General features: G+C 36.4%; 3 protein-coding genes across 7 annotated transcripts; 1 reads left to right on the top strand and 2 right to left on the bottom strand.

The window, feature by feature from the left end:
* The first annotated feature begins 23808 nt into the window (after positions 1 to 23808).
* LOC120089369 (kinase superfamily with octicosapeptide/Phox/Bem1p domain-containing protein) lies at positions 23809 to 31368 on the top strand. Of its 4 annotated transcripts, none has more exons than XM_039046811.2 (10): positions 23809 to 24226; positions 24723 to 24860; positions 25440 to 28194; positions 28302 to 28382; positions 28911 to 29063; positions 29279 to 29442; positions 29623 to 29770; positions 29860 to 29982; positions 30382 to 30469; positions 30986 to 31368. In XM_039046811.2, the coding sequence occupies exons 3-10, from the start codon at positions 25543 to 25545 to the stop codon at positions 31183 to 31185; spliced, it is 3609 nt and encodes a 1202-aa protein (XP_038902739.1). In that variant the 5' UTR covers positions 23809 to 24226; positions 24723 to 24860; positions 25440 to 25542; the 3' UTR covers positions 31186 to 31368. The 4 variants fall into 4 exon arrangements, with proteins under 4 accessions (XP_038902739.1, XP_038902738.1, XP_090161719.1 ...); XM_090305593.1 differs by having other exon boundaries at positions 23838 to 23989; XM_039046810.2 differs by lacking the exon at positions 24723 to 24860.
* Positions 31369 to 33741: 2373 nt separating this feature from the next.
* Positions 33742 to 37551, bottom strand: RH36 (RNA helicase 36). Its single transcript, XM_039044403.2, has 6 exons — positions 36655 to 37551; positions 35548 to 35870; positions 35126 to 35329; positions 34959 to 35040; positions 34501 to 34599; positions 33742 to 33987 (listed from the first exon to the last, which is right to left on the bottom strand). The coding sequence occupies exons 1-6, from the start codon at positions 37279 to 37281 to the stop codon at positions 33829 to 33831; spliced, it is 1494 nt and encodes a 497-aa protein (XP_038900331.2). The 5' UTR covers positions 37282 to 37551; the 3' UTR covers positions 33742 to 33828.
* Positions 37552 to 40827: 3276 nt separating this feature from the next.
* FTSH12 (FTSH protease 12) lies at positions 40828 to 58794 on the bottom strand. Of its 2 annotated transcripts, XM_039045248.2 has the most exons (19): positions 58082 to 58794; positions 57508 to 57692; positions 56615 to 56841; positions 55676 to 55947; positions 54847 to 54924; positions 54517 to 54759; positions 54281 to 54421; positions 53779 to 53946; positions 52977 to 53089; positions 51585 to 51801; positions 50877 to 50948; positions 49754 to 49873; positions 49493 to 49609; positions 49229 to 49405; positions 48793 to 48912; positions 48591 to 48665; positions 47985 to 48092; positions 41611 to 41691; positions 40828 to 41326 (listed from the first exon to the last, which is right to left on the bottom strand). In XM_039045248.2, the coding sequence occupies exons 1-19, from the start codon at positions 58481 to 58483 to the stop codon at positions 41249 to 41251; spliced, it is 2994 nt and encodes a 997-aa protein (XP_038901176.2). In that variant the 5' UTR covers positions 58484 to 58794; the 3' UTR covers positions 40828 to 41248. The 2 variants fall into 2 exon arrangements, with proteins under 2 accessions (XP_038901176.2, XP_090162238.1); XM_090306112.1 differs by lacking the exons at positions 40828 to 41326; positions 41611 to 41691 and adding an exon at positions 43447 to 45367.
* Between the last annotated feature and the right edge of the window lie 13295 nt (positions 58795 to 72089).

The raw sequence follows: 72089 nt of genomic DNA, 5'->3' as shown, positions 1-72089 counted from the left end.
AGCCAAGGAAGCCTTAAAGCTTATACATTCAGACCTCTGTGGTCCGATGAATGTTAGAGCTCGAGGTGGGTATAAATATTTCATCTATTTCATAGATGATTATTCAAGGTTTGGGTATCTCTTCCTAATGCAACGTAAGTCTGAAGCCCTTGACAAGTTCAAGGAATATAAGGCTGAAGTTGAAAACTTGTTAGGTAAGAGAATAAAAACACTACGATCTGATCGTGGTGGAGAGTATATGGACCTCTAATTCCAGAACTATATGATAGAACATAGGATTGCGTCCCAACTCTCAGCCCCTAGTATACCTCAACAGAATAGTGTATCTGAAAAGAGAAACATAACCTTGTTGGACATGGTTTGGTCTATGATGAATTATGCTCATCTTCCAGACTCGTTTTGTGGTTATGCAGTACAGACTACACATTATATCCTGAACAACATTATCTCGAAAAGTGTTTCTAAAACACCTTTTGAGTTATGGAGAAGCCGTAAAGATAGTTTATGCCACTTCAGAATTTGGGGCTATCTGGCACATGTGCTAGCGACTAACCCAAAGAAGTTGGAACCGCGTTCGAAGGTTTGCCTCTTTGTAGGCTACCCCAAGGAAATGAGATGAGGATACTTCTATGATCCGAGTGAGAACAAAGTGTTTGTTTCTACCAATGATATCTTCTTGGAAGAAGATCACATGAAGGATCATAAGCCACGAAGTAAGGTTGTTTTATGTGAGATCTCAAGTGAGACTAAGACTGCTGAGGGTTCAACAAGAGTTGTTGAACAGCCTGACAAATCAACAAGAGTTATTGAGGTCATAACGTCTAGTCAACCAGCTTAAAAGTTGAGACTGCCTTGACGTAGTGGGTTATGAACCCACTGGATCACTACATGGGTTTGACTAAAGCCCAAAAGTCATTACGAATGATGGAGTCGAGGAACCGTTGTCTTTTAAGAAAGCAATGGAGGATGTTGACAAAGATGAATGGGTTAAGGCCATGAACCAGAAAATGGAGTCTATGTACTTCAATAGCGTCTGGGAGCTTGTTGATCCACCTGATGAGGTAAGACCTATTGGGTGTAAGTGGATTTATAAGCGAAAAAAGATGTAGATGGAAAACTGCAAACCTTTAAGGCTAGACTCGTGGCAAAGGGTTATACCCAGGTTGAGGGAGTTGACTATGAGGAAACTTTCTCACCTGTTGTCATGCTTAAGTCTATCAGGATTCTCCTGTCCACATTTTATGATTATGAAATATAGCAAATGGATGTCAAGACTGCCTTTCTTAATGGTAATCTTGAGGAGACAATCTATATGACTCAACCAGAGGGGTTCGTAGTTCCAGATCAAGAGCAAAGAATTTGCAAGCTTAATAAGTCCATTTATGGGCTGAAACAAGTAACTCGATCTTGGATCATCAGATTTGACACTACTGTCAAATCGTTTGGTTTTGACCGGTGAGCCTTGTGTTTACAAGAAGATCATCAACAGCTCATTAGCTTTCCTGGTACTGTATGTGGATGATATTCTACTCATTGAGAATGATGTAGGGTATCTGACTAACATTAAGAGTTGGCTAGCTGCCCAGTTCCAAATGAAAGGTTTGGGTGAGATACAATATGTTCTCGGGATCCAGATTATTCGAGATCGCAAGAACAAATGGTTAGCCCTATCTCAAGCATTGTATATTGATCAAATGTTGATCGGGTAAAGAATGCAGGATTCCAATAGGGGTTTGTTACACTTCAAGCATGGAATCGTTCTGTCTAAGGATCAATGTCCTAAGACATCTCAAGAAGTTGAGAAGATGAGACGGATTCCCTATGCTTCTACTGTAGGAAGCTTGATGTATGCAATGTTGTGTACCAGACCCGACATTTGCTATGCAGTAGGGATTGTCAATCGGTATCAATCCAATCCAAGATTTAATTACTAGACAGCAGTCAAGACGATCCTCAAGTATCTTCGGAGAATAAGGGACTACATGCTTGTGTATGGAGATAAGGATCTGATCCTTACAGGATACACGGACTTTGACTTTCAGATCGATAGAGATTCTTGCAAATCGACATCGGGGTCAGTGTTTACTCTGAATGGAAGGGTTGTAGTCTAGCGAAGCATCAAGCAAGGATGCATCACAAACTCCACTATGGAAGCTGAATACGTAGCGGCTTGTGATGCAACTAAAGAGTCTGTTTGGCTGAGAAAGTTCCTTTCAGATTTGGAAGTTGTTCCAAATATGGATTTGCCGATCACACTGTATTATGATAACAACGGGGTTGTGGCAAATTCGAAGGAACCTCGGAGTCAACGTCGGGGTAAGCACATATAATGGAAATATCACCCGATCAGGGAGATTGTGCATCGCGGTGATGTGATAGTCACGAAGATCGCATCGGAGCACAACGTTGCTAATCCCTCTACAAAGGCCCTCACGGCTAAAGTGTTTGAGAGTCACCTGGAGAGTCTGGATTTGTGGGACATGCGACATCTTGTCTAGGGCAAGTGGGAGATGATATTGGGGTATGCCCTAGTTTATTGTATTGTACATTAGTCTCCCGAGTCATTAGGACAAATGGGAGATTGTTGGGGTTGGTGTCCTAATTCTCCCGGAGTCTCGTTGTTTTGTAAAGCTACACATTGTTTAATGAATAAAATAAGTGTTGTTTAATTCTGGCATTTACTCATATCCAATAAAAAAAAAGCTCCTTGGTTATCTTATGTGAACTTAAGCATGTATATGTGATATACAAGTAGATCATGCCTTAAGTGATAACCTAAATAGATCTGTAGTATAAGGATTAAGGTGGGATACCTGATCCTGGTGACATTATGGATACGGTCCCCTTTGTAGAGGTTTGCAAGTGTTGTAAACTACTACAGATGGTAGATCCTGACCATTCATGTGGAGAAGTGCAAGTGGGGGTGTCCTATACAAAGAGTTTGTATAAGACCAGAACCACAAGATGACTAGACTCTATATATAACGCCGTTGATACTAGAGACTTACATCTCACCTAAACGAACATAGGTGACACGACCTCAATCCTAAGTATTTTGGGAACTCCTGCCTTTGAGGGCGGTCCTTTGATTAGTATGGGTGAGAGTGGTCAGATTGCCAACTCAACATGCCAACCTTTTTGAGGACTTGTTTGATTTGGGAGCTGGAAACTCAATCCACAAGATGGAATTCACTCCTTTCCCAAATCAGGGATAAGTAGAAAGATTGCTCCCTTAAGGGCTGATTTCGGGGCTTGAATGTAGTGGCCACAACTTCTCTTTGGAAGAGAAGATTCTGTTCATTAGAGGGATCAGTGGTACTTAAGGAGACATATGTAACTATAGGGGCATAACGGTTAATGGCCCAACTGTACTTACGAGCGATCTATGAAGGGTTGTCGCACTGCTGATCGGTTAAGATGGACACATAATATATCTGTGGTAAGGAGAGTTCAGTAGTGGAGTGCCTGGTAGTTAACGGATGGTGGATCCCGTGACTAAAGAGTTTAGTCAGTTATTCACGTACCGTTGGAGCTTCGAGCTACAGGTCCATGAGGTCCCCTTGGTAGCTCAATGGATTCAGTTGAGGATCAGTTCTTGGTGTTGATTTGAAATGTTCAAATTGACAAGAGGTATTTTTATTATATATGATATAATCGGTTTGATGTATGAGATACATCTAGTGGAGGAATGATGTAAATGAGATTTACATTAAGTACCATGGAATAGAAAAAGAACTATGGTTTATATATTTCATGAGATGAAATATTAAAACTATAGGTTATAAATATAGTATGATAAGTTGGTTATCATTTATATTTATAATAATATTAATTATTGTATAATTAATTATTTTTTCTTTAATAACCAAATGAGTGGGTGGTTATTGGATTCATGGTAATCGTGAGTTTAAAAGGAAAGTGGTTTTTCTATTTTCAAAAGGATGATTTACAAATTCGTAAAAAGTTTTGAGATTTCTCCCTCGGCGAAAAAAGGATCTCACGGTAGTCGTCAAGTAAATACGGATTTACTAAACGATGGTTGGACGAGCTAAACGATCGTACAGTATTTACTAAACAATCGCATAGTTTTGCTAGACGATTACTTGCCCTAAGTAAACGATCGTGTAGAGTTTATAGGCAAAAGACCAAGCTAAACGATGAGCTAAACGATCACATAGCTTTTGCTAGTCGATCGCTTAGCTTTATCTAAATGATTGGGCATCAACCTATACGATAGGTGTCTACCATCTCCCACTTGTCCAGTCGTGTACACGATCGGTGTTTCCTTCTTCGTCTGCCTCATACCAAGTCCGAACAGAACGCACCCTCTGGATTCTCACACCGAGAATACTAAGGTGGCCTTGTTGATGGTGTCAGACTCAACTCAACACCGTCGAGGTTTTTTGGAGGCCGTTCGCATTGTTGCAGAGGAGTTCGTGACCGAACCGATCATTGAGGACGAGCGCGAAGTGTTCATGTTGTGTTGCGATCGTGTAGATTGAGCGTTTAAGGTTGCTGTTGTTCGAGTGGTCGTGCGCAAAGAAGCGTGGAGACGCTTCTGCCGTTGTGTGTACAGTTTTTCCCTTTGTGCATTGTAGTTTTTCATGCTGTTATTTCTTTGTTAATTGTATAACCGCTTATTTGAAGTCAAATGTAAATGTATTGTTGATTTATGATGTGATTTAGTATCTTGTTCCGATGCTCATGGAAATATCAGATCTGATTTACATCACTTCTACCTAGTTTTTCTCATACTATACCATGTTAAGGTATGTCTCCTTGTCCATCACCTTATCTCGTAGTTCCCTAGGATAAGGCGTGTCACCTTTGTCCATCACTTTTCTCCTAGTCTTAGCTAACCTACGTGCATATAGATTGGATCCTATCATCAAAAATCATATCTAAGACTTAGCTCCAGTACTTTCACTCCTTGTCCTTCAGTACTGTGTTATTCATATCTAGGACTGAGCTCAAGTACCTTCACATTTAGTCCTTCAGTACTGAGCTATTTATATCTTGGACTAAGCTCCAGTACCTTCACATTTAGTCCTTCAGTACTGTGCTATTCATATCTTGGACTGAGCTCCAGTACCTTCACATTTAGTCCTTCAGTACTGTGTTATTCATATCTTAGATTGAACTCCAATACCTTCACATTTAGTCCTTCAGTACTGTGCTATTCATATCTTGGTCTGAGCTCCAGTACCTTCACATTTAGTCCTTCAGTATTGTGCTATTCATATCTTGGACTGAGCTCCAGTACCTTCACATTTAGTCCTTCAGTATTGTGCTATTTATATCTTGGACTGAGCTCCAATACCTTCACATTTAGTCTTTCAGTACTGTGTTATTCATATCTTGGACTGAGCTCCAATACCTTCACATTAGTCCTCCAATACTGAGCTATTTATATATTCTAAGGCATATTCTCATCTCTACTAAGACTTATTTGCCCTAAGGCATTCAACACTAACGCATACTCATGAACTTAGTAGCTTTCTAAGTCAACGTATACACACAACATTAAAAAGAGATGCATTACTTTGGAAAGCTATTTGAGAATAGTTGTCAGAAATAGCTTCCAGTAAACTATAAATTGCTAAAACATTCATAAAGCATTTGCAATTCATTTAAAGCATTTAAAGTCACTCACTGTCTTTGATGTTAACCCTCCAACGCCAAGCACTAATAGGCGTTGAGTACTTAGCCAAATTCTTAAGCCTTAGCTTAACTAGGCAGCAACATCTTCATCATCGCCCACCACCATGCGATCATGTCTTGCCTTAGGCATTTCACAAGTTGAATTCCAACGCATGGCCTGCCTTTTATGCATCCAAGCTTTCAGCTCACACCTACACAGCCCAACGCATGGCCCATCGCCTAGCTAGCATTTGCGCCAATTGTTCAGCCTATGCGCCCAACTTGTGGCACATCAATGTATGCCTCATGCGTTCGTCCAGTCGTGTGTTAACACGTTCTAGCGCGCCCTTGCACCTAACACCTCGCACGCCTGCCTTCACAGCCCCATTCATTTTATCACACAGTCCAATGCTAACGGTAACTTTTGATTTTCTTTGCAGACTTTCCATCTTTGTGCATTGCTCCTCCTTAGGTAAGGGAAGAAGCGGGTGTCATATGAGCGAAGGACAAAATCCTGAGCCCATTTACGACCCAGAGATTGAGAGAACTTTCCGAAGAAGAATAAGAAACGACCGCCAACGGTAACAAGAGAAAGATCTGAACATGGCGTAGCAACCAGAAGATAGAGCACCAAATGCAAATAATATCATGGTGAATCTCATCCTCTTGGCAAACGATCGCAATAGACCCATCCGAGACTATGCGTCACCCAACCTTTATGATTTCTCACCAGGAATCATGAGGCCAGCTCTTGATAGATTGAGATTTGAAATGAAATCAGTGATGCTACAGATGATTCAAATTGCCGGACAGTTTGGCAATAGGCGTGGCAAGGATCCGCATACCTGCCTCCAGAGTTTTATTGAGATTTGCAATACATTTGTGTTCCCAAACATCTTCACTGAGGAAGTTCGATTAACACTGTTCCCATTTTCATTGTGTGACCAAGCATGAAAATGGGCTTATTCTCTTGAACCAGGGGAGATTACATCATGGGAAAAGGTAGTGGAGAAGTTCATGAAGAAGTACTTCCCCTCGACGGAGAACGCCAGAAGGAGGAAGTTGATCACTAATTTTGAACGTAAGAGATTGCCCGCATAATGACTTACCAGATTGTTTATAGATGAAAATTTTTACCACGGATTGAACCCTGCATCATAGACGGTTGCCAATGCGGCAACAGCTAGAGGGGTGCTTGACAAAAAATATGATGAGGCTAAGAACATACTTGATCTCATTTCGAAAAATCACGAAGACTAGAGAGAAAGCAATCAAACACTGAGAATTAAAGAAAATGATGCAAATAATGGGGCCATCGCATCCCTACAAACCCAAATGAATGCGTTGATGAATCTAATACAAGGCATCGCAATCAGTAGCACGGGAACGGATAAAGGGCAGGTAAATGCAGTCGCTCAAACGACCACGAGTTGTATCACCTGTGGAGAAGCACATACGATTGAAGAATGCCCAAGAAATTTGCAGTCAGTATACTTTATAAAGAATAACCCTTTCTCTGATACGTATAACCCTGGGTGGAGAAACCTCCCCAATTTCGCGTGGAAAAATCAACAACAAAACTATCAACCTATGGCGCAAAAGGAAGAGACGCCGGGATTTTTCCCATGAATGAACGGTTAAAATTAAGCCAGTAGTTCGCAGATGCCGCAATCTTCATCCCTGGAGAGCCTACTTAAGCAATATATTGAGAAAAAATGAAACAGTACTCCAGAATCAAGCGACGTCTATCCACAATCTTGAAATTCAGATAGGACAGATTACGAGTGAGCTCAAAAGTAGACCGCAAGAAGCATTTCCGACCTCAACTGAACTCCCTCACAACCCTGGAGGTGCAGGAAAGGAACAATGCCTAGCAATCGCCTTGCTAAACAGAAAAACGACAGTGGAAGAAGGGAAGAGCCCATCATGACCAACCCGAATGCGGTAAAAACCAAGAACCTGTTGATATATGATTAAAAAGAACTCAAGAAAATGAACCCAGAAGTTGCGTCCACCTTGAATACTTTAGAACACAAAGCAGAAGTACAGCTACCACCATTCCCACAAAGATTGAAAAAGAAAAAGAATGACGAAGAAAAGATCGCTACAGCGGTAATAACGCAAAGATTAAATACTATGATCCCACAAAAAATGTGCGACCCAGGAAGCTTCACGATACCCTGCTCAATTGGAGGAGTCTACATGAAGGAAATCAGAATCATAATTTCCATGAGCAGTGGGACAAGACTATTCCAAATTATAATCATGAATCAACAAATATTTACAGTTATGCGATTCATACAGAAATTACAGCATGTAACATACAAAGGAATAGAGTGTAATGACCCGACCCCCGAGGAATCAAGCTAGGCCTTACTAAATACATGCATGCATGGAACTTAAAACGACATCCTTTTTATGGTGAAATAAATACTAAATAAATAAGGTAAATTCAAAAGCCCTTCATTAAATTCAAATATTAAAAACAACAATAGGATACCCATGAATCATAAATGTTAATGAATAAGTCTGAAAACAATTCTTAATAGTAAGTTTCAAACATTAAAACTGAAAGTTAAACAAAACATGAAAAGAAATCTAAACTCATGAGCAGAAGCATAAAACTGATCCCAGTGGCTCGATCACTGATTTTTCTTATCAATTATCGGTGCATCTCTACCTTTACCTGAAATAACAACATGAGAAAGAATTAGTATAAAATACTCAGTAAGTAACCCACTACTGGGGTCAGGCTAAGCATCTATGTTCTCTAGATGCCTACCTCTGGTAGAACATGTAAACGACTCTAGTCCTCATAGGACACATACATACATGAAAAAAACTGATTTCTAACCTACGGTTGTTAAGTATGTCCACTACTCTAGTGAACCCCGAAGGAAACACAACCCCTGATGAATCCCAAAGGAAACACAATATCTGGTGAATCCCGAAGGAAACACAATATCTGGTGAGCATCTAACTAATCAGTGAGGACACTATCACAATCTCAACATCACAAGTATCACAACATGGTCCTATAACATGCATATAGATCTCATCATCATGATTCTACAACATACATATACCTTTTGTCATCCTAGTCTCATAACATACATATACAGGTCATCATCATGGTTCTATAACATACATATAAATTTCTTCATCATAGCTCTATAACATACGTATGCATCTCATCATCATGGTTCTATAACACACATATGAATTTCTTCATCATAACTCTATAACATACGTATGCATCTCATCATCCTCAGATTCAGCAGGATCTCCAATAACAAAAATATACTTAAATCATACTATTATTCAAACATCTCTATGTGCAACTAGTCTTTTAAACCCTCATGTCAGCAAGGCATACATAAACATCAAACTATCAATATATCCTCAATAGATCATAATTATCATTGCCTGACACTAGGGCAGTTCCAGTAGTAAGATTACATACCTCGATACTAGATTCAGATATCGAGCTAAGCGGCAGTCTTCAATAATCAATCTTTGAATTCAATTCCCCAATGATGCCTGAGCAACAACCACTCTCAAGATTCCAATCTCCAAAATCTTCCTTCAATCCGATCTTGCTTCCAACTTTTAGTCCTTTTCTCCCGTAAAATTTTCAATTCACAAAGAATTGAACTCACTCCATTCCACAAAGAAATTAATTCTTGACATTAATTTCAAATTAAATTTGTGTGACGTAACCCCCTTCCAAAATGAAATTAATTCTTGACATTAATTTAAAACTAAATTTGCGTGATATAACCCCCTTCCAAAACGAAATTAATTCCTGCCATTAATTTCTATATTGAATAATTTCAAGGTTAATCTATTAATTTCCAAATTAAATAATTTCAATGTTAATCCATTAATTTCCAAATTAAATAATTTCAACGTCAATCCATTAATTTCCAAATTGAATAATTTCAACATCAATAATTAAATTCCCGCAATTACACTTAAGTCTAAAAATTCCAAAAATGCCCTTAATTAATAAAAATTAAAATTAAATAAATAATAAAAATTCGGGGTGTTACACAGAAAGTCAAACTCTACGCACATAGGCAGAAGCGTCTCCACGCTCTATTGCGCGACCGCTCGAACAACAGCGACCATGAACACTCGATCTACACGACTTCAACACCGCACGAATACTTCTCGCTCATCCTCAATGATCTCCTCGATCACGAACTCCTCCGCAACACGAACGAACACCGCACTCGTCCTCAGCAACACGAACGAACACCGCACTCGTCCTCAGCAACACGAACAGCCTCCACAGCACCACGAACGGCCTCCAGAAAATCTTAACGGTGTCGAATTAAGTCTGACACCACCAACAAGGCGACGTTGGTATTCTCGGTATGAGAATCCAGAGGGTGGGCTTTGTTCGGACTTGGTATGAGGCACGAATTGAGGAAACAACAATCGCGTACACGACTGGACAAATGGGAGATGGCAAGATCTATCGTATAGGTCGATGCCCAATCGTTTAGATAAAGTTATGCGATCGTCTAGCAAAAGCTATGTGATCATTTAGTCTATCGTTTAGCTCGGTCTGTCGCCTACAGACACTACACGATCGTTTACCTTGGGCCTGCAATCGTTTAGCAAATCTATGCGATCGTTTAATAAATATTGTACGATCATTTAGATTGCACCTGCACAATCATTTAGCTCGTCCAGCCGCCGTTTAGTAAATCTGTATTTACTTGACGACCACCGTGAGTTTCTATATGCCGAGAGAAAACTCAAAATTCTTTTCAAACTTTAGTAAAAAACCCCTATTTCAAAATAGGAAACCACTTTCCTTTAAACTCACGGTTACCATGATCCTATAACCACCCACTACTTTGGTTATTTAAAAGAAAAAATATTAATTATCTAATAATTAATATTATTATAAATATAAATGATAACCAACTTATCATACTATATTTATAACCTATAGTTTTAATATTTTATCTCGTGAAACATATAAACCATAGTTCTTTTTCTATTCCATGGTACTTAATGTAAATCTCGTTTACATCAAACCTCCACTAAATGTATCTCATACATCATACTAATTATATCATATATAATCAAAATACCTCTTGTCAATTTGAATATTTCAAATCAACACCAAGAACTGATCCTCGACAGAATCCAAGCTACCAAGGGGACCTCATGGACCTGTAGCTCCGAAGCTCCAATGGTACGAGAATAACTGACTAAATTCTTTTAGTCACGGGATCCACCATCCGTTAACTGCCAGGCACTCCACTAAAGACCGAAAACTGAACTTTCCTCACTATAGATATATTATGTGTCCATCTTAACCAATCAGCAGTGCAACAACCCTTCACAGATTGCTCGTAAGTATAGCTAGGCCAATAACCGTTATGCCCCTGTAGTTACATTTGTATCCTTAAGTACCACTGATCCCTCTAATGAACATAAATCAAAATCTTACTATGACTGAGTTTTCTTTTCCAAAGAGAAGTTGTGACCACTATGTTTAAGCCCCAGAATCAGCCCTTAAGGGAGCAATCTCTCTATTTATCCCTGCTTCGGGAAAGAAGTGAATTCCATATTGTGGATTGAGTTCCCAGCTCCAAGATCAGACAAGTCCCCAAAAAGGTAGGCATGTTGAGTTGGCAATCTGGCCACTCTCACCCATACTAATCAAAGGACCGCCTTCAAAGGCAGGAGTTTCCAAAACACTCAAGTTCGAGGTCATGTCACTTATACAAACTCTTTGTATAGAACACCCCCGCTCCACATCTCCACGATTGGTCAGGATCAACCATCTGTAGTAGTTTACAACACTTGTAAACCTCTACAAAGCGGGCCGTATTCGTAGTGTCATCAAGATCAAGTATCCCACCTTAATCCTTATACTATAGACCGATTTAGGTTATCACTTAAGGCATAATCCACTTGTATATCACATATACATGCCTAAGTTCACAGAAGATAACCAAGGAGCTTTGTTTATTGGATATGAGTAAATGCCAGAATTAAATAACACTTTTTTTATTCATTGAACAATGTGTATCTTTACAAAACAACGAGACTCTGGGAGAATTAGAACACCAATCCCAACAATCTCTCACTTGTCCTAATGACTCGAGAGACTAATGTACAATACAATATAAAATTGTACAATATATAATAAACTAGGGCATACCCCAGTATCATCTCTCACTTGCTCTAGACAAAATGCTGCATGTCCCGCAGACCCAGACTTTCCAGATGACCCTCAAACACGTTAGCCGTGAGAGCCTTTGTAAAGGGATCAACAACGTTGCATCCCGTAAGGATCAGATCCTTAGCTCCATACACAAGTATCTAGACCCTCGTCCTTCGAAGATACTTGAGGATCATCTTGACCCATTCATCTTTGTCAACATCCTCTATTGCTTTCGTAAAAGACAACGGATCCTCGACCTCATCATTTGTAATGATGTTTTGGGCTTCAATTAAATCCATGTAGCGATCTAGTGGGTTCATAACCCTCCCACTACGTCGAGGCAGTCTCAACTCTTGAGTTGGTTGACTAGACGTCCCGATCTCAATAACTCTTGTTGATCTGTCGGTCTGTTCAACAACTCTTATTGAACCCTCAATAGTCTCAGTCTCACTCGAGATCTCACGTAAAACGAGCTTACTTCGTGACTTATGATCCCTCATGTGATCTTCTTCCAAAGAGGCAAACCTTCAAATGCGGTTTCAACTTCTTTGGGTTAGTCGCTAACACATGTGCCAGACAACCTCAAATCCTGAAGTGGTGTAAACTACCTTTACGACCTCTCCATAACTCAATAGGTATTTCGAAAATACTTTTCGAGGGAACGTTGTTCAGGATATAACATGCAGTCTGCACTACATAACCCCAAAACGAGTCTGGAAGATGAGCATAACTCATCATAGATTAAACCATGTCCAACAAGGTCCTGTTTCTTCTTTCTGATACACCATTCTGCTGAGGTGTACCAGGGGCCGAGAGTTGGGACGCAATCCCATGTTCTATCATATAGTTCTGGAATTGGAGGTCCATATACTCTCTACCACGATCAGATCGTGGTGTTTTTATCTTCTTACCTAACAAGTTTTCAACTTCAACCTTATACTTCTTGAACTTGTCAAGGGCTTTAGACTTACGTTGCATTAGGAAGAGATACCCAAACCTTGAATAATCACTTATGAAAGAGATGAAATATTCATACCTAACTCGAGCTTTGACATTCATCAGACCACAGAGGTCTGAATGTACAAGCTCCAAGGCTTCCTTGGCTCTGTAACCTTTTCCAGTAAAACGTTGTTTGGTCATCTTGCCTTCAAGGCATGATTCACATACCGGCAAGGAGTTTTCATCTAAACTCTTTAGAAGTCCACTTTTCACCAAATTTTCAATCCTATTGAGGTTGATGTGACCTAACCTTAGATGCCAAAGATGGGTGTTTACCTTTGGAGAAACCATTGGTCTTTTAGCTGTTGTTGCCGTACTGAACATTTCAGTGTTAAACAAGGCTTTTATGACTAACGGCCTTAGTACATATAATTTATTTTCCATTGAACCAGAACCAATCTCCATTCCATTCTTAAAAATAAACATTTTATTCTCAGAAAAGGAGACGGTATAACCTTGTTCAATGAGACAAGAAACCGAGATTAAGTTCGTCTTAATATGAGGAACTTCAAAAACATTATCCAGTAACAGATAACATTTCTTGTCAACAAATAACTTCAGTCTACCTATAGCAACAGTTGAAACAAACTCACCATTACCGACTCGAAGAGTCATCTCTCTTGTGGCAACGTTTTCTAGGAACTAAATCCATGGTAAGATGAACTGACTTGATTGGTAGCACCTGAATCAAGGATCCAAGCAGAATCATCATTCTCTACCAGACAGGTCTCCAAGACCAATAAATCATATTTACTGTCTTGTCACCTCTTTTGGAGATTAGTGGGATGGAAGTCGTTTACCGCGAAATTCGTTTGACACGATTCTTTCCACTGTAATAAATCGGTCGTTTTTAAAAGCTTTAAACGGAAATACTAACTATGTCTTTTATTTGACCCTCATGATGTTCTCTTTGCAACGATCGTGGTGAGCGATTGCGGAGGAATTGCATGAAAGATGCAACTAGTTTATTCCGCCACCGCAATCGAAGAAATTAGTGCGTCTCAAAGAAGGATACGATCACAAATCATGAGGGCGACAGAGTAAATTTAGGGGTTGTCTCTTTCCTTGAATTTGTTTATTCAAAATTTTGCACTATTGCATCTCATTTTAACTTTGAAAATTTTATCATCGCATCCTCTTTAGTCAGCGCAATCATCACACATTGATTACTTTAGTAAGTCACCGCATTATTTTTCTGTGTCAATTATGATTTCAATGCACATGCCTTTATTTTTTACATGCACTAGAGTCAACTTAATTTTAGGACAGTCAATTCATGAAATATTTCTAAAAGTTTGTAGTCCACCAGCTTTCTTTCAAGCTGACTTTTACGAAACTTCCTAAGAGCATCGTATGAATTCTTTCAATCCTTCAGCAATGAGGACATTGTTGCATTTAAATTTGGGGGTGTCGTATTTATTTTCAACCTTGCTATTTTTAGGCATTAAAAAAAAAATTACAACGTTGCGATTGGATCCTACTTGTAGTTGGATGTCCGCATGACACCTGTGGGGGCAAGCCAAAACGAAGGTAGGAATCGTGATTAACGCATAAATAAAATGATCGCAACTCCGCTGCCAAATGGGCATAAGTTTAAACTGAGAAAGAGCGCCTTGCTCGTAGTTGCATGTCCACATGACTTCCGTGGGGGCAAACCAAAACGAAGGTCTAACTTGGATCAGCGCAAGGTCATAAAAAAAAACTAAATTACGCAAGGATGAAAATCATTTGAAAATACCCCAGTTGAAAAAGTTTTTTTTATATGAAATAAATCATACGATGCCCTGGAATCAAGTAAAGTTTTTTTTTAAGACTAAACTTACGGTCCCTAAATTTTAGAAATATTTTAAGAAAATATCTGAATAGGAATTAAGGAGATTTTGGTACATAGGATTTGAATAAGACACATCGAGAAATCTAGGAAAGGAGAAGGTGGTGACTTTCTAGAAAAAATCTTTAGTTTATGCTTGAGGACGAGCATTGTTTTAAATTTGGGGGGTGATAACGGGCAGAAATGCACATTATTACAGCGCAAAGATATAAAACAATAAAGGATTGCGATGGTAAAAATATATAAAATCGCATCCAAAAGCATTAAGTTTAGAACATTGCGATCGCATGCGTCCTTCGTATTAAAGCAGATAACTTATGTATTTTGTGTAGGAAAATGTGTTGGCGCAAGGCGGCATTACGATCTAAGGAAATTAGCGCCCGAGTGCATAAAAGATTGCGATTGCAAGGCTATGCGATCATATGCATTCGCGAAGATCTGCTTAAGAAGGTGGCCGCATAGAGACGGCGCATCAAGGTGGAAGCTTAATAAATCACGATGGGATAGAAAGCTGATGACGGTCGATTCTGAATTAAGTTGACAAGTCGTTAACGACACATTGTAGCAAGTACACTCAAGTTTTCGGTGACAATCGACATATTAGACAGAGGATTAATGACATCCCATCAGTGCAATCATTTGAGAGAAAAGCTCTTCATCCTAAAGCTCGTGGTATTTATAGAGCTTCACAAAATACATAAGTTATCTACTTTAATGCGATGGACGCATGCGATCACAATGTTCTAAACTTAATGCTTTTGGACACGATTTTATATATTTTTACCGTCGCAATCCTTCATTGTTTTATATCTTTGCATTGTAATAACGTGTATTTCTACCCGTTATCATCCAATGCCCACACGACACTCTCTTGCGCTTACGGCTTCAACATGCATTGCATGAACCAACGCATCTCAGCGCATCCTCGTGCCAACTCGTCCCTTGCACATAACTCAACCTTTAATGTATGTGTTTAGCATCATTGTTTGGCCCTTTAAGCTGCTTGCTTGTTCAAACCAAGTAGCTGCCTGCTTGTTCAAGATTTCCAAATTCAACTTTCAATTTGAATAACTAATTTTTCAGGTCTTTTCTCAAGAAATTTTCTTCTATAAACTTTCTCTAAAATGTCTTATCAAGCTTACCTTAAAATATAAGCTTAGAACTCCTCGTGGTTTGGCTGGAATTCTCAAATAATCAAGACTGGCCTGAGCTCGACCTTCAGCTGGATTCTTCAATCTCCAGCTTGATTCCTCTATAATTTCCTTCCAGCAATCCAACCTCAGCAACTAGACACACTCAGGTTTGAATGGCTTTAGAATCACTCCATTTGCAGGAGTGAATTGTTCAAACCCTTTCTTCAAAACCAAGCTTCCCTTTTATACTAGCAGTTGCATACCATCCTCTTATTGTTAAGCTGCCACCTCATCCATAAAGAGATAACAACAATTCTAAGCATGATAGCTAGCCTAGCTAGTCGGTGGTTTAAGCTGACCCTTTCCTCTTGGTCATAAATGCAAGGTTTAACTTCCAAGTCAACGCTTGCAATCACTTGGCCACATGCCTCCTTCAGACAGTGCATTGCCCAACCTTGGCCAACGCATAGCTCAACATAAGGCTATCGCGTCCCTGCTATGGTCGCATTCTCTTAGACCAACGCATGTTCTAGCCTACACATAGTTTAGTCTTAATACATCACCAACCAGGCATTAAGCCTTCCTCAACGCACATCGCATACCTCATCGCGTGCTTCCTCGCTTCAACGCGCACCGTGTACTCAGCATCTTGCACTCACCATCGCATACTGGTCAGTACGTATGCCCAGCCTTGCGCTCATCGTGAAACCCCATCACACATCATAGACCCCATCATCTCGTGCTCATCGTTTTGTCCCTTATCTTGTGTTCAGCTTTGTGCCCATTGTCGTGTAGCCCCCCATACAACTATGTGTTTACCTTCGCGCAACGCCCATTACCATGCACCCATTAACCTTAAAAGGACTTGATTGTCGCATATCCTGCCCCAAACCTCAGCACATTAATGCATCACTTAGCACATTTAGCCACATGCTCACTAACCTCGCAAGCCTCTCGGTTGCCGCACACCTTATCAACACATCGTAACATCTCATGGCTGACACTTAACCATCAAATGGCCCACCTAACCTCAAAAAGTAAAGCCATCACCCATTGTTCTTACCTCAACGTTTAACATAAGGCCAACGCCTATGGCAACACTTAGGAAAATTTATCTCTTGTTAAGCTATCTAAAACTCACCTGAGACTGGATTTTTCAACACTTAGAATTTTCTTCCTCCATCTTCCTACTTTCTTTACTTCCTTTTATAACTTTACTTTCACATATCCTTAGTCTTTGCTTAGCATGCCCTATTACTCACTTATGTAGGAAAAATGGAGTACGAGGTTTACAGAATCGAACCAAGATATTTGATATTTGAAATGCAAACAATGGGACGAAGGTTTCAAATGGGAGTTGTGTGCTTGTCGGCATAAAACTCACCAATTGTTTGAAATTACTAAACTTGAAAGGAAACAATCATGTTTGTACTCATAATTAACACATGATCATTCACAGATTGATTATCACAATTTGGTTATGACTTTATTAGCAGTGAAATTCAAAATATTGTTCGAGTTGATTGTGGTGTTCCTATGGCTTTACTTCAAGAAACAAATGAAAATGAATATGCATAATGTGACAAGTGAAGAGAAAAGTCTCGACTAAAGTTTTTAGTGATTGAGATAAATCGTATGTAAAGCTTCCACATTGGTTGAGTGCTGTTGATCACTATAATCTTGAAACACGAGTTTCGCGACATTTTATTTCATCTGATGTGTCAAGCAGGACTGTTTTTGTCATGTTTTAATAGTTATTTGGTCATGTAATTGAAGACTTCAGATATTGTAGATTATTGATTCAGATAGATGAAACTCATTTTTATAGTAAGTATAAAGTGAAATGATTGATAGCCTTATATATTAACTCAAATGAACATATATTTCACTTGCTTTTGCTATTGTTAAGGAAGAAAGAATATATAGTTGGTCCTAGTTTCTATCTGCTTAACGAGAATATTGAATGAATAGAATTCCTCGCGGAAGTGTGTAAACGTCATGCATTTGACAATCAATTTAAAAAGCACAAAATAACATAGAAGAACACATATATAAATTCACTGGATAAACATATTAAAACATATAAATATGCTTTCCTACAGAGAGGAAAATAAAGAGAAGACTCACCCTTGTAGAATTTCTTTTCTTCATGAATTTCTTCTCCTAGATCACGAACAACACTTCTGCACAAACACGGGTATTCTTCCAACACACAGGACACTACCACGTAGCAACCTTGCTATTCTTCGACAAGGAATAAGGATGTGTGGGCTCCTTAGAGTTCTTGGGAGATTGAAAAGTAGATTACTGAGAGTTAGAGAGGGAATTTCCAGAGACGTTTTCTTCAGTGTTTTCACGTTAACCACTTCACTCTCGTCCATTATCTGTATTCTCAATACAAATTGAATATGAAGAGGAAGAGGAAGGGAGTTACTCTAACTCCCACCCACGTGTTGAAGAATAACTCTCTATAATGGGGAGATATCAATATAAAATATAATATAATATAAATGACTAATTAACTAATATGCATTTTAATCACATTAAAATGTACACCTCTCTTACAATCTATAATTTTAATATGAATTATATTCACATTAAATTTTAACCTATAGTATTTATATGAATTTCATTCATATATATAATATTTAAATCTCATTCAAATATTTATCTCTCATATATTACATAGTTGTAATTATAATCATATTTATAATTAATTATATATTATAATGTATCAATATACATTAAACTTTATATTAATCACATTAATATAACTAATATCTTTAATTCCCTTAAAGATAGCGCACACCCCCACAAGCAACAACATCCCATTGACGAGCAAATGAAATGCCAAACTCCTGGACAAAACACTCCCAAATAGAGCTAGCAAACTCGCAACGAATATGATCTAGATCTTCCTCTGCCTTCCGACAAAGGATGCAACAAAATGACCCAACAAGCAAGGAGAACTTTCTGGAAAGACAATCCATCGTATTCACACGGCTATGTAACAACTGGCAGGTGAAAATTTTCACCTTCCTAGGAACTTTAATCCTCCAATAGACTGAAAAGACCGAGACACCTAAGGGCAGATGGTCCACAAGGCTCTAGAGAAAAAAAAAAAAAAAAGGACTTACAAGAGAACCCTTCCAATTATAGTCCAATTATAAACTAGATCCCTCTCTGGCTAGTGAGAGGGTGAGGAGCCTCATTGTTCAAGACTTGGAATCAATCCTTAAGGGAACAATTCATCTACTTACACTCAAGATGGAAGGAAAGAATTTCATCTTGTGTAATTGTGTTCCCAGCTCCCCACTTGGACAAATCCCCAAAATAGTAGGCTTATTGAGTCTGCAAATCTGGACACTCTCACCTATACAGATCAAAGGATCGCCCTCATAAACTTCACAACTCATTCAGATTAAGGTCAAGTCACCTATAGTCATCCTAATGAAATGTTAATCTCTTCAAGTAACGACATTATAAAGAGAGACTAATAATTTCACAAGCCGATCTTATACAAACTCTTTGTTTAGGATACCTCCACTCACATGTCTTCATATGAACTGGGATCAGATCATTTGTCACACTTTACAACTATTATAACAATTACAAAGCAAGCCATATTCGTAATGTTACCAGGATAAAGTACCCAACCATATCTATATACTATAGATTATTTAGGTTATTACTTAAACATGATCCACTTATATGTCAACAACATATATGTTTAATTTACATAAAATAATCGAAACTTAGTTTATTAGATTGGGTTAATGCATACTAAATGTCAAATAAGATAACATCTTATTTTATTTAACAAGCACTTTGGTTCATCCAACGTTCCTTCTTCTATTAGGCTATTTTGACAAGGTGTGTCCTTTCTTGCATGGTTATACAAATAATTATGTCAAGCTAGTCATGCAATACCTTTGGGAATAACATACTTGCTGATACCATTACAACTATAGCCTTTTGATCATTTTTATATTATTGCACCACAACACGAGTTAAAGACTCCCAATCATTTTGTTGGATGTCTACTCAGTGCCAGGTATTATATTTTCTTTACATATTTATATTTTATAATTTTATATAATAAAATGTTATAACATAATTATATTCATTTGTGTAGATGGAGCAGTATCTTAGTTGCATTCGAACAGGAAACAAACATGTTAAAATAATATATTATATATTATTTGATCGACTAATGCACAATCAGGTAAGAGCATATATATTTTATATAAAAAAAATATTAGTTAATTTTTAGGGTTATAATTTTTCTTTTACGAATTTTCAAATCAATTGGATGAAGTACACAATAGATTATGACATTGTTGCTTAATTATTGTCATAATGGTCAAGACATTTGGTTGACGATGAGTCCTCTTGTATGCTTCCATATGGTAGAGTGACATTACCATAATAGGTGTTAAGATAATCCGGCCTTGTGCTATACGAACCCGCAATTGCACCACATTGACTTAAAAGATAAGCATGTACAATACTTGATGACTTTTATACGCAGTACAAAATATCGTTGTGGTGTGCATCTCGTCATTAATTGTGCACAAGGAGTTATAGTAAATGAGCCAACTATGTCAAATGACAATTTATTATAGTACGACTCAATTGCACAAAAATATATCATACCTGACAGCGCTTATTATTATTACATGACAATGAGAATTTTATTATTTTTTTTTCAAATATATTATATGAGTATTAGATTATAGTAATGTTTTTCCTTCATGCAGAATAATTTTATACAATAATTTTATTCAAGATGTACAAAATATTCAGTGCAACAAAAATTACCACAGTTAGATTTAATGTATTATGTGGTAGGGGTGATCATTGAAATCGTTAAAACCGAATCGAATGCTAAATCAAACCGAAAAAAAATCAAAACCAAATTAATGTGGTTCCGTTTGGTTTGATATATTTCCAAATCGGATTATTGAGGTTCGGTTCTGTTTCAAATTTTAAAACATATTTGAAACCGAACCGAATTTTTTTAAATAAATATATTAAAACAATATATATAATTTAGAAAATATGAATAGCATAAAAGATTTAAAAAGAAAACCCTGAAATCGAATCGAAGCGAATCACTTATAATTTATAAAATATGAAAAAGCATAAAAATTTAAAAAAAAAACCGTGAAACCGAACCGAACATGAAATTCGGTTCGATTTCAGAAAAATATACTTTTTAAAATTTGCGATTTAGTTCGGTTTGAGCCCCAAACCATGAACATCCCTATGTGTGGTAAGCGTAGCGGATATTATTCAACATACAAGAAAACTTAATGTTGCTGATACTAAAAATAGAGGTGCTTATCATAGACGCCAAAGAAAACAAACTAAAGATATTCCAGAGCAACACGTTGACTAAAAATCTCATGTAGTCAATGATCTGAATCCATATTCGCATGAGCACTCATTACGAGTTCAAGCAGACATCCTATCAAGTTCTGGTTATCAACACAAGTGCGATAAATTAATGCCTGTTATAAGTCAACAAGATATTGATGATGTAATTCATCATCAACAACATTTTGAAATACATATACCTCATGGTGTGTGATGTGAGAGAATATGACCATCATGAGTTGTTGTTGTAATGTTATTTTTGACTTTATGTATACCCTTATATTGAATACCACAAGATTAATCATTTTCCATATCACGTGTCTTTAATTATATTTCAAACTAAAAAAGTTATTAAGCAAATTAACAAAAAATTGGCATTCTCGTCCAAGATTCTTGACTTGCGTCGACCTCCATGTGGGCATGAGGTGGAATGACCAAAATCGTGTATTAAGTACATGAGTTTTTCCAGCCACCCAACTACCTTACATTTGTCATTATTTTCAATTTCAACCCTATATAAAACCATTCTTTTTTTTTTTTAACTACATTATTAAAATTATTTTTTTTTTCATAACTACCCTATATTTGTTATTTTTTTAAAACCATCTATTAATCTTGAACTTACTACTTAAAACTAAGAAGACATTTAATTAAATAAATTATAAAAAGCTAAGAAGACTTATTACAAGGAAATTATTATTAAAAATATGATTTGTATAAACAAATTTTCAAAAATTCCAACTTCCAATTTCAAAAGAGATAAATAATATTTTTAATTATAAATTATATTTACGTCGACTTATAATAATTTTTTCTTTTTAATATAACAAATGTGAGATGAGAAAACGAATGTTTGACTTTTAAGGAAAAAAATTATGTCAATTATCGTTAGCTGAACTGAAAATATGTAATAAATTATTAATGATGAATCATTTATTTACATTTAATTCAAATATATGACATATTCAATGCTTCAAATATCATACTAGTTTTATAAACATCTATATCAGATCATAAATTGTCCTATTATTTGTTTCACCAATCCTAATATCTATCTATCTATATATATATTTGACTCATTGATATGACTAATATTTATTTAAGTGGCACTGGTAGTTAAATAACTTTTTTTATTTTGAAAAAGAAAAACTTTTTTTTGAATACTTGAAAAAATAACTTTTAGTTTTTGGCTCGCGAGAAAAAAATAAATAAAAATTTCCCGTCCATAGTTTCCATTTCGTGGGTTTGAAGAAAACCTCTTCCCACATGGATGAAAGTGCCACGTGGAGATACGTCATTCGTGCACGGAGATGATGGGTAATTATCTGGTGTGCTTAAATCTAACTGAGCCTGCAATCAGATTAAACCAAAGAAAGAAAATAGTTAAATCATATACAATACTACTCAACTTTATGAAAAAAGTATTTTTGAAAATGGTTCATTTTTATTTAAATATTTTTTATAAAAAATTATTGAAAATACACTTCAAAATTTATTTTAAATGGTTATCAAACACTCCAAATTTTTTTTTCAAAATGACTTATTTTTTATATTAAACATTTGAAAATGTATTCCAAACCCACCCTAAAAATAATAACGTTTACCTTTATTTTCTATAAACATTTCAAAAAGTATATTGTTGAAAATTTAAAATGAAAATTAGGACTTGAAATAGTGTGATAGTAATCTAATATAAAATTTTGAATTGTCACACTATCTTATTTCAAAAGTAGTGTTAAAAAGATACTTCGAACTAATATTGTAACAAATGAAAAAAGTAGAATTATTTTATTTTATTGGGTTAGATTCTAAAAAAAAAATCATTGAACTAGGTTTTATATTTATACCCTTAAAACTTTAAAACTTTTATTTTTTATCCTTAAACTTTATATTTGTTTATAAATACATGTGGAGAACTTTTTTTGTTACAATAAAATAAAAATTGACTCAATCATTTGGATAAAAATTGGAAGACACATAATATCTTTTACAACATCATTCACGTCAAATTAGCATGAGAGTTGATATGTAAGAACTAATTATGTAAATAATTTTACGATATTTTTTAAATGAAATATTATTATATTAACTTTTTATATAGTCGTAAATAATATTACGTACACATTCTATTATCTTTATATAAGTGTCTTATCAATTTTCATCTTTTATTTTAATAAAAAAAATATAATTTTTTTTATAGAAAAATTTCAAAATTCAAGAATATTTTTTTAATTATATTTTAAAATTCGGAGTATGAATGAAACTTTTTAAATTTGGAAGAGAATAATGGAAAAATATTTCAAAGTTCAAGATTTATTCGTTAATAGTTTGACCTTTTATAATATTGGTAGAAAATAAATAATAATTAAAAAAAGAAAAAAGAAAAAAGAACGATCGAAATGTTACCGCAGTAATGGGTCCCAGGAGAGGGCCATTAAGATCTTGATGGTAACGATCGTACGGTCTGAGTAATGCCACGTGGGGAAGATCAAGTGCGATGGAGAAGCCAACATGGAAGAAGGCAGTTGCTTAGAGTGAAAACTGTAAATTATAGTCAACGCGGAAAACAGTTTGAAAGTGTAATGGCATTCATGTAAAAAGATAGTATAATAGGGGCATTTATGGAAGCTGGTTTTATGGTCTTGGCTACCTTCTTCTCGTTTGACTGTTGGTGAAGAATTCGCTAATTCGAAAGAAAGCAAAGGAAATTTCGAGTTATACAGCCCGAAAGAAAGAAAGCCCGAAGATCGAGCTTCCGATTGTATATTATCAAGCCAAAACGAGATTGAAATCTGTCGAAGAAATCTGAAGAAAAAGGTCTCTTGATTTCATCTTTTGTTTTTGTTTGTTTTTGTCTTTGTTTTAGTTTGTTTTTCCATTTTCTCGAATCAAAGGCTGAAAGTGTTGGAAAGAGTGAGTGAACTGAGGGAAATTCGAGGAAAATTTAGTTTGTCGAGCTTCTTGTGGAGGCAGTACTATTGTTTAGTACTTAAACCTTCTCGGGAGCTTTCAGATATGGTGTTTCTTCCGTTGTTCGCTCTGCAAATTCATCAGGTACTCCGATTCAATACGTTTTTATTCTTTTATGTGGATCTGATTGAACTTTTGAAGATTTTGGCTTGATCTGATGTTGATTAGTGTGACAGTACTTTCATTGCTGTGAAATTTATTTTCGTTTGGTGTGTGTGGTACTGTAATTGAGTTTTCGGTTAGATGAATCTGAATTCTATTGTAAACCTAACGGAGTATTCATGATCGTAAAGTATACTGACAGTATGTATTGGGGGGTAGTGAGATGGTGGATGGATCCTCTTCGTTGTCTGGTTGTTTTGTGTTCACTAGCCAAGACCGGAGTATCGTGGTTTGTTTCTAATGGATTGACTTGGCTCTGATTGTACAGATCGTATGTTTTTGTTTGACTTAAATCAGATGAAGGAAATAAAGAATGTAGAGTATTTATGAATTACTGTGTGGATCAACTAGTTTTAGAAAATTTATTGGTTTGAGTCTATGAATCACAAAAACTTAATCCTGGTAGCATGTTTTTCAGTGACGCTATCAGACACATTCAAATTCTTCAACACTAATTCGACATGTGTCAAAACACTTAATGCTTGATGGTTGATCTATTTGGAAAATTTGCTGTACGTCAAAAGAAGTCTAAGAGAGAAATACTAAATTTTGAGAGGTAAAAACTTCAAACATGTCTTTTCCAGTATTTAAATGCACAAGCATGATTGACTCAAAATTTTCTATTTTATAAGATGCTAAATTATTTTAAAGAATTTTAAGCTGATTTTAGACGTTTCACAAGTAATGCAAGACATTCTGAAATAGGTAACTAGTCTCTTCGATCTCTTGAAATATTGCTCACGCCCTGACTTCTCGTTTAAATTGTCATTCATGAAAACATCGTAAGCAAAAAACAATGTTAAAATCAACTAATCATATATATTTCATGTGTTATCTTGCCTATGTTGTGTTTTCTTCATGTCTGAGTCTATACTTCTCTGGCTGGAGTGATGAGGTTACTTTAGTGATAAATAGTAGCTTTGATGGTTTGCATATGTCTTCTTATGCAGCCAACAATTTAAATCTCATATCTATCTATTCTGGATACTTATATGTATCAGATCATATCTTGAAATTGCAATTAATTTTCATATAAAAACCTCTTGTTTGCAAATAAATATGCTTCAGCTAATTTTGATAGTCTGTACTATTTCTGATGGTTTTTTAATATATATTACCCCTCCTGGTATTGTAGAGCTAGCAATCTGATTTTCAAGCAACTTTCCCTATTGGCTTCTGACTGGTGGACCTAGTTCAAATTTGGCCGAGTTAACCTTAAAGTTAGAAAACATGATGGTATGGAACAGTCAAGAAATGACCAGTTCCAGTGCACTCCCATGCAATATGGATTTGGGGAACTCCAACCTGCATATAAATCATCCGTAGAGAACCCTATGAGCATTGTTAACATGCAAAGTGATGGAAGAACCATGGACCTTAGGATGTCAGAGGTTAAGCCTGTCCTTAATTACTCCATACAGACAGGTGAGGAGTTTGCTTTTGAGTTTATGCGTGACCGAGCTAATTCCCGGAAACCACTTGTTTCAGACTCCGTTAGTGACCCCAGTTGTGCATCTGGTTATATGGATCTAAAAGGAATTTTAGGCCTTAGTACCGGGTCTGAATGTGGCTCAGATAATTCTATGATTACTTCAATGGAAAAAGGGTCAAAAGATTTTGAGCGAAAAAACTCTTCACTCCATGGAGACAGGAACAACCATGGATCGGCTCATTACAAATCACGGGAGCCATCAAGATATGATAGTGGTCGTGCAATTGGTCATGGCTATGCGTCTTCTGGAACTTCTGAGGGCTCATCGGCAAAGATGAAAGTCCTCTGCAGTTTTGGTGGGAAAATTTTACCTCGTCCAAGTGATAGTAAGTTGAGATATGTTGGGGGTGAAACACGCATCATTCGGATAAAAAAGGACATCTCTTGGCAGGAGCTTATGCAGAAAACATCAACAATCTATAATGAAACATATGCAATTAAATATCAGCTCCCCGGTGAGGACCTTGATGCGTTGGTTTCAGTTTCTTGTGATGAGGATCTCCAGAATATGATGGAGGAGTGTAATGAATTCAAAGATGATAAAGGATCCAAAAAACTTAGAATTTTTCTGTTTTCAATGAGTGATTTGGATGAAGGCCATTTTTCTATGGGTAATGTGGATAATGACTCTGAGATCCAGTATGTTGTGGCAGTCAATGGCATGGACAGTGGTACAAGAAAAAGCTCAAACCTGCATGGCTTATCAAATTTTTCTGCCAATAACCTGGATGAGGCAGATGGACAAAGCATTGAAAGGGGTACAGTTCTTAGGGACTTGGTTGGTGTCAATGCGTCGGCCTTAACTGGTAATCTTGCCTCGTCATCCTTGCAGTCTTCCCAACCTGTTCGGGCAAGTGTCTCTAATGCTTATGAAACCTTTGTACAGACTTATCATGAACCTCAAGGACAATATCCGGAGATACCATTAACACAGTTGAAAGGTAAGTTAAATGATTCATTTGAGAAAGAGATTCGTCATGAAAGTGACTGCTCCTCAAACCCTTCTCAATTGTTTAATGGCAATCCCATTCCCATGACTTATAATACTTCGGATAAAAAATCAACACCAGTTTCCATTGCGCAAGGTGAGTTTCCCTTCTTAACTCCCAAGAATGAGACGGAGCTCCAGGGTTCTGAAGGGTTTTCTTCACTGCCTGCTTCTGGAAATCCTATAGTTTCTAGATCAAGTGACATGCCATCGAATGCATATACTCATGGTTATATGGACAATGAATCCCAGATTGTTGATTTGAGTCTCCTTGAGCCTCCAGCTGTTTCGCAAAGAGTGTATTACTCTGAGAGAATTCCTAGGGGGCAGGAGGAGTTACTGAATCGGTTATCGAAGTCTGATGATTCGCATGGTTCCCAGTTTCTAATCTCTCATTCACAGTCTGATCAGGACCAGATTCCAGGCTCCATTGTCAAATTGCAAGATCGCAGCAGTAATTACGAATCTGAAAATTCCATTCCAATGGAAAAACCATCACATACTGATACTAAAGTCAGGAATGATGAGCTTTCCCATATTCAAAATGGCAGAAATATTAATGAGGCAGTTAGCGAAAGGAATTGGAATATTTCACACGATGGTGATAACGAGTTGAAGTTGCAGAATAACTTTGATGTTTCACATGATTCAAAAGTAGATGGGGTTGTTAAGGCTGGCAAGGAGCTGAATTACCCAGTGAATAACAATGAGAAGCTTGCAGGTGTTAAATTAAGTCGACCTGAATCAGAATTACCTGCTCTTGGCCAAGTATCTTCTGTAAAGAATCAGGAGGATCTTTTGCAGCTCAACTTGGGCGAGGTTGTTGGAATGAGGTGTACAGATGAAAATACTCTTAAGCAATCTCAGTTAGCTTCTAAGGAAGAAAATTTAATTAACAATGTTACTGAAAAACCATCCACGGGAAATGTTCCCAAACCAGTTCAAGGAGACATCGTTATAGATATTGGTGATCGATTTTCTCGTGATTTCTTATTTGATATATTCTCCAAAGCAACCGAGGATTCATTAGATACTAGCAGCCAACTGCCCAACGACGGAACTGGGTTGAGTCTTGATGTGGAAAATCATGAACCTAAGGGCTGGTCATATTTCCAAAATTTGGCTCAAGAAAAGTTTGTTCAAAATGATGTTTCTCTTATTGACCAAGATCACATTGGTTTTCCATCTGCTCCTAAGACTGTGGGAGATGATTTTACACCTTTAACAACTATGATACGTGAAGAGTCCCAGCTCAATTTTGGTGATGACCAGAAAGTGTTACATAGGATAAGTGGAAATGATGGCACCAATTTTCTTTCGCGTTATGATCATTCCCGACTGAATGGCATTGATAGTTCGCAATTTGATGCTATGATGGAAAACCTAAAGACATTAGAGTATAGGCATGAGGTACACTTCAGTTTTTACTATAGATCTGTAATTCCTTTGTTTTTATTAAAAAAAAAAATGACTCATAAACTGGGATATTTTTAACTAAAAATTTATCCTCCTGGCAGGATGTTAAGGTAGAAGCTAAGGACAGTGGCTTACCTCCTCATGATCCTTCTTTGGGAAATTTTGATCCTAATACATTGCAGGTATAGTTCTTTGATGCTATTTAATATATGATATATTCTTTTGCTGCCTGCAAATAACTTCTTTTGCCCCATTAATCCTTATGATGAGGAGAATTAGGAGATAGTTAGCATATTTGAGTTTAATATTTATTTAGTTGTTAATTTAGATTAATTAGTGTTTAGAGAGTATTTTAGAATTAATCAATTAATTATCTTATTTCCTTGTAGGGCTATAAAGGACCATTTTAGAATTGTAATATGAAGCTTTCTGAAATATCATTTTGAATAGACCATTATTCTTACATAGAATTCTCTCAACTTAGGGATGAATTTCCCTTGTTTGACCACAGAATCGGCCTAATCCCTTCACCCGTTGCATCACCTTACACATCAATCCTACTGTGAAACCACCTGTTTTTCCCAATTAACTCTGGTTGCGTAATCTGAATAGCAGATCAATTTTAGACTAGCTTCGTTTTATTACTCCCTTGTTTTGTCAGAATCAATACTATCTTTGCACTCTGCTTACCTTCTGCATGCACATATTAGATCATAATGAACGATGATCTTGAAGAGTTGAAGGAATTGGGTTCTGGTACTTTCGGCACTGTCTATCATGGAAAGTGGAGAGGAACTGATGTGGCTATTAAGAGAATTAAGAAAACCTGCTTTATGGGTCGATCGTCAGAGCTAGAGAGATTGGTAATTTTAATGGATTTCAGCTGTTTGTTGCTACTGCATTATTGTCGTTGTCATTATTATCACTGTTATTTCTGACTCTTTTCAACACATCATTAGTTCCTGGCATTTGTTGGGGGAAAGAATTAAGAAATTATGCTGCTATGTCATACTCATATTTGAGTTGCCATGAACACCATCATTTAATCTTCTACTTTTCTGTCTTTCTTCCCCTATAGACTGTAGAGTTCTGGAGGGAAGCCGACATTCTTTCAAAACTTCACCATCCCAACGTGGTAGCATTTTATGGTGTTGTGCAAGATGGTCCTGGTGGAACATTAGCTACTGTGACAGAGTTCATGGTTAATGGTTCCCTTCGAAATGTTTTGCTTTCCAAGGATAAGTAAGACGGCAGATGTTGCTTTTTGGTTTTGAGTTCGGTATATTTTGGGATCCATCCAGATATAAATCAAAATCATTAATAAAATGACTAAATCGATAGTTTTAAAGAGATTAACTTTGATTTATGCTCCATTTTATTTTCATAGTCACTTCTCCTATTTTACAATTTTTGAACTTGCAGGCATCTTGATCGACGTAAGAAGCTAATAATTGCTATGGATGCAGCATTCGGAATGGAATATTTACACTCAAAAAATATTGTCCATTTTGATTTAAAATGCGATAATTTGCTTGTGAACTTAATGGATCATAAAAGACCAATTTGCAAGGTAATCCGAGGGTGTTTATACTGTTTTCTCGTGTCTATCTATTTAAGATAATATATGTTTTATTATGCGCGAGTCACCTTCTATTTCAGGTAGCTGATTTCGGTCTCTCGAAGATCAAGCGAAATACCTTGGTGTCTGGTGGTGTAAGAGGAACCCTCCCATGGATGGCACCTGAACTACTAAATGGTAGCAGCAATAAGGTTTCTGAGAAGGTGATGTGCATGTTTCAGTCTTATTAAATGCCCTACAAGAAAATTAACCAGAATTTCTCTGTTATTCCAGCTATCATTTGGATTCATTGAATTTTGGGATGGCATGGAAATTTCTCAGTTGCCTATATTTGACAATGAAATTTGAAAATATTCCAAGCACACTTTAAATCTGCATGGAAGATAGTTTGTTTGCATGATTTAGTTTCAAATTTAAAACGCTTGTATTTTAAGGAAATACAAAAAACATAACTCTCTCTAAATTGTACACACACCGACACTTCATATATATATGTAAGATGTGCACTCGTCGGCACATACTGTACGAGGTGGCTTAAGAAATAATTCCAAATCTATCGTAGTTGCGGCTATCGAATTGACAAAAATCCATCTGATATGCAGGTTGACGTGTTCTCTTTTGGTATCGTCTTATGGGAGATTCTCACGGGAGAGGAACCATATGCGAACATGCATTATGGGGCTATCATAGGTAAGAATATTAGACTTCAACTTCTGTCCTGAACGTTAAAATACTATACCATGTTGATTCAAGCACATGCAGACTTTCTTCTCTCCATCTCTCATATGTCAAAGAAAAAAATAGTACTGACATCTCTCATAAATCAAGCTAAGTTTTGATTATCAATAAATGGTTTAGTTCTATGGGAACCTAATGACCATACTAACTCAACGTGTCTCTATGGGAGTTTGTGACTAAATTTTTTTGTAATTACCAGTTAGGTATTATTTTGTTAGATTGGAGGCCGTTTTTGTAGGTTGTTTCGCCTTGTTGTCGGCTCTCCTTTATTGTATGTATGTGTGTTCTTTCATTTTTTTTTTCTCAATGAAAGTTTGATTATTCATCCAAAACAAAAAAGAAAAACGTATTATAAATTAGACCCCACTGATCTTTACACTTGAGCACTCGAGATTTAGCAATAAAAGCGATTTTTAATCATCTCCAAGACAAAACTTGATCACGGATAATATCACTCCTTATGTGCAGGGGGTATTGTGAATAACACATTGAGACCAACCATTCCAAGGCACTGTGATCCTGAATGGAGAAGTTTGATGGAACATTGCTGGGCACCGAATCCTGCAGATAGGCCATCCTTCACCGAAGTTGCTGGCCGCTTGCGCGTTATGTCAGCAGCTGCTGGTAGCCAAACAAAAGCACAAGGTCCCAATATACCAAGGTCATAATCATTCAAATGGATTGTTGAGTTATTCACATGCTTTCTAGTTTCTTATATATTTGTTCATTCTATTCTACAGTCTTGAAAATTGTGTGTATTTTTGTCCATAGAAGGTAGATAAGTGTTTTGGTGTGAAAAATATATACTATTGAACCTCCAATATAATTCTTTATTATAGTTTATGCAAAAACTGATAAAAAGCTAGTTGTAGGGCATTGCTGCCATTGATTTTCCAACCCAGTTCCTTGTTTTGGGTGATTCTCAAATTCATTGATCATCTACTTATATCCGAATTATGCAACTCGTTTTATCACTCTAGATGATATAACATTAAATTTGCTTTCACCTATTAGTTTAAGTTTTTGAGTCAATCGGTGATTAAAGATGATATTCTTTCTTCTCAGGTTCAATGTTATTTCCTCTTCAATTAATATTGATTTCTACTCGTTGGGTTTTCTACACATTCCATTCTAAACCCACAAATGATGGGGAGTGTTAGATGATATAATATTAAATTTGTCTTCACTCATTAGGTTAAACTTTTGGGTCAATCGATGATTCAAGATTCTATTTTTTTGTTAGTTTAATGTGTGATTTGTAGTGCGGTCATGAAGTATCATAAAGTACTTTTACCATATGTTACGTGTTTTAAGTCATTTTGACTATGGTAAGGCAAAATGTTATATTCCTTATGAGTTTAAAAGTTTATTTGGAACTCCCAAACAAAGATTAAAATATCGATATCAAGATTCCAATTATATGGATATATCGATAAAATATACCGATGGATATTTCTTTAAGTAACAAAATTTATAAAAATTTATTTAGATTAATAATTAAGTTGTTTTTACTCCCAGATTACCTATTCATGTTAGACTAAATATATGGATATTGTTTTGTGTTTTACGTGCATCTATAAAAAATGTTGAAGATATCTATGGATATTTAATATCGATGTCAAACCCTTCAATTTATAGATATAGTGGCAAATATATCGACGGGTTCACAGATATCTTCCATCTACTCCAAGCAAGCTTCCTCTTTTCCCTTGACTTAGTTTATACATAGTTTTGATCTTTAAATTTTGGTCTTTTAAAAATTTTATTTTCAATACTTTGTTTTTAATACCTAAACCCTTTTAAAAAATTTATATTTGGGCAACTTCAGAAGTTTGAATCCAGTTTTCTCTCTCTTTCTCTCTCTCTCTCTCTCTTGTGAGAATCAAAATTCTTTCAATTGCTATTAAACTAATAGCTTTTTGGTCTATCACAAATTTTACTTAATATGATTTTCAACTGTATGATATATTTTTTATAATTTTAGTAACCAACAATGATTGAGATTGAAACTTCAGAAATCGAAGGTTTACGTCCCCCTCCTTTTTTTTTTGGGTAGGTTTAAATAACAGATTGATGAAAGTTTCGAATCTGACATTTTTCTCGTTGCATTTACAGTTCTAATAAAGATTTGAAGATCATAGAAATTGTTCAAATGCTATTTTAATTTTTGTACTTGCATTTCATGTACCTTTTGACTATGCCTATGTTCTCAAAATTCTTACACTTACTATACTTTTACTTCGAAAGAGTGCACATTTTGACCCATTTTACTTGGGAGTAATTGTCACAAAATTATTGGAAATATTTTTAAATATAGCAAAATGTTTCTATCCATCACTGATAAATAGTGACATTTTGTTATATTTATAAATAAATTGACTCATTTTTCTATATTTGAAAATAGTCCTATTAATTTGTATTTATATATATTTTTCATTTTATATTGGAAATTTGCATACGAATAAAATATAACTACTTTTTAAAAATATACAAATCGAAATAGACTTTTTCAAACCTCGTTTAGTAATTATTTCGCTTTTTGTTTTGGTTTTTAAAATTAAACCTATTTCCTCTCAATTTACAAAGATTTGTATCTTTCTTAAATACAATAGTTGTATTTTTAACTAAATTCTAAAAACACAATTTTTTAAAAGCTACTTTTTTTTTTCAAATTTTGATTTAATTTTTTCAACTGTTAGTGAAAAGTAGATAATAAATAAAGAAAATTAGAGGTAAAAATAGTGTCTATAGACTTAATTTTCAAAAACAAAAACAAAAAAAATCAAATGGTTACCAAACAAAACTTTAGGGGTTGGACTAAAATGAACAAGACCAAGACCTAAATGATTAGAAATTGGACCTATAAATACGAAAATAGAAAAGTGCTTTTTTCCCAAAAAAAAAAAAAAAAAAAAAAGGAAAAAGAAAAAGAAAAAGAAAAAAAATAGAAGAAAAGTGTTCCCAATCGACAAGAAGTATTAGGAACATTCTCATTTTCTGATTAAGAAAAAAAAAGTATAAAATATTTACGAAAACAAAAGGCAAAATCAGACGCGAGCTTAGGGTATCAAAATTTGTAAAACTAGAACAAAAAAATACAACAAAAAAAAAACAAAAAAACAAACACTTAGACATACTCTACCACTATATATATATATATATATGTTCTTTTTTTTTTCGTATGGAATTTTCTAAGGAAAGAGCCAAAAAAGACACTAAGCCGCTGAGAAAATAATTATACATGTATTGCAATTAAGCAGTATCAAAATTTTGATGATGGTAGTTGAGATTCTCATACAACTAACTACCAATTACTTGGAAGTTTTTTCTTTTCTTTTCCTTTTGTTCCTTTTCTTCAATAATCCTTTCTCTGCCAATGTTTTTAATTTCTGTTTCTTTCGTTCTTTCACTTTCTCCTCAAATCCATCATCCACCATCTTCATTTTTGCCACATGTCTAGCCTTGTAAACCTGCATACAAACATTGCAATCTCAATTAAACTGATTCACTCTTAATATACTGACTAGAAATGCAAAAATCGTCTAATTGTCAGGTGAATGTCATGAAATAGAATGACTGAAATGCTCAAGCAGCGTCCCGTTATACCGATATGTCGATATCTCTACTGTTTGGTCCACACTTATTGCTATTGGAGCTGTAAAATGACTAATTACAACTATAGGGATAGGAAAATTCATAAGCTTTAGACTGAGACAGGTTTCTAGGCTTATCAGATTATGACAATTATTAGTTCCAGACAACCATTGCTGACATGATGCAGCACATAAGACAGATGATCCCTCTTTCACTAAAAGGAACTTTTGTGGTAAGAACTCCATGATGTTCGAATTAGAGCGGGGAAATTATTACACTGATGAGATGTTCGATTGCCAAACAGTATAAAATACACTGACAAATTCATTTCACATTCAAAGTTCTGTCTTGCAATGGAGGGGGAAAAAGCCAAAGCATCCAAAACTTACCTTTGTAATATTCTCGAGCACTTCATTCTCCTTGCATTCAAAATTCTCCAATTGCTTTCCAAGATTGGCCTCTATTTCATGAATAAGCTGCACATCATTCTGCAGACCGAAATGACGTTCATGAGTAAGAAAAACAAATAAATCTCAGGAAAAACGCTTGAAGAGATGTAAACAAAAACTTAGCAACTTATGACTTTCCTGTATGAATATACCATGGTAGATTTTGCATTCGCAGGAAAAGTTGGAGATTCAAATTCTCATACTGATTATACAAAAAATAAAAATTACCCATGACTTTTATAAAATAAATACCCCACAATTGGAGAATGTTTAATCTAGAAGAAATAGCAAGAACAACTACTATAAGAAACTTTTTTAACATTTGATTCTGAGCTCATCCCAAAAAAACCATGTTAAATTAAAATGTTACAATTATCCACCACATTAGTAATACCCACCTGGGTAATAAAGCTCACAGCCAATCCTCCTCTGCCTGCACGTGCAGTACGTCCCACTCGATGAACATAATCTCTAGGAAACCTGAATTAAAATGCTACTATATTTGTGTTACAAACATTCTGGAACACTTCTAACTTAAGCAGAAGAAATAAATTCAAAAGGCCACCTTGGAATATCGTAGTTAATAACAAGATCAACTGTTGGAATATCCAAACCTCGACTAGCAACATCAGTTGCAAGCAATACAGGAACTTGTCCTGATTTGAATCGATAGAGTGCAGCAAGCCTCTCAGACTGTGACTTGAATGAATGCAATGCTGCCACCTCCTGATCAAGTGCTTCAAGCAACAACCCTAACATGTGACAACTTCTGCATATAGATGACAGAAAAAGTAAACATCAACTTTAGGATGCGCAGTTAAAGAAGTCACTGAATTAAAGCATTTAGAACACCGAGTCATGAAAGTTTGAAGAACACGAACACTGAAAACCTAAGGAAGGTAAGACCTATGTCAATGAGCATATGCACACAGTGTGAGAGAGATAGAAAGAGAGTAAGGAGAGGTGAGGGCCAAAAAGAAGCCATACTTGCAAGTTTGGACAAATATGATTGCTGATCGAATACCCATGTCTTCCATTTTAGATAAAATATGTAATAGATACAGATCCTTCACGTCCTTTGGAATAAATACATATTGCTGCTTGAGCATATCAACTGTCTTGAAGCCTTCATAAGCTTCGTAAAAGTATGCCTTGTTTGCAGAAAGCTCGAGCAGTGTCTCCAGATCCTTTGTCATTGTTGCAGAGAATAATAGAGTTTGACGATTATGAGGCAAGCATTGAAAGATTACTTTCAATTCTTCTTCAAAGCCAACATCCAATACTCTATCTGCTTCATCCAGAACTAGAAACTGAAGTATAAAAAGATAATTAAAGTAACGTATATGGGTTATCCAGATATGAGAACTTTAACAATACGAACAAGACAAGCAACTATGAAACAACAAATAGCTTCTTCACAAATGAGAAAAAGAAGCCTCCTTTCCGTTGTTATGTGGTTCATAATGGTATGTTCGGTAGGGATTTTGAAATTGTTAAGCTCACTTTTATCATTTTCAAAATCAATTTTAACAGTAAGAAATTGCGTTGAAAAGTGTAAAATTAAACATCAAATTGATTTTGAGTAACTAAATGTGTGTTTAGGAGTGATTTTGAACATGACAAAAGTGATTTCAACCTTTCAAAATCACTCTCAAACATGCACTTGACCATGTCAAAAATCACTTCCTTTCATCTTAGTTTCCACCATGCACTTGACCATGTCAAAAATCACTTCCTTTCATCTTAGTTTCCACCATGCACTTGACCATGTCAAAAATCACTTCCTTTCATCTTAGTTTCCACCAATAGTATATCTTGTGTGCAAAAGAACACAATAGAGAAAACTCAGAATCTCAACTCATGAACTGATAAGTTCTCAGCCATTAGCCATTAGTCTCACATTAGAACTAAATGATTTTCTTTTTTTTCCTTTCATCGTTTCACTTCAAAATAAATTAATATATATATATATATATGGCATTTCTATGCATCAACCAAAACCCATTAATCATCTGACCCCTCAATACTCATCAAATTCAAATTACATAGTACCACTTCTATAATAGAGAGGAACAAGGTACGAATATAACGAACCTTAGTCTTGGAAAAGACGACAGGGATATCAGGGTTCTCCTCCAGCAATACCTTAACCCTTCCCGGCGTTGCAATTACAATATGAGGCCTCTTCAACAAACTCTGCGTCTGGCTCAACATATCCATTCCTCCAACAACCACAGAGCACCGCAAATTCAAGCAGGAACCGAGTGCCCTAAACTGTTCAGCCAATTGATAGGCCAATTCTCTAGTGGGAGTGACCACCAACGCGAAGACACCAAAAGGGGTCTCGGAAAGCCGTTGAAGAATCGGCAACGCAAAGGCAGCCGTTTTCCCACTCCCAGTTTGGGCAATGCCAAGTACGTCGAGGCCAGCAAGAATCTTCGGGATACAGTGGGTTTGAACCGCCGTGGGCTTCTTCATAACCAATTCTTTACAGGTTTGGACAATCCATTCCGACAAACCGAGGTCGGCGAATGTAACATTGTTGGTGGATTTAGTGCTTAGTTCTGTGGATTTCTCAATCTGAAGAGACTTCTTCGGAGCATTGTTCTCGACGGCGGGCGAAATAGGAGCGCCGGTGGGGTTTTCGGAAGGTTTATGCTTCTTTCGATGGGATTTTGAGAAAAGTGGGAAATTCTCGTCGATTATAACTTCTCGATCCATGGAATCAGAGCTGACGGGAAGAACAATTCAAAGGGTTTTGCAGGATTGAAAAAATTGCAGCAAAATTTGATGGATTCAGTGGGAATTAGGTTGAAGGCTTGGCATTGACCAAAACTGAAGCGTTAAATTAGGGCAAAGTCAGTCGAATGAAAAACACGAGAGCTCAGCTATTGTAGAGTGACGGTTGGCTAGGTCGAGAAAAAGTTCAGGTGAAGTTTGAATTTTGGTTTTTGGTTTTCGATTTCTAATTTTTTTTAGTTTTTAAAAAACAAGTTTGTTTGATTTCTAATTGAATTTTTTTTCGTTTTTTAAATTTTAAAAGCGTTTTTTAAATCGTTAAAGTTCCGTTCGTTTTTTTTAATCTTTTTAAATGAGTCTATTTTCGTTTATTTTCTTTCGATAATATGTCATTTCTTTACATATGAGTTTAATTCTAGATAAAATTAAAAAAAAAAGGTAAATTTTTAAAATATATTTTTGTAAGGGTCGTTGGATAACTATTTGTTTTTTTTCCTTTGAAAATTAAGTCTATTGCTCTTCATTTCGTACAATAATTTGAATATTTATTAAATATTATGGTTGAATACTTAATCAAATTCCAATAACAAAAACAACTTTTTAAAAGTTACTTTTTTGTTTACAAAATTTAGCTTATTTTTTAAATTATTGGTAAAAAGTATATGACAAAATAAGAAACTTGGAGGAGGTGGGACTAGTGTCTATTAGCTAGAGTGACCATTCAAACCGCAAAAACTGAACCATTTCTAAAAACCGAACTGAAAACTCAGTGGAACTGAAAAATGTAGCTCGGTCCAATTTGAAGAAATTTTGAAACCGAATTAATTCGATTTGATTCGATTTTAATTTTGAAAACCGAATTTGAAACGAACCGAACCGTTTTTAACTAATATATATATTGGGGTCTTTTTAAATATAAAAAATATATATTTAAAAATATTTGCACTTTATGGCCAAAAGTTCTAAAAGTACAAACACTTTTAGAACTTTTTGCTATAAAATGTAAATACTATTGAGATTTTTCTATTTATAAGAATTTCCCTTTTATTTTTTTGTAAAAAAAAAAGAATAAAATCGAATTTAAAACTGATCAAACTGAATTGTTTTTTAATTAAAAAAATATAACATAGATTTTTTAAAATATCAAAACCGAATTTGAAACCGATGCGGTTTGGTTTGGTTTCACATATTAGATTAAATAAATAAAAATAACAAAATGGCTACCAAATGAGACGAAAATATACTTAATTTTCAAAAATAAAAACAAAAAACGTAATGGTTACCAAATGAGACTTAAGGCTCAATTTGGTAACCATTACGTTTTTTGTTTTTATTTTTGAAAATTAAGTCTATTTCCTCTTCATTTCTTACCATGATTTGTATCTTTTTTGAGTATAATGGTTGAATTCTTAGCCAAATTCAAAAAACAAAAAAAAAATTAAAAGCTATTTTTTTACTTCTCGAAATTTGACTTAGTTTTTTAAACCATTGGTGAAAAGTAAATAACAAATGAAGAATTTTGGAGGTGGATGTAGTGTGCATAGACTTAATTTTAAGGAAAAAAAACAAAAAATAAAATGGTTACCGTGGACCTTAGTTTTCTGTTTTTTTGTTTCTAGTTTGTAGTTTTTTAAAAAATAAGTATGTTTGGTATCTAATTAAATTTTTTATTTTTTCAATCTTAAAAACATTTTGAAATTGCGAGGAAATTTTGAAAAAAAAATATACGTTTTTAAAAATCCATTTTCTTATTTAAGCAACAAACATATGCAATGTACACCGAGGGCCCTCGTCTCCACTAGATCTCACTTGTTAATAATAGTTCTACATTTTGTTTAATATATGTTTTTTAGGGTTTTAGATTCAAATTTTAGATGAAATAATTTTTTTTAAAACACTTTTTATAACAAAAAAATGAATGGAAAATAATGTTAAGAAAATATTCTTGTTATACATTTCATTTCCACAATAATTTTGATATTTTATTTTAACAAGAACATTTTGATTTTTTTTTTCAAAACTATTTCAAATAATAACATTTTTATAGAAAATAAATATTCATCGGTTAAAATTATTATTGTTATTATTAGTTTAAAATTTAGAAATTTCTCATATTTTGTATTTTATTTTTAAAAGATAGAAAACTAAAAACGATAACCGAACCTGTATAATTTCGCTATATAAAAAACTGAAAACCAGAAATTGATTTTCAAAAACCAAATAGAGTCTACCAATAAAATGGTATGTACTTGTGTCGGATTCTCAGTTATTGTAAATTTTTTCATGTTTATTTCTTAATTTCACATTAACAATTTTCACTTCTGTTTTTATATATAATTGAATTGTAAACAATGCCAAAAATATCTTCTTCTTCTTGGTTTAAAAGTTTTGTTTCACATCAGTTTTTTTTTTTTTTTTTCATTCTAACAACAACATCTTAAAGTTTTTTTTTTTAAGAAAATCAAAATTAAAAGTTAAAATGGTCAGAAAATGAAAATAAAATTAATTTATTTTTTTCTTCCAAATTTAGGGAACCACAACTTTTCATTATGGGAGTATTCTTTTGGTAAAGAACACAAATTTGATGAACTCAAATAATCTATAAAAACATAGAGAATTTGATTAATTTTTTTTTATATACAATTACTCACCGTTTCGTGTTCATCAAGCCAATGCTATTAACATTAATATTGGGATATCTTTTATACTTTAACCAAAACAAACTAAATTACTAAAATTATACATATGCTTTGAACATTGCCCCTCCTAGATTTTGATTGAACATCTATTTATTCATAGATAAGTCGTTTGTTTGGTAAATCAGTTATGAATTATTTATTAACTTCGATAATTATCAAAGGTCAAATTTGTTTTATTCATTAATCGGAATTTTTGGAGAATTGAATTGAGTTATAAAGTTTGTGTTTAAGGCGTTAGATGGAGTTTCAATGAATGTGAAAACTTCAATAGTAACATCAACTTATAAAACATTATTATGTTGTTGTATTCAATTGATTGTTTTGTAAAATTTTCACAGACAGAAAAAAAAAATGTCAAACTATTTATAGAGGTAGTAAAAAAAAAAGCTAATAGATACTATAGGCACGGGTAGACTTCTATCAACCTCTATCAAAGAAAATTAAAATTTTACTATTTTGTGTATATAATTTTTCTTATTTTTCTATTTTTAAAAATCATCCTATTGTTTTTATAGTAATGATTAAATGAGAAGTCTAATGAAAGTTTGAAGAACTAAAATTAGTATTTTAAAATTTTATGGACCAAAATCAAAATTTAGCAACTGAATAATAAATTCAAGAACGAAATTATTGCAACATTAGAAAACAATCAAGCCAAAATTTAGTCCATTATTTATTTACAAATTTTAATTGTTCATTAATCAATATGCATCAATTGAGCAATATTGAAATGTAAAATTGAGATTTGACATATGAACTCAACCGAGAGATTTTAGCTCAATTCATCTTTGCATTAAAAAAACAAACAAACAAAACAAAAAATCAAAAGAGAGATGAAACTATCAACCTTTAAAATGGTTGTTTGGTATGTGATTAAACAATTTGATAAGTTGCAACAATAAAAAATGGCAAAGATCATACTTCCCAAACATGTTGATTCCAATAATTGCAGGCATCTTATTTATACATTAGAATAGTTAAATAAATAAAGAATACAACACAAAGGTGTAAAACTCATAGCTGCTCTTGATACTTTCAGCCAACAATTCTCAAGAAGGCTGACATTTGACTCTCTTATTATGCCGAGGGTGAGGCTTGTCAATGTCGAGGCCAACGCCAAGGCCGATGCGCCGTACAATAATTTGAGATGTTCAATTATGAATAAAGCAGGAGCCTTTGCTTTGCTTAGCTCCTCCTTCGCTAGCTCTTGAACATCAAACCAACCAACAGCAAGAACAGAAACAGCCCCTTCAACATCTGTGCAGGGGTGCGGGGTATATGTCGAGAGGTCGGTACCGCAGCTTATCCTTATGAGGCAGTGCTCCCTCCTAGACAAATATCCAGCTTAAAAATTCACATAACCCTTACATTTAAGATCACTTCTTAATTTTGTTTGCAAAAATGATTCCCAAAGGAAAGTGAGCATAAAGGGAAAACAATATAGAACAAATCTTGTTCAAGTAAGCAGAAATGGATATCAGGGTATTTTGTTTTTTTCTACTATCAAAATTATCTTTATGTCCTAATTATTTTGTTCTTATGCTTTAGTGATGAAAGAAACTACGCGCTCTCTACATATTTAGTTGATTAAAACAGGAAGAAATACGATTACCGCGTCCAAGTCTATCTGGAATGGCTTGATGAAATCCTCGAACATGGCCGGTGATAGGTCCTTCAGTTTCTCTTTAACTTCCTACAAGAGGGAGCAAACAGAGGAATGATAAGGTACGTCCGACGTGTGAAACCAAAAAATTCAATTAGGTAAAAATGGTTTCGGTTAAAAAATCAAAAAGTAAAATAAAAGATTTTAGTCTGGCACTAATACAACAATTACCCGAAACGAGTCTCGAGCTAAAGCAAATCTTTTTAGGTTAATGATTGAACCAAAAGAAGCAACGGCCAAGAAAATAATTTCAATTATTAGTTTTTAGTTTCATAGTTTTTTTTATAAACGCCCCTATTCTTGATCCCCCTTTGTAAGCAGGTATTTGTTCATCTATATTGGTTCTTGATGAAACCAACACACAATTTACGTGGAAACCCTAGAATAGGGAGAAAAACCACGATACAAATCTTTTCTTATTATTTTTAATTGATACACTGAATACAAGAGAACAGGGTGAATAAATAGACAATAGAGAGCCCTAGGGTGAGAGACAATTACAAAAATACCCCTAAGGTAAAAACCCTATTTTCAACACTACCCCTCAAGTTGGTGCATAAATATCAATAAAACCCAACTTGCTAAGACAACAGTCAAAATTAGGTCTCAGTAACCCCTTGGTGAGAACATGCCACTTGTTGATTAGAAGGGATATAGGGGATACAAATGCTCCCATTATCCAGTCTTCTTTAATGAAGTGTCTGTCGATCTCTACATATTTGGTTCTGTCATGTTGAACTGGGTTGTTTGCGATGCTTATTGCAACTTTATTATCACAAAACAACTTCATTGGAAGATCCCTGTCTTGGTAAAGATCAGTCAGCACCTTATTTAACAGATTTCTTCGCATATCCCTAAACTCATTGTCCTGTACTCAGCTTCAGCACTACTCTTAGCCACCACTCCTTGTTTCTTACTTCGCCAGTTGACAAGGTTACCCCAGACAAAGGTGCAATATCCAGAGGTCGACTTTCTATCAATGACAAAGTCTGCCCAATCAGAATCTGTGTAGGCTTCAATAATCCTTTTCTCAGACTTCCTGAACATTAGACCCTTACCGGGGGTCCCCTTCAAGTACCGAAGAATACGCTCAACCGCATTCATATGTTCCTCATAAGGAGCTTGCATAAACTGGCTTACCACGCTTACTGCATATGAAATATCTGGTCTTGTATGGGACAGGTAGATCAACTTCCTAACCAACCTCTGGTACCTTTCCTTGCTAACAGAACCTCCGTTGTTTGTAACACCAAGTTTTGCATTATACTCCACAGGTGTGTCAGCAGGTTTACAACCAGTCATGCCTGTTTCTTTGAGCAAGTCAAGTGTATATTTCCTTTGCGACACTGAAATACCTTCTCTTGATCGAGCCACCTCCATTCTCAGAAAGTATCTCAGCTTGCCAAGGTCTTTAATTTCAAATGCTCTGGCCATTCTCATTTTAAGCCTCATAATTTCATTCTCATCATCGTCAGACAGAACAATATCATCGACATACACTATGAGGACGGCAATCTTCCCAGAGTCGGACCGTTTCGTAAATAGTGTATGATCTGAGTGTCCTTGGTTGTACCCCTGTGTTTTAACAAATGTGGTGAACCTATCAAACCAAGCCCTTGGGGACTGTTTCAGTTCATATAAGAATTTTTTCAGTCCGCAAACTCTGTGCTTGAACTGACTCTCGAATCCCGGAGGCGGGCTCATATAGACTTCCTCCTCAAGTTCTCCATTAAGGAACGCATTTTTAACGTCCAACTGATGCAGTGGCCAATCTTTGTTTACAGCAATTGACAACAAAACCCGAATAGTATTCGGGTTTGGTTACGGGAGAGAACGTTTCAGAGTAATCAACTCCGTAAGTCTGGGTGAAACCTTTAGCAACAAGTCTAGCCTTATATCGATCAATCGTCCCATCTTATTTGTATTTTACGGTGAATACCCATTTGCATCCAACTGTCTTGTGCCCTTCAGGTAAATGCACCTGTTCCCATGTGCCATTTTTCTTAAGCGCCCTCATTTCTTCCATAATAGTCATTTTCCATTCAGAGTTCTCCATTGCTTCACGAATACTGCTTGGGACCATGATAGTGTCCAAGCTGGTAGTAAAAGCTTTAAATTCGAGAAACAAATTATTATATGTCATATAGCTGTGCATAGAATACTTTGCGCATGAACGAGTACCTTTCCTTAGTGCTATTGGAAGATCGAGAGAGGCATCATGATTTTCCACCTCTCTTGGTTTCTCAGCATGATTGGTCTGTAAATCAAGACTTTTAGTAGTATCTTCCACTTCCTTGTCAACAACAGGGCTTTTCCCTTTACTATTATCACTCTCAGCTGTTTCTTCATCTGTCACATATTCAGTATTGCCACCTCCACCTCCTTCATCCTTTTCTTCCCTGCACTTGTCAGTCTCCATACATATATCAACATTATTCGTTTCAGGAATACACGTACCTGAACCAGATGCAGGGTCTGATTCCTGGACCGCAGCCGTCTGATCAACAAGTGGCAATTCTTCCTTTCTACGATTCTTCCTATAGTAGGTTATCCAAGGAATCTGGTTGGTGAGGACAGGACAGGCTTTTTCAGAACTAGTAGAAGGAATCAGGGTGGAATCCCCTAAGGGAATATAATAGGCGGACCAGTTAGGCTCTTCACTTAGGCTCTCCCCCTGAAGATGACTAATGGGGAAGAAAGGCTGGTCTTCAATGAAAGTAATGTCCATGGAGACAAAGTATTTTCGAGAGGACGGATGATAGCATTTATATCCACGTTGGTGAAAAGGGTACCCAACAAAAATACATTTTTGAGCACGAGGGAGGAATTTTGTACGATTTGGGCCATGGGAGTGGACAAACGCGACACAGCCGAAGACACGGAGGGGTACATCAGAAATCAGGTGAGTAGTCTGAAAGGATTCTTTGAAAAGGTCCAAGGGATTATGAAAGTCAAGAATACGAGAAGGCATACGGTTGATGAGGTGAGCCGCTGTAAGAATGGCATCCCCCCACAAGTAGGACAGAAGAGTGGCAGACAACATTAAAGACCGGGCAACCTCCACCAGATGGCAATTTTTACGCTCGGCTACTCCATTTTGTTGGGGAGTATAAGCACACAAGCTCTGGTGGACAATTCCCTTAGACACAAGAAAGTCATGGAAAGAGGTGTTAAAGAACTCTTGTCCATTATCACTCCTCAAAATCCCAATTTTGGCATGGAACTGGGTTTCAACCATGGTATAAAATTGTTTAAAGGTAGAAAACACCTCTGACTTATCGGCGAGTAAGAACACCCAAGTAAGGCGTGTATGGTCGTCTATGAAGGTGACGAACCAACATTTACCAGTAGAGGTAGTAGTTGGTGATGGTCCCCAGACATCACTATGAATGAGTGAGAAGGGACTAGACGGCTTATAAGGTTGAGAACGAAACAGAATACGACTTTGTTTGGCACAAATGCATACATCACAATTTAGAGACGCTATATTAATATTGCGAAATAAATGCAGAAATAAAAATTTCATAAACTGAAAGTTCGGATGTCCTAAACGATAATGCCATAACATAAAGTCATTTTCAGAAGTAGAAAACTTTAAAGACATAAAACCAGTGTTGTGATCTTCCCTAGAAGAAGCATCGTTAGAAAAGAAGTAGAGCCCCCAATCATGCCGGGCAGTGTCAATCGTCATCCCCGACTTCTGATCCTGAAACACAACAGAATCTGGTGAGAAAATAGCCCTATAGTTCAGATCTCTTGTAATTTTACTGACCGATAAAAGATTATATGAGATTTTAGGCACATGAAGTGTATCACGTAATACACACCATCAAACGGGGAGGTATTCCCTTTCCCTGCAACCGGGACAAAAGACCCGTCTGCAATTCTGATACGTTCATTCCCCGCACTCGGACAGTAAGAAACAAACAACTCTGAAGAACTAGTGAGATGATCTGTGGCCCCTGAATCTACGATCCAGGGTTTCTTGCCATTAATGCTAATAAGGCCAAAAGATGGGAATGTACCTGATTGAGCAATGGCACTCACCCCAACAGCATTCAAATTGGTCTTACTATCGGCTGAGGACTGATGCTGTGTATTCTCAGTAACGGAATCACTTACAAGAGCACGCCCAGAGTTTGATCTGTCATGTGACTATCATTTCTTACTATTTGGGGGCCTGCCGTGCAGCTTCCAACATTGGTCCTTCGTATGCCACGACTTCTTACAATGCTCACAGACCGGTGTTGGCTTTTTATCACTGTCGGAATTGGACGCCTTTGAAACAAAGGCTGATGCATCAATAGAGGCTGTCACAGGATTGTTCATAGCCTGTGATCGGTCTTCTTCTAGTCGAATCTCTGAACACACCTCTCTGAGAGACGGGGTAGGTCGTTGACCCAATATGCGACTCCGAACACTGTCAAATTTTGGGTTCAATCCAGCTAAAAACACATAAACCCGATCTACCTCTTCAAGTTTCAAATACTGCGCCCTATCTTGTGCGCAGTTCCAAACAATCTCCCGGCACAAATCCATCTCTTGCCAAAACACTGGTAGTTTATTGAAGTAGGAAGTAACGTCCATGGTCCCTTGCTTGCATTCGTGAATCTGTTTGTGTAACGTTACAACCGGGATGCGTTCTGTCGTTTCGAGTACAAGTCCCTAGCTGCCTCCCAGATATCTCTAGCAGTTGCTACATATAGTAAAGGTCGGCCAATCTGGGGCTCCATACTGTTGATAAGAACAGACCGTAACAGAGAATCCTCCCCTTTCCAGATTCTTTCTTGAGGATCACCTGGGATAGGTTGCGGAATTTCTCCGTCAGATACCCGAATTTGTGCTTTCCTTCTAGGGCCATTCTAATCGACTGGGATCATGAAAAATAATTCTCCCCATTTAGTTTTTCTCCGACCAGAATTTCAGCATAATTGCCCATTGAACCAGTTAAGTTGTATTGGGCAAAATAGAGAACGAGTTTACCGGATTCTTTGGACAAATAGGTTGTTGGGGATTTGTGCCAAGCATTGTATCGAGATCTGAAATCTGCTGGTGCAGAGAGGCCAACTGTTGTCTCACATCGTTGGAGTAATGAACCGAACTACAAGCGGCTGGAAACTGGGCTGCCATGGTTGGCTGACCACATGTTGCCGGCGGGAAGATGGTCGCCGGCTGAGAGATCGCCGGTAGGTAAGAGGATCCCGGCCGGTTGTGCTGCTCGAGGTGGCTGTCGGGCTGCCGCTAGTTGAATGCGCCTAGGACAGAATCAGAGAGATCCTGTTCTCCTTGCCGAACGAGTGGGTTCGCCGGATCTGACGCGAAAACCCTAGGGTACGCCGGCGCGGTTGAGTTTCTGCAGGTCGAAGTTGAAGCCGAAGCCCTAGGCGCGATCGGAAGCCCAGCCTGTTCGTCGAGTATCTGCAGGTCGAAGGCACGATCGGGAGCTGTCGAAGAGACTTTGTCTACCAAAGGGTTGCTGCGGATGCGGACGTCCCCGATCGAAGCCAGATCTGATCCGCCTCGCGGTGGGTCTGAGGGGTTGCTGCGGTTGTACCTGATCTGAGCCGGATCAGTCGACGGTGGCGCGAGACGAGGCAGATCGGCTCTATTTGCGTATTCTTCAGATCTGTCCGTGTGCGGCTCCCATTGACGGCGGCTCTCTGTTGACTGCAACTGGACGGCAGAAATTAATTCCGGTAAGGCAGCTTGAAAACACTCCTTTACCGCGGCCCGAATAGCAGTTTTCAAATCAAAACTCGAAGATCCACCAGCTGAAGGCGACTGTGGATGGTTCTCTTCCGTAATGACTAGGGTTTCGTCCCTTGGCTCTGATACCATGATGAAAATAATAAAGGAGAGAAACTAACACACAGTTTATGTAGAAATCCTAGAACAGGGAGAAAAACCACGATACGGATCTTTTCTTATTATTTTTAATTGATACACTGAATACAAGAAAATAGGGTGAATAAATAGACAGTGGAGAGCACTAAGGTGAGAGACAGTTACAAAAATACCCCTAGGGTAAAAATCCTATTTTCAACCGTTCCATTGCAAGATAGTATAAATGGACAGGATTCATATTATGCTCATGTGACAGTAGGGAACACAGTTTAATTGATACTAATAGGCTTTTCATCTAATCATCTTCAGTAATCAGGGATCCCTTATCTGGATTTATGTACAGTGCACGTGTGTGCCAGCATGTGTACATGTGTTTCTTTTGTGGGAGGTTTTGGGAGAATTAAATCACTATTTTAAGTTTATAATGAAAAACAAAATTGCATTACAATTTGACGCAAGGAAAGTAGATGTTAACATACCAATCCAGTTATTCTAGACTTATCCAGCAGTTGCTCAGTAATCATATCCAGTATCTGCCTGTTTTCCCTCAAACCGTTTATCGCTAATTCTTCCGTCTCTTCGATATACTGCAAAAAAGTACTCAAACTTAAAGATGAGCTCCCAACCAATCAAGGGTTTTCTTTTTCCTTTTCTTTTCTTTCTACTTTTTTTTAGTGAGTCTAGGGATAATTTTATACCATAAAACCAGTAAGTGTACTTCAGAAATACTGTTAACATTGTTCTTGTTCTAGAATTACAGATTATTATTGGCCATATTGACCATAAATTGCATAGTACACTTGATTGTTTATAGACTTGCATCTTGAGACATTTCTAATTTTGTGGCGGTGGTGCGAAATTTAGCAACTGAATTTTCAAGTAGTTTATGGATGTGAATTTTCCAATTACTTTTTGCTATAAATATTTGCATATTAGCAAGATGCTCTTATATTGTATTTTCATTTACTATTTTAATGTCCAGCTACAAGTTGGATTGATGCAACGATGTGAATAATGTCATGCATATAGCCTCTTCATAACACAATAGGATACAGTTAATGAAGATTTGAAACAACTAAAAGTACCCTTGTCAACTCCCGCGAAAACAGCTCAGACAATTCGAGTGTCATGTTGGCCGGAATCACTTGTGGATCATCCCACTGACACAAGAAAGAGGCGGAAGATTAGCCAGTTAGATGAGGGTACTAAATCAAAGGTGAATAATATCAGGGTTCTTTTTTTTTTTTTTTTTTTGTCATCATTTTAACCACTAAAGAAAAAGATTACCCTATATCTAATCAATTCTCCATCTGGATTATCTGGTTGATCCGCCAACCCAATCCTCTTCGTTAAAGCAGTAAGCCCAAGTCTTGAATTTTGAGGACTGATTACCATCTCTCTAGCAATCTGAAAACATAAGTAACTGAAGAAGTTTAACTTTAGATAAAATTTGTATACATTGTTTTCTTACATGCCTGCCTTTCCAATTAAGAAAATAATTTTTAAGATAATTCCTTTAGAGCAAAAATTTAAATAAATAAAATAAAATAAAATAAATAATCCAGCTTTTTGTGCTAAGCAGTTTACAGCGTCTGTGTAAGGAAATAATTAATTGTAAAATTTTATTTAGAAATAAGAGCCAGGAGAGTGAGTTCTGTTTCATATTATCCAATATAGTAATGATTTTTCAAATTCTTCCACAAAAAAGACTAGAAGTACAAACCTTTGTTATTTTCTCTAGGTCATCCTTTCCTCCATCAGTTATGTCATTGCCAAATACAAGACGTTCAGCGCAGCGTCCTCCATGAGCAACTACCATTTGCATTTTCATGTAACCAAAGGTGGTGTAACCTTGATCAACCATATCTTCTCGGGGAAAGAAAACAGAGATTGCTGTTTCCTAATATTGAAAGGAAAACACGTTAATGCATTATCCTTCAAACAAAACTAAGTAGCGTCCAAATTCAATTTTTGGCAGAAATTCCACCTTGCCCCCTGGTAGAAGCTGAGAAAAGGCATGCCAATCAAAACGAGGAAACAAGTGGGCTAATAATATATGACCAGCTTCATGTACAGCCAGCAGCCTCCTTTTTTCTGAAGACACCTATTGTGCAGTCACCAAAAAGTAATATCATAAATGATTCAATAATAATGACCATGGTACCATGAACTGTTAACCCCCCCACACACACACGGAAAAAAAATGTAAAATGAAAAATAAAAAGGGCGAGAGCGAGAGAAGTTTTACTCTTTCTTCACATTTCTGTTGCTCTTCTTCAGTGAGAAGTACACCCATACCCTCAAGCAGTTGTTTATCTAGAACATCAACAATATCTTGCTGGTTGATCTTGGAATGTCCCTTCCTCACCTAGTATCCAGACGAGATAAAACATCAGAAGTGAAGAGTAAACAGAGTCTCTACTAAGAAGTGAGAAGTGGAAGTGAGAAGTGTCGTTACAGAATTCTAATAATATAATAATTTGTGACAACTTCGCATATCACTGCAAGATATTTAAGTGACCCATTCATACACTTGAAATTTAAAAATAAAAAAGAAGTATGCACAATAGTGCTGAAATGACGATATGGATTGCAATTATTCATATGAAATCTGAGTGGCCTACTTGGGGACCATAAAATGAAAGACATTTTGATGTAGCCTCTAATAGAACTTTCTCCAAGAATCAAATCAAAGTCTTCATTATCAATTAAAAGTTATTGTTTAAAAAAAAAAAAAAAATGTATTAATTGAGAATTAAATGTAAGATAGGATCCTAAAAGGATAACTAAGAGAGAACTAAAAAATAATTAGGAAACTAAAATGTAATAATCAAGGATTAACCTAGATTAATTTGAATTTACCAATTATCCCAATCCTATTACAACACATTTACAATAGTCAGACATCACAGCTTGGGAATGGGGGATGAGTCAAAACTTCATAAGAATCTGCTCAAAATAATGAGTACTAATTACTACAAGTAAATACTCCAGCTAAGGATATACATGTGCACAAGGGTATCTCACCGACAATGTCCCAACAGAGCACGAAAAAAGTGTTACATTAGATGATTATAAAATATTTAAAAATATATATTCAAAAAAACTATGACACTGCAGTTAACAACCTCATCCAGGAGTGCCTTACATCCTTTTTTTATAACAATACTTTTCTTTTAATATTGATTAGAAGGCATTTTTGTATTCGTTGTTTGTGGAAAGACCTTATATGTTTTAACTTTTTCCCCTAACTTGTGTGGTGCATCAATCAGAAACAGAAAGAAGCATCCCAGGGGTAATCCAATTAGTGATATACACTTCAGAATCGGATGTAGAACAAAAGGATGATATTCAAGAGGCATATAGCATACCGACATTATTGCCGCCTCATTGACAAGATTCCGTATATCTGCTCCAGAAAAACCAACTGTACGGAAGACAAGCTGTTGAGTAAAAGATGGTGGAGATCATTAGTAAGTAAAGACCCAAGACTAATTTGAACCTAATAAGAAAATGCAACATTAGGAATCGAAATATTAATAAAGCAATCAAAGAAAGGAAATGAACACTACTACTTGGGTTTGAAGCAGTGATAGTTTTAAAAGTGTCCTTTCATAGTGTCTTTTCAATTAATATAAATACTGATGTACTTTTGTCATTCCTTTTATCAGCTATGATGTAACATATAGAAGCTTGTCTGATCCTCTTTCTTTAAAATCCTGAATTTTGACCTTGAATTTATGAAATGTAATAATGGGTAGTGACTAGCAAATTGTAAAGGAAACATCACTTTTAGTCCCTATACATTTATTAAACTCACAAAAGATAATTTATTTAGAAAACTTAAAAACAGAACAAGTCATTGGGAGAAGTGTGCAAGGGTGGTGGCCAGCTCACCAAACATCAATAACTATGATAACCTACAGCAGTTATGGAGTTGTTCGAGAGATATCTTAATAAACAACTCTATGCATTTGAATCAAAATTTAGTGTAAATATGCTTGATATGCAATTTGAAATCAATTTTTTGTTTTCAAAAGGATGCAAAGCAAACTGGAAAAGGAAGAAACCAAGTTTACCTTCCCAAAATCAACGTCCTCTGCAAGTTGCTTTCCTGCACTGTGCACACCAAATATTTGTACTCTCTGTTTTGCATCTGGCAATCCTATGTACAAGCGACGATCAATGCGTCCAGGACGAACAAATTCTAGGTCTAACTCATCAGGCCTATTGGTAGCACAGATGAATATGACAGCTTGTCTAAGTGAGAACCGATCGACGCCAGTTTTCTCCTTCCTAAATATTACAGGACAATAAAACTAATCAGCTAAAGAGGGAAATGCTAAAAATGTTTGCAAACCCTAAATTTATATGACTGAAATTCTTATCTCATATCAACAGGACTGAAACTATAAGACACTATACACTCTGGGGAACAAAAAGAAGACAACCTAAAGCCAGGGTAGTGGAAACACAACACAGAAAACATTGTTTAACATTGTTTAACAACATTCAGGCTGACATTGAGGATCCCACATTAGAAAAATCAAGGGACCTCACAATCTAAATAAAATAGATGAACTACTCCTCTCATTACCAATTGGTTTTAAGATGGAATTGTATGTTATCTAATATCTAATATGGTATCAGAGTCCAAGAAACCCAAACGAGCTTTCGATCCAAAAACAAAAATTCAGATCCAATCCAAGGATGGTGAGCCTAAATAGGCACAATCTTAAGGGAGCATGTTGAGGATCTTACATAGGAAAAATCAAGGAATCCACAATCTTAATAAAATAGATGGGCTACTCCTCTCATTGCCAATGAATTTTGAGATGGAACTCCATGTTATCTTAAATCATCAATTGACCTAAAAACTTAAACTAATGGGTGAAGATAAATTTAATATTATATCACAACTCTAACAACTCCCCTCTCACTTGTGGACTTGAAATTTGTACAAGACCCAACAGTAGAAGTCAATATTAATTGGGGAATAAATGACATTGCAGGAGCTTGAAAATAGGACCTCCTCCTCTGATATCATGTTAAATTTTAGGAATAAAATTATTTTTGGTTGAATATTTTCAATTTAGGCTTTCTTATATAGAAGAGACCTCATACAAATATGGAAAAGAATAAAGACAAAAAGGGTAAATATTTGACTATTAATATTTATACACAAATATTCATAAATGATAGAAATTCGAATGGTTGAAAATTCAAATTTTTGACCACTTGGTTCAGGATATAATAGCTTAACTAGTTGAGCTATCCTTAGCTGGGCACACCACATAAAACTATTTCAAGAACACCTTCCAATTATGGGTAAACTAGATACAGACTTAGCTAGGTAGTGAAATGGCCTCACTTACTAGTTATGTTATGCTAATAGTCATAGCCATTTCGGCCATCTTATATGCTCATTCATGTTATGCATAGTGAAAAAAACATATCAGTTAAACACTAACTCGCCATCAAGTTGGGCAATCAATGCCTCAAAAGTTGCCCTTCTTCTTGGATCTTTTCTCGCATGCCTTCCAGCAATAGCATCAATTTCATCCACAAAAACAAACGATGGAGCCTGCACACAGGACAGAAACGAGTAATAATTGTCTCCCATAAATAAGTCGCAGTTATGATCGCGGAACAGAAAATGGCAAAGAAAATGTCAAATAGCCCTTTACAGATAAACTCAACTAACTCTTTTCATACTCAAGAACCTCCTGACATTTCTTTGTTAACAGGGTCGTTGCACACAAACTCAAACTAATTTTCAAGACATCAGCATTTACAATCTACAGATAAGAAGGGGGAGTTCTTTCAAGAAAAATTTAATTAACTATTAAAAAGAAAAAAGAAAAAAAGAAGGAAATATAAAGTCATACCAAGAAGGGGGGAAAAAAGAAGATCCCAACAAAAGAATCCCACTTGCTAGAAGAAGGACCATGAATCCAAAAGGATCAAGCCTAACTGATAACTACAAAATGCTTTAGTAATTCATACTTCAAGAGAAAGTGAAATTTTATTCTCAACATGAAAACATATTATTTGACCCGTGAAAGGACTTGCAAGTTACAGAGAGAAAATGGACAAATAGAGAGTAAATTGGTTGAGACAGAGAGTGAATTGGTCCAAAAGAAAGGGAAGGGACATATTTAGTCTATTGAGAAGCTTTCAAGAGGAACCAGTATTTTCTCAAACGTGAATCAGGAAAATAATACTAATATTAACACTAATAATAAACACAAACTTTCAAATAACATAGCCTACGTTTCTTCTTGCAATGGAAAACATCTCATTGATCCTTGCTGCACCACTTTTTTCACTATCTGTGAACTCTGCCCCAGATGCAAACACGAAGGGCAATCCACTTTCCTTGGCCAGTGTCCTCGCAAAAAGTGTTTTCCCAGTACCAGGAGGTCCAGAAAGGAGAACGCCCTGTTTTACCCAAAAACCAAAAGGTCAAGTACTGTACAAGTGGTATACGAAAAGAGAATACCAAAGAATGAGAAGATGCTTTATACAGAGAGCACAGTGAATACCTTTGATGTATATTGACAAAATACAACCACGTGTCAAGCAAAGTACAAAATAACAGAAAGGGTAAATAATAAAAGGAGCAAAACAGATAAAATAAACCTAGTGAACCACAGTAAAAATATAATTCTATCAAGTTCATCTCTTTAGATTCAGAGAACAGGGCAACAACAGAACCACCCATGCTTCACACTGTATGGAAAAAGGTTAAGGAAAAGAAAATGGGAAGATTTACCCGTACAAACTGCACCCCTTTTTCATAGTACTGCATAGGATTCTGCATATAAATCATCAATTCATCAAGAAGATCCCAAACATCACCACCCAAAACTACTTCCTTGTGCATCGATGTTGTTTCACCAACATTCCCGACTGGCTGGCCAAACAAAAATGACCAAGGCTGAAAACATTAGACAGGGAAACCAAAGAATACATGATTGGCAAATAGAAAGAGAATAACCAAAACTTTACCAGGATAAAATTTTCAGCATATGCCATGTCAAAAAGTTGATTGTACTTTTTATAAAGAAAACGCTTAGAAGTAATACTTAGAAGCATAACAGACTCTCTAATAAACCATAGGATCAATATTCCAGGCAGCAATGCAATCAGAACTTTGAGAAAATAATGGATTTGGCGCTTCTGAAGAAGATCGACTTCAACTCCAGAACTGGTGATAGCCTCAAACAAGTGAGGATCAAGGGGAATATCAACCTATCCAATGTAAGAATGATAAGCAAAGATATACTTGGGAGAAACAGTGCATAAAGTGGTACTATAGGGGCCAACCAATAAACTTACAGTATATTCTAATGGAAAACCTTCTTTCATTGTTACATACAATCTTTTCAAGTCCTCAGTGAAGACAACAGCAGCAACCTGTCCTAAGACAATCCATGGCATCAGAGTAAACCGGCTAAATATAAGATTACGTAGAAAAACCTTTTGTAGTGCCCAAATGAAAATATAGAATTTTTTTCTGAGAGACTCGGACACGATAGAATAAACAAACTTCTTGGTGATATTTTTAGCATTAAGAATTCATTCTGTTTCAAATGCAACTGATTTAATGGTTATAACTCGCTGATACCCAATTTCATTTTGCTTCCCTATACATATTGGTGTAAAACCAAATGATAGAAAAAACTCTCAAATGATTTTATTATGTCCAAAATACTGACCCAACCTATTATTTAAAGGCATGGTTTAAAAACAAACTGTTTTACAAAGACTACCTGTAATTAAAAGGTAGTTGGTTAAGGTCTATTAGTTACAGCACCTAAAAATTAACTAACTAACTAAACATTCTTATAACTGATACATCACATACATATATATAATATATATGTATATGTATATACACACACATATTTACATACATAAATATATATAGGATAAAAGCTTCCATATAGATTGTAATGAAAGACAAATGCAGTATTTTAATGAATCGGCAACTTTTAAGCGGAGTTCATAATCTTTGTATGCTTACCCAAAAAAGAAAATGAGGGGGGGAAGCACCTGAACTAAGAGAAATTACACTAAGAACCCAGGAGAAAAGACAATTTAAAGTTGTCAACGTCAATAAGTCAGATTGCCAAGAAAGGCAAGAATATAAACAAGAGCATTGTACCTCAGAGGAATCAAGTTTGTCAAGAAAGTATGTGTAAGGAAGTTTCGGTCGATAACGCCACCATCTCTTCGATATCCAAAGTGCTCTTGTTCCTTGAGTATCTGTCTTTTTTTCTACCACATCCTTACGAAGACTCTTTTCAACCTCTTTCATGTCAAATTCAACAACATATTTAGCACGCAAAGAATCTATATCTTCAGCTAACTTCTCTTTCCTAAGGATCTCCTTCCACGTTTGTAGCCTTTCACGCCAAGTTCCAGTTTCCTTTTGTCCTGCATGAGTCAAGTATAAATGTTTCTGGATCTGAAGAATAAAAATCAAGCGTATCACTAGACATAGATAGATTTTTAAATAAAATATAGCACAATTCTCTATGGCCTTTTAGTTGTGATAGAGTCTAGCTTTACATGTTCTACTAGAGTGCTTAATTACCAATTTGTATGAAAGATAGTACTACGGCAGCTCATCCTGTAGAAGAATACAAGCTCAATTCAAACAAGTCATAATACAATCTCAAGTCGCAATTTATGGAAGCCATGGCACAAGTTCATTTGTCTTTTCTACTTTGCACAACACTAAACAGGTAAAATAGTTACAATTTATGGAAGCCATGGCACAAATTCATTTGTCTTTTCTACTTTGCACAACACTAAACAGGTAAAATAGTTACGTTGCACTAGTTTAAAAATGCCTAGAATTGTACATGTACAGTGGAAATAAATAAAACAATGGCATTATTCGCATGTAAGCATTATATGTTTTTTGGGTGAAAAATTTTATAAAAAATTAAAAAAGTATCTTCCAATAAATAAATTGTTTGGGTTCTCAATAAGGCATTGATTTCAGCATGAATATGCTTCTGAGGTACAAATGCAGCAACCAAAGTGAAAAAATAACAGATAGAATATAAAACACATGAGTTTATCTATAAATCGTAACCTGATATCCCCAACTGTTCCTTTAGCTCCTCCTTTTCATCACCCTTAAATTTTTCGTCACTGTCAATAATCTTTTTAACATTATCTTGCAGAGGCTCTGAATCATCATCCCATGCATCTTCTCCAACATAGGAAGAATCTTTAACAAGGGTTCCATCAGTTCCTTCAATAAATTTCTTTATTTTCAGACCTTTAGGCGTTGTTTTCCTCCATAACCCTTTCTTAAACCTGCAGAGGCAGTACAAAATCCAATTGTGACTTTCAAGGCAAAGCTGAGAACAACCAAAACGAAGCTCACACTCAAGTCCAGCATTTCTAATCAAGCATATTGGTCTTAAATCTGTAAATTTCTAAGAGTTCCCTGAGATATTTAGTAGAGGAAATAACCTACTGACATTATAATTTACCCTTTCTGTGCAGCAGAATAAAGAATGTAATACCGTTTCAAGCTAGGTTGAGTACTATTAGATTTCAAATGTATGTGGGTGTGTGTGTGTATTCATTTATCGAAGCTTTGAATCAAGCTCCTTGCTGAACGAGAGGATGAAAGAAAAGTAGAGATCATTACTTGATACTGAAATTGAACTGTATAGCCAGGGACAATATCCTTATCTTAGAAAGTTTTCACCATCTAACCGACATAATCTAATGTATTTTATATTTACATTCCCATTGGGGAATCTTAGACTTCATTACAAAATAATTATGTAGCACCAATAAAAGTTTTAATATTCTGTCAAGATAACCGTGAAGCACAATATGGGTGCAACTTCGGCTTTGCTATAGAATAAATAGGCAGCACAGAGTAGACAATATTAAGAATTTGATGGTACAGATATGCATTTTACTTGGTATATTGCTTTGGCAGTTGGAAAAGAGTAAACTGAAGCTCACTTTCTAATATTATCAGGAGACGGCTCGGGAATCAATGCCTCCATATAAGCCTCCGTAAGCTGAAATTTTTGGCGATCTACAAACGGCGCTCGAACTGCCATATAAATTCTTTGACAGGAAACAATTATCACAAAAGCATAGAGAAACAGAGCACCCACTCGTTTTGGCTCCCAGTTCTTGAAATCCTGGAATTGTAAAAGAAAAGAGTAAAAAAACTATAGCATTCTCTGGCTAATTCCAACAGAATTGTAGGTGCAGAGAAATTGAGAAAATCTATAGCAGATAATTTCAAGTTTCAATCGCATGGCATTTTCCATAATCAAAATTTTGAAGCTCTCTTTCATTGATTGGAACTTCAGGTTTTTTGTCTCCTCTGACGTCCTTACAATTTATGAACCAGTCGTAGAACATCGTATTTCACGAAGAGTGGCTTTAGAACAGAAGTGACTAGAATGAAAAGCTACATCATCTACGTTGCCTTTTAAATTTAGCATGATGACTCAATATCTATTTTTTAATCGACTTCTCGAACAAAAAAAAATAGACCAATGTTTGAATTGAATTGAAAGATTACCTTCCAGCGCTCCCAATGATTCCAGCTTACAAATTCCGGCAATGTTTCAGTCTTAAACCTCTGCAGCTCAGCTCCCATATTCTCTAACCGTTCATTAGCCCGCCCAAAAAACTCAACCAACTTCACATTAGTATTTTTCAAATCAAACCCAGTTTCCTTTCTCATAGACTCGCCAAAATTCAACCAGAATCTCTCGGAGCCGCGACGAACTGACCTACTGAAACTTCCCCAAGGAGATTCCTCAGCTGCATTACCGTCACCAGATCCTAGAACTCGAAATTTAGCCCTCTGGCGAGAGTACTTAGCTCGCCGCTTGGCTGGAAGAGTGAAGAGAACGACATTTTGAGATCGTTGGAGGAACGAAGTGGCGGGAGATAGAAGTCCGTTGGTTGCAACATCCATGTTCGAAGAAATCGAGTTGCGATTGTGGAAGATAAGGTGAAAACTGAAATGGGAATGTTGGTAACTGGGGTTTTAGCTAGGGGTTTATATGATTACCCAGACATGGATAGAGCTGGTACACTAAAATTCGCAGCTAAAGCTAAAGCTCCATCAGAACCATCGCCAATGTTCAGAATTCAATCCGAAATAGTTGAAGGTACAGAATTTTCACTGCTCTGCTGCCGTTTCCGTCGTCTTTTCCGGTGGATTTTTGCCCGTGGAATAGCTTTGAGCTGCGTAAATTGATTGTAATTTTTATTGGAAAATTGTACAAAATGACCTAATAACCCAGAACTTTTTTATGTCGGACCCACACTAAAAAATTTTGGATAGGTTTAGTAGAATATAAAAATTTGAAAATAGGAGATTAAATGAAAACAGGGTTTGTTTCATATGTGTTTTGTAAAATTCAGAAATTGATTCTTGCAGTTACTTCCTAAATATTAGTGGACAATCGATTATCGTTCATTTATTTATGAATATATTTTAGGTTTAGAAAATGTGTAATTATTGTTTTATAAAATTATATAATTTATAGAAAATTTTGAAACTTTTGTCTTATAGTTTGGAGTAAATTAAAATTTAAGTCTTATAGTTTATAATTATATTTTTTTATAAAAACTTCATAATAAATATTTCCTATGGTAAGAAAATTTAATAAACCATGTGTACTATTAAACCATAAGAACTAAATTCTAAATTTTAAAACCTTTAACTTTATCCAAACCATTGGAACCAAACTTGAAATTTAACCTAATTTAATTTATGATATATTACACATTACGTATTTTAATTTTTTTAAAAAAATTGAATTGGATATATAACACGACACGTTATATTTCTAATTATTTTTTAACTTTTAATTAATATAATTTGCATATAAAATTTTCAAATTCAAATTCAAATTCTTGATACAAGGAAAACATAAAATGTTGTTTTCGGAGTTCGCACGGTTTAGATTACAGAATCCGAAAATAGTTTTCAAAAATAGAATTTGGGTTGTCTGTCAAACATATATTTTTTGAATTCAGTGAATCTGAAAATATGAAACAGACTCTAGATTGCGAACCAAACAGACCCTTTATTAATTGTGACCTTTTTACCATGTGAAATTCCTCAAATACCTTCGCTTAAAGACCCATTTAACGAGTGCGCCTCTTACAAAATAAACAATTCTTCACATTCCCTCCCACACGAAGCTTTCTCTCAGGTTTCCCTCGATTTTTCTTTCATCGTCTCCGAACGTTTCAATCTCGTTCGCCTTCGTTTCAACTCTGTATTCACCATTCCAGTAATCTGAAAGGTATATTACTCTTGCATCGTTGTCTGAATGTTTAGCCATAGCAAGAGGTATATAATCGTTCAGTATATGGGTTAGGGTTTGTATAGTTTTTAATATTATATCGCATAGGTTAATATACTAGATCACATAAATTTATATAATCGAGTATATAGCTTTTAATATTAGATTGTATAGCTTTTAGTACTAGATCGTATAACTTATATATAATCGGTCATATAGTTTTTAATACTAGATCATATAGTTTTATATAATCGATCATATAACTTTTAATACTCGATCTTATAGCTTTTAATACGCAATCGCATAGCTTTTAATACCTGATTGTATATGTTTACTAGATTTAAGATGACGTATTCAGTGCTAGTTGAGAAATATTTTCCTGCTAATGTATCTTACCTTGTCACATAGCAAGACAAATGCATTGATAAAAAAGAAGCTGACTAAAATACAAATGGGCATGTTCAAGAAAAACATGCTTTGGTCCACTATTGGATGTCAACCTTGTAAGGATAACAACTCTAACGCAGGGGAAGAACCAAGACCTAACTCGAAATTAATTTAGAATCCAAAATATCAGTATATTGACAAAACATACAGAATAAAACAGAGATATAAAAAACTTCAACCTACTATATAAATTACGTTAAGCATGTTTTACCTTTTTGGGAATTTAATTTTACAGAGAATGAAAATTGTCATTTACTCTCATTGACGACTCGAATGAAAATACCAATTCTTCTTAGGATGAAATTTACGAACATCACCACTTGGAAACCTCCATATTGTTTGAGAAATTGAGATTATTAGTTTGTGGGAACCAATCTCAAATTGAAAAAAGAAAATCACAAGAATAGTGTGGCTTTTCCTGAGAGAATTTTAAAGAGAGTTTTTTCAACAATAACTTTATGTGATCAATTTGTGATCTCATATATTATTTTTTTTTCATCTCCCTTCTCCATATCTATTTAGGCACGAGAGACTATAGGAAAGAGTTAAACGTGGGAAGTGTTCCACATTTTCTGTTAACTCTTATACGTGGGAGTTATTTTTTTAAACTTATTTAATTTAAAATTTAAAACTAAATAAATAATTTAATCAAAACAATTAATAATTAATTATATCTAATTTAATTAATGATTTTATTTAAATCATATTTAAATGAATATCTCTCACATAACCTATAGTTTTAATTCGATTAATTTAATTAAATCAAATTTATTTATTTAACTAATTAATTAATCTTTCAATTAATTAATTACTAAATTAAATATCACATGTCTAATTTAACCTACATTTTAATCACATTCAATTGTATTTCTCTCATAATCTATAGTTTTAATGTGCATCTAATGCGCATTAGTTTTAACCTATTGTTTTAATATGAATCCAGTTCATATTAAACTAATATTTGAACTCCTTTAAATATCTAATTATTTCAAAAATTAATTTTGAATCATATCCAAAATTAAATTTATATTATAATGTTTAATTAAAATATAAACTTTATATTATAATGTATCATTATACATTATACTATTTCCCTAAGTGAATTTGAACATTTCAAACTTTATTCAACACATAATTACCTCAGTACCCTTTACGAGCTAGGAAGAGGACCTAATGAACCTACATATCAAAAACTCCAAGATATTAGATTAATTGGCTAAACTCATTAACCACATTAATCAATATTCGTTAATTGTGGGTACACTCCATTAAAGACCTACAACTGTACTATTCTCATTGTAGATATATTTATATGTCCACGAATAAACCAATAATAGCAAGTTAGTCCTTCACGGGTGTTCGTAACATCAATTGGGTCAAAATGATCATTTTACCCCTGGGTTACTTCTATATCATTAAGTATCAGTGCTTCTCCAATGAACAACAAGTTTTTTGTCCAATCATTAAATAGAAATCCCTATCGAGCCAATAACGGGGGAAGGCCTTATCCTAAAGTCGGGAATGAGTGAACATCTTGTATCATTATGTCTCCAACTCCCCTATCGGTCTTGTCCCCAAAATGGTAGGTATATTGAGTCGGTGAACTAGGCACTCTCACCCATACAAATGAAAGGACAATCCCTCGTGAAAAATAGTTCATAATACACTCATAATTGAGACTAAGTTGCCTAGGTCATCCTATTAAAATAGAAACTTAACTAGTCAACGGAATTACATATAGTGGTTACTATTTCACGGTCTGGTTTTATGCAAACTCATTGCATATGATATCCCCACTCGCATGTCACCTACATGAATGCGTTGGATCATTGTGTTTGTATTAAATACAAAGTGGGTCGTATCCATAATGTCACCGGGATAAGGTCCCTAGCTCAAACATCACAAGGAATAAGGTAACAATCACACAAGATGATTTTAATTTGGTTACTGGGTTGTGGTCGACTAAGGACATATTGGAAAATGATACCAATAGTGAGAGGCTGCGACATCTCATCCTCGAACCGAAGGTAAATAACAAGCCAATTGTCTACAAGGATGTTGAGTCTGTATTTGAAAAGTTCAGATTTGTGAACAACGAAGATGTCGTGAAGGTTGAATTGGCATTATACATAGAAATGGTGACGATAGGGAAAGACAAGAAAACTAAACTCGATTTGAAAACACTTGGAATTGTTGATGACACTGAACTTTGGAGTTCCTATGATTGAGCCACCGAAAAGAAAGGTGCACCTTGTTGGTATAGGTAGTAACTTTCAATTGTTTTAAGCCTTTCTTAACCATACTTTCATGTCCTCAAGATCCCTCTCATTCGGATGTGATATCGGTTCATTCATGTATCCCTCATAAACTTGGGTCGTTACATGTTGTATACTAACAATGTTTGTCTATTTAATGGTACAGGTATGGGCTTACGAGATACTGTCCTCATCTAATAAGTTCATAGCTACTAAAGTCAGCAAGAATGCAATCCTACGTATTATGAGATAGACATATTCTCAAGCTCCATCTTGGAAGATGTTAGAGAGGGATGTCTTCCAACCCAAAAAAGTAAGAATGTGATTCTATATACACGACCGTTTAATTTAAAATGTGAGATCGTTTAGCTTAAATTGGACGATCGTCTAGCTTAAATTAGGCGATCGTTGACATTTAACTACACGATTGTATATCTTAAATTGTGTGAGCGTATATCTTTTGTGATTGTATATCTTAAGTTGTGTGATCGAGTAACTGACTAATAACTATCTGTCATTTGTAGCTAACTTGTTCTCATCTTTTATATACAGACTATTGTTATATCTGAAGGAATCTATGAAGGCCCTAAGCGGAAACGTGGGGATCGGTCCCAATTTTATTTTACAAAATATAAATTATGCAGTCAACTTAAAATTTACAACATGCCGAAAAATTGAAAAAAAATGATTAGAGAGGATTTACCCTTGAATAACCTTTCTTCACGAATTCCCTCTTCCAAAATGTCACGAACAAAACCAATCAATCCAAATGGTCACCACCAATTGGACCCTCACGTATTCTCTTTTAGGATGAGAAACACTAAGGAGTATGTGGGCTCTTAGTTTATGGAAACGAGGGAGAAAAATTGAGAGGAAATGGAGAGAAATTTGGGATTTTTCTCACGGAAAACTTTTGGATCAATCTCTGTCAATCTCTTTTGTGAAGAAGAAAAAAAATCTCCAAAATTCTTAGCCACTCCCACACGTTGTCAGTTGAGAGAAAGATCAAGGGAGATAAGTTATTTCCCTCCCTTAAAAAAATCAAAAAATTAATTACTACCAGGAACTCTAATAGTATTTGAATAATTAATCAGACTTATTTAATTAAATTCAATATCCATTAACTACCGGGTACTACACTAAAGACTGACAGCTGCACTCTTCGTACTACAGATATATTTATATATCTATTAGATATAACCAGTCAACAGCGCGATGGTCCTTCACAAATTACTCGTAAGTACAACTAGGCCAAAATTATCATTTCGTCCCTGTAGTTACATCTAACTCTTTAAGTACCACTGATCCATTTAATGAACAACAAGTCATAGTCTAACTATTACCAAACCCCTCTCGGGCCAAGAAAGGGTGTGGCACCACATTATTCAAGCCCCGGAATCAGTCCTTAAGGGAGCAATTTCTTTACTTACCCCGACATTAGGGAAAGAGTGAATTTCATCTTGTGTAGCTGTGTTTCTAGCTCCCCAATCAGACAAATCTTCGAAATGGTAGGCTTATTGAGTCGGCGATTTGGCCACTCTCACCCATACAAATCAAATGACCGCCTTCATAGGCAAGAGTTCACAACTCGCTCAAGATTCAGGTTATGACACTAATGGTCATCCTGGTGAGATGTAAGTCTCTATTATGAACGGTGTTATATAATGAGACTAGTCATTTCGTAGTTCGGTCTTATACAAACTTCTCTGTATAGAACACCCCCCTCCCCGCTTACATGTCTCCACATGAATGATCAAGATCAGATCATTTGTAACACTTTACAACAATTGTAACATCTATAAAGTGGGTCGTCTCGTAGTGTCACCAGGATAAGGTATCCGGCCTTATTTCATCTACTATAGACCATTTAGGTTATCACTTAAACATGATCCACCTAGTCTCTACATACATGTTTAAGCTACAAATGATAACCTTGGATGCTAGTTTATTGGTTTGTGGGTTTAATGCTATTAAATGTCAAATAAAATATCTCATATTTTATTAAATAAATAAAATATTTGTACGATGCAATTACAAACTACAAGACCCTACGAGATTTAGGGCATGGTCTGAGCAGATAATATAAAAAATATGCAGTATTTAAGAAAATATGTCCATTGTTAAATAATAATAATAATAAGAAGAATAAGAAGAAGAAGAATAAGTTATAATAAGTTATGCAAAACTCCAATGTCAGCGCAAAGGAAAATTTCAAAACTGCTCCCAACCTAATAAGAGTTTAGTTGTGAAAAGAGTGCGCGTAGTTGGATGTTCGTATGACACCCGTGGGGACAAGCCAAAACGAAAAGCGTAACCATGATCAACTATCTTTAAGTGAATAACTGACACAAGGTTTTGACTCACCACATATAGATACATCAAGTTGTTTTGATAAAGAAGAGATAAACATTCTATTTTGAAAACTAGAAAAGTGTCTTTGAGCAGAATTTTGTTACATAGAAGAATAAAGTAGGGCTCGCTAAGAATTAGTAAGGATAGAAGGAAAGTGCGATGTCAAGTAACGTGCCTAAGTGTAACATTCGGAGCAACCAATCATCACAGAAATATAGGATAGGAATGGAGCATGATTGCCTTAATAGAAGATATGCAAGTTATTTATGCCACCTTATCTAGATATTGCGGCCAAAAGTTAGTAATTATGCTCCAATTGTATGAAAATTATCCTATAATTGCAATAATTATAAATGTTTACGATTGCACCCACTAACAGCAAAAAGATGGAAGACAAGTCGAACTTTACTCTGTTTTGCAGGAGACCAAGTCACCGCTTGTGCTTAAGGCTCACGAGAGACCAATCAATGCATCTCTGTCACATTGCGACCATCAATCAACAATAAAGAGACGAACACCGCAAGGGTGGCGCAATGTATCAGTCGATCCGAGAGCTGTGTTTCAACCGTATGCGGTAATAAAAACAAACACTGCATGCGAACCTATGATCGAAAGATGCAGCTGAGCAACGCAAGAGCGAAGGATTGAGACACGTGTACAACTAACGGTTGTGTAGAATTGACAGTCTGATTGCATAACAGAAGGAATAATATCCCTCCATCTTCGGAATTACCATAACCACAAGTGGGGACCACAAAGCCGAAGTCAAAGATCTGCACCTATAAATACCCCATTGATTTCAGAGAAAAGTATGTTACTTGATACGGGGCTAAATGCTGCTAGATTGTAAAGAGAAGGCTTATCCATTACTACCTCAAATTGTTGAATAAAGAAGTGATGCTGCTGAGATATAAGCTCTTGCTGTTGTGAGAAGAGGGTTCACATTTCAGTTAACTCAGCAGCCAAAGAGGTGGAGGATGGTTGTGCCTGCGATGTCTCGCCAACACCGGTTTGGGGGTGGGTAGATGTGCCTTCACCCAAATCGTGTGGGTCATCAACTTGCAGTGGTGGGATGATGGGGTGTGGTGATGAAGTTATTGGTGAAGGTGGGGCTGCTGGGTGAATAACAGAAGAGTTGTAGACAAGAGGAAGGTTTGTAAACGATTCGTGTAAAGGGGAAGAGGGTTGTGTCGATGGGTTCGGAGGGTTTGAAGATTGGATAACTAAGGGAAGAGGGTTTGTGGGCTCTGGATCTTGCACTGGTGACTCATGAACCCTTTCTTTTCCCTTTTCTTTTCTTCGTCTTCTTTTTGGTCTGGGTTCCTGCGGTGCATTCAAATCGATCGCAGGTCTCTTTGTTGGTAGCTCGGGGCAATTTGGGGAATCCTTGAGAAGCATCCTCAATATTTTGATGTTGATTAGGCCGTGGACTTCTGGCATGGGCTCCTCATCAATGCCTACACCTACAGTTAGGCATAAACTTGAGACGATCTACAGGAAGAAGTACTGCCCCTGTATATGCCCCACCAATGCTCTGATCTGCCCTGCGATCAACCTCCCCACGTCGATAGGAAGGCCGCAAGCAATACAGTATGCGGCCATTACTTGATCCCTTGATACAGTTCTATCGTGTGTTGTTGTGATCAACCGTTTCTTGACCAGATAAACCTAGAGCCTTCCCTCCGGTAGCAAAAACTTATACTCTAGGGTGTGGATGCCTTTAGGTGAGACCGACCATCTTGTACCCAGTTGCGTTAGTACCCTCAGTGCGTCTGCCATCAGTTCTTCTGTAGGATCCTCAAAAATCTTATTCCCTGGTGCATCAGGGTTGTCCTTCATTTGATATAGCTCATTGATATCCTTTTGCGCTGAAGTGTACTGTCTCTCCCTTAAAAGTCACCGCATCCCTATTTCCGTGCAGACGCCCGCGGTAGAAGTCCCGCACTACCTGAGGCACAATGATGGATGGGCATTGACAAAACGTGTCTCATCCATGATCCACAATGACGCTCGTGATGAGGTAAGGTAGTGGGGTCGGCGCAGGGTAGAAGCACATCTCAATCAACATGTCATCGTTTTCTTTTCTTTTTGATGACTGCATCTTGGCCGATGCGGGCTCGCTGTTTTCTGCTACATCCTTGCCTTTTGCCTGCGCAAGGTGGGCTGCTTGCCTTAGTCTCTTTTCCCGCTTCATGCGCTGTTCTTCTTTCTCGCGTTCAGTGAGCTCCTTGCCCTTGCTCTTATACAAGCGTTTTTTGTTAGCTTCGCGCTTCCCCTTCTTCTCTTCCAAAATCAGTCTATCTTCTTCTTCATTCTTCCTTCTCATTTCTTCTTCTTCTTCTTCTTCTTCTTCTTTCTCTTATCTCTCAAACTCTTCTTCAAACTACTCAGAGGCTAGCAATAGGCGCTGTTCCTCCTCGCGCTTCCAGATCCCTTCAAGTCTGACAAGCTCGTTGTTACGTTGCATATCCTCAAACTCCAATCTTCTTCTTCTATTTCCTTCTGCGATGATGAGCATTCCCCTCTCCATCTTTTCTTGCTTCTCTTCTTTTTCATTTCTTTTCCTCTACTTCTCTTCCAAAGCCAAAATAAAACTTTGAGGGTCGATGTTGAACCCTTGCGGCGTATTCTCTCTGCGATGTCGCATTAGGGGGGTTCCCTCTGTTTCTTCTCCTTCATCCGTCGCAACCAATTGGGTTGCTACCAGTTATGGAGGTTCCATCAGTTGCGTCGTTTTCCCCCCATCCTCTCTTACAGAGGTTGATTCTCCATTCTTCTGAGGGCTTACAGCCCTCTGCCTTGCCTTTTCCTCTTCTTTTAGGTGCCTCTTTTCATGCCGGCGTAATTTTCTCTCCTCTTTCTCCTTCTTCTTCCTCTCTTTCTTGGCCTCTTCATCTTCGTCATCATTCTTGTGCTCTTTGTTCTTTCTTGCCTTGCGATGACGTGAAGACTCCGCCTCTCCAGCCTTCTTTCCCTTGATTTTCTTCTTCTTCTTATCTTTCTTCTTAGCCTCTTCTGGCTGCTTCTTTCTCTTCTTCTCTTCCTTCTCGGCCTCTGCTACCTTCTTCATATCTTCCTTCTCGACCTCTTCTGGTAGCGCACCCCTTGCAACCTTCTCCATCACAATGCCAAGGGTTACTAATGCGACCTCCGCTTCCCTGGCCTCTTCGACTGCGATCTCTTATTCTTCTCTTTCCTTGATCGCAATTTCCTCGTCTTTTCTTCTTTGAGGCTCTTCATAATTTTTTGCGATGACATGGGACCAAGACATCATTTTTCTTTTCTTTTTCGTCAACCACCACTACTCCATCCTTTACTGTTTCATCTGTCACTACCGCCGCTTCCTCCTTCGTGAGCAGTGGTTGGTTTACAACCCCAGCCTCGGGTAGTCCACCTTCTTGCTCCAAAGTACTAAGGATATTGCCAAACACCTCTGTATCATCTCGTCTCTTCCTTTCGTTTTCAGTGGAGACGGAAGGTATAGGCAGGCTCTCGGAGTTTCCTCCTCTCTTAAATACAGGAGGCCTAACGGCCAAAGGGTTTCTCCGGGTTCTTCCGACGAGTTTGGATACAGTGGGGGCTTGAACAGAAAGTCGGTGACTGGCAGCTAGGAATGCTGCCTCTCGCATGGCTGCTTGGTCAGAGGTAGAAGTTGAAGCGGATTGGCTTGAGGTTTGGTCGGCCATGGAATTAAGCTTGGAAAGGTCTGAGGAGAGTTTGAGTTTATGGGGAGAAAGAACGATTCATAATGCAAAATGCTAGGGTTTCTGAGTTTTCCAATGTAGGGTAAAATATTTCCAACGAAAGGGGAGGCTGTATTTATAGGTTAGGCCGTGGTGGGGTTTACGCAATTTTCACGGCGACTAGCCTCGAGCATTTCAACAGGCGCGTCGTTCCACCTCCCTCATTTATGGATTTTTTGATAAAGCGTCCTTTCATCTACCAAGTCATAATTGCTTGGGGATATGAATCGATTGGACTTCTTCCCACACTGCCAAACGACTTTTTCTTTAATATTTTATTTGAATGGACGCATGATAAAGCATAACGCATTGTGTTCGCTAACGCAACTATATCTTTCCAGAGAAGGGGCACAGTGCATATATCCTTGCAACACACCCCTTAACCACGCATTTTTGGAGGATACCTCAACATAGTGCATTTGGCTAAGGGCGGGCAAAGGACACATGTGAGCGCAACACACCCCTCAACTCAACACAGTTGAGTTAAGTGAACGCAAGGCATTTCTAGTTGGTTTGGGATGCGTACATTGTCGTTTTGCTTTCTTGTTATTAATTGTTTTATTCCAATCTATTTTTTTGTTTCATTGGCGCAAGTGCTAAGACTTGCGACGATACATTTTCCTTTACTACTCAATCATTCACAATTTAAAGCACACGCAAAGATTACAAAAAAGTCAAAGAATTAAAGACAGAACCAAATTAAATGCACATAAGTAAATGGAGAAATAAATTCATAAAGTCAAAATTTGAATTAAATGAAGCATTTAAGACAGAATTCAGACTTTAAAGAGATAGGAATTCAATAAAGCAATTTTAAATATAGTATCGAGATATGGACCGAAAATTACGTTGTCTTTGGTGATTACAATCCACATCTCTGCAGGCGGTCAGGCTTGCCTGCTCAATGTCTTTAAGGACATTGCTCCTTCCCTATAGATCCCGGGGCTTCTGAATTGCTGGGTAGTGTTCCAAGTGTTCGACTTCTTATCTCAGAGGCCAATTGGTCCACTTGGATCTCCAGATTTCTTATAGAGGACGTTTTTGCTTGCATTACTACATCATTCTTATCCATATATTGCTTCAGCAGCGTCTTTAGCGAGCCTCCCGAGGTGTTAGATGATGATGATGGTTGTTGGTTATGCGATCTTGATTGCCCCTGATTGTGGTGAAACGAAGGATTTCCTCTACTGCCCCTTTGATGGTTCGTTGGCCCCTCTAGGTTGGGATTGCCACCCTAACCGAAGTTAGGATGGTTCCTCTAGCCCGGATTGTAGGTGTTGCTGAAGGGGTTGCTCTGGATAGCACACACTTGCTAAAGATTCAATGGGCATCCATCAGCTCCGTGAGCCCCTCCACAGCTGACGCAACTGATTGCGGCCACTTGAGCCGATGCAGCGGGTAGCGTTGATTGTGGAGCAATGGCTCCTTGATTAATTGCCATTGATTGGAGGATTGAGGTCACCGTAGCCATCTGAGCGGCCAACGTGGTCATTGTCTCCGCAGAGACAATGGCTGTTTCAGTTTTTCTTCTATCGGAACCTCGGCCTCATATCCATCATCTATCTAGTCATCCATATTCCGCGAGATGCGGTCGATAATGAATTTGGCCTCTGTGTATGTCTTGTCCATAAAACCTCCCGCTGCGAAGGCGTCAGCAACAGCCTGTGTTACTTTGTTCAGGCCATTATAGAATGTTTCCATCAAGACGCAATCGGGAATCCTGATATGCGGGCAGTTTTTTACCAATCTTCTGAATCACACCAAGGCGGTGCTCAGGGTCTCATTTTCCTTCTGTTCAAAGTTCAACACATCTTTCTGTCTTATTGCGTTGACAGCAGGTGGGAAGAACTTCTTCATGAACCGCTCTACCAACTGCTCCCACGAAGTGATTTCGTTGGGCTCCAATGAATAAGCCCACCTCTTAGCCTCGTCTCTCAAGGTGTAAAGGAATAGATACAATCTTATATTTTCTGAGGTGACACCAGGTAGGGAGAAATTGCCGCATATTTCGACAAAACTGGTCAGGTGGGCATGTGGGTCTTCACCTTGCAGACCCCGAAACTGTCTGACGTTTTGAATCATCTGCAACATGATCGGCTTGATCTCAAAGCATGCATTCTCCTCCACAATCGGCCTCGAAATTCCAGGCGAAAAATCATACAGGTTGGGTGCTGCATAATTACGCATTGGGATGTTGTGATCGGCTGCTAGGAAGACAGGATTCTGAGCCGGTCGAACAACCCCTTGGTTTGCCACTAGCACCGCGTTATTGTTATTGTCCGCCATGTTGGCTGCCTTCTTTCGCCGAATTCTGTTCTGATGTACCCTTGCGCGGAAAGTTCGCTCGATCTCAGGGTCGGCTACGAATTCTGGTTCAGCACCAGGACTCATAAACCATCAGGCTGCTCTCCACGTTGAACATCCAGTACAATGAGATTTATCCTTCAAAATACCAAAAACACACTCAAACAATAAACCGTTAACCATAGTCCCCGACAACGGCGCCATAAACTTGTAATGAGTTTGGATGGATGATATGAATTGTTCACAATGATGCGATACTACGTCTAATTATGTGTTAATTATGGATGTTCTTGTAGTATGCGATGCATTGTCACAAGTTTCCTTACAATGGAACCAAGTGTAATTCCACTGCAAGTTTCTCGGTGTGATCTGATGTCGAACACGGGGACTGGTTTAGGTTATTGCGGTACGTTCATGATACACGCGACCAGATTTTCAATCTTAAAAGTGTGTTTGTACAAGTATATAAATTGCAATAAAATAAAAGGAAAATAGTAAAGATGCGATAAAAACATAAAAGGACAGTAAACCTAAGCTAGATGATACAAGATACAGATTACATGTACAAAATGCTGGGAGTAAGGCTGGCTACGAAAGTTACACAAAGACATGGGATGCGGTAACAAGTCTTATAAACAGAATAGAAAGAGAAAGACAAATAATATAAACAACGCAAGTTTTTAATTGGATTGAAGGTACAAATACTGTTCCGCTCTTCTCTTGGCGTACACCTCTCAGTGATCAGCCACGCTCCCACATGTCTGTGGTGAAACAGAGACTAATATAATGAACGCAAAGTTGCTTCCATGTCTGGAAGTACTACTCACTTTAGTTAACGCATTCTCCTGACCTTCTCTCGATAGATCAGAATGACACATTCACTTCTACTCTCACAGGTGAAGATGTCGTCTAGCATGCTTTAACTAAACGTATTTTATATCTTTAATACAGATTAAGCTCTTAGTGATTCATATTGCTCATCAGAGGATTATGAAGATATCATGGAGGAAGTGATTGGTGTGTGAACGGAAATAGACAGAAAATGGTAAATGGAATTTATCGAAACATTTAATATTTATACTAAGCGCTTGATACATGGTGTATGAATGAAGAGATAAAGAAAACATGGACCACACAATGAAGGAGAGAGATAGAACAGATAC

Source organism: Benincasa hispida, chromosome 10 (assembly GCF_027475165.1).
Source record: "Benincasa hispida cultivar pf3 chromosome 10, pf3_genome.v1.1, whole genome shotgun sequence".
In the NCBI taxonomy this organism is placed as follows: Eukaryota; Viridiplantae; Streptophyta; class Magnoliopsida; order Cucurbitales; family Cucurbitaceae; genus Benincasa; species Benincasa hispida.
The sequence above is the reverse complement of the archived record's forward strand: the minus strand, read 5'-3'. Positions and strand labels throughout refer to the sequence as shown.

Bases quoted from the DNA above. Each gene is read 5' to 3' on its own strand.
- FTSH12 (XM_090306112.1), bottom strand. From the start codon at position 58,483: ATGGATGTTGCAACCAACGGACTTCTATCTCCCGCCACTTCGTTCCTC. The intron at 50,949-51,584 runs GTAAACTTGGTT...TTTACTCAACAG, and splicing joins AGGACGTTGATTTTGGGAAG to CTTGTCTTCCGTACAGTTGG. The intron at 49,406-49,492 runs GTGGAATTTCTG...TTTCAATATTAG, and splicing joins AGCTTCTACCAGGGGGCAAG to GAAACAGCAATCTCTGTTTT.
- RH36 (XM_039044403.2), bottom strand. From the start codon at position 37,281: ATGGATCGAGAAGTTATAATCGACGAGAATTTCCCACTTTTCTCAAAA. The intron at 34,600-34,958 runs GTGGGTATTACT...TTCGGTCTGCAG, and splicing joins CTGTGAGCTTTATTACCCAG to AATGATGTGCAGCTTATTCA. The intron at 33,988-34,500 runs GTAAGTTTTGGA...GTTTGTATGCAG, and splicing joins TGCTCGAGAATATTACAAAG to GTTTACAAGGCTAGACATGT.
- LOC120089369 (XM_039046810.2), top strand. From the start codon at position 25,543: ATGGAACAGTCAAGAAATGACCAGTTCCAGTGCACTCCCATGCAATAT. The intron at 29,064-29,278 runs GTAATTTTAATG...CTTCCCCTATAG, and splicing joins CGTCAGAGCTAGAGAGATTG to ACTGTAGAGTTCTGGAGGGA. The intron at 29,771-29,859 runs GTAATCCGAGGG...CTTCTATTTCAG, and splicing joins ATAAAAGACCAATTTGCAAG to GTAGCTGATTTCGGTCTCTC.